At 49.2% G+C, this 70,446-nt stretch overlaps 2 protein-coding genes across 8 annotated transcripts in view; one reads left to right on the top strand and one right to left on the bottom strand.

The window, feature by feature from the left end:
- ncapg (non-SMC condensin I complex, subunit G) overlaps positions 1-7,026 on the top strand; it is a 77,812-nt gene extending 70,786 nt beyond the window's left edge. For all 7 annotated transcript variants that reach the window (XM_071408469.1, XM_071408468.1, XM_071408473.1 and 4 more), the window contains 3 exons: positions 5,502-5,549; positions 5,660-5,729; positions 6,719-7,026. In XM_071408469.1, coding sequence (XP_071264570.1) covers positions 5,502-5,549; positions 5,660-5,729; positions 6,719-6,845 — 245 coding nt within the window. In that variant the 3' untranslated portion in view covers positions 6,846-7,026. The remainder of the gene's footprint in view (positions 1-5,501; positions 5,550-5,659; positions 5,730-6,718) is intronic.
- Positions 7,027-17,256: 10,230 nt separating this feature from the next.
- lcorl (ligand dependent nuclear receptor corepressor-like) lies at positions 17,257-55,877 on the bottom strand. The gene is made up of 8 exons (XM_071408465.1): positions 55,711-55,877; positions 39,637-39,702; positions 39,381-39,451; positions 37,961-38,087; positions 37,607-37,804; positions 35,486-35,564; positions 18,928-24,305; positions 17,257-18,772 (listed from the first exon to the last, which is right to left on the bottom strand). Exons 1-8 carry the CDS (start codon positions 55,805-55,807, stop codon positions 18,765-18,767), a joined length of 6,024 nt encoding a protein of 2,007 aa, XP_071264566.1. The 5' UTR covers positions 55,808-55,877; the 3' UTR covers positions 17,257-18,764.
- Between the last annotated feature and the right edge of the window lie 14,569 nt (positions 55,878-70,446).

The raw sequence follows: 70,446 nt of genomic DNA, 5'->3' as shown, positions 1-70,446 counted from the left end.
GAGAGAGGAGACTACTACTGAGGGTAGAGAGAGAGAGAGAGGAGACTACTACTGAGGGTAGAGAGAGAGGAGACTACTACTGAGGGTAGAGAGAGAGAGGAGACTACTACTGAGGGTAGAGAGAGAGAGGAGACTACTACTGAGGGTAGAGAGAGAGAGGAGACTACTACTGAGGGTAGAGAGAGAGAGGAGACTACTACTGAGGGTAGAGAGAGAGAGGAGACTACTACTGAGGGTAGAGAGAGAGAGGAGACTACTACTGAGGGTAAAGAGAGAGAGAGGAGACTACTACTGAGGGTAAAGAGAGAGAGGAGACTACTACTGAGGGTAAAGAGAGAGAGGAGACTACTACTGAGGGTAACGAGAGAGAGGAGACTACTACTGAGGGTAGAGAGAGAGAGGAGGCTACTACTGAGGGTAGAGAGAGAGGAGACTACTACTGAGGGTAGAGAGAGAGAGGAGACTACTACTGAGGGTAGAGAGAGAGAGGAGACTACTACTGAGGGTAGAGAGAGAGAGAGGAGACTACTACTGAGGGTAGAGAGAGAGAGAGAGAGGAGACTACTACTGAGGGTAGAGAGAGAGAGGAGACTACTACTGAGGGTAGAGAGAGAGAGGAGACTACTACTGAGGGTAGAGAGAGAGAGAGAGGAGACTACTACTGAGGGTAGAGAGAGAGAGAGAGGAGACTACTACTGAGGGTAGAGAGAGAGAGAGAGGAGACTACTACTGAGGGTAGAGAGAGAGAGAGAGGAGACTACTACTGAGGGTAGAGAGAGAGAGGAGACTACTACTGAGGGTAGAGAGAGAGAGGAGACTACTACTGAGGGTAGAGAGAGAGAGGAGACTACTACTGAGGGTAGAGAGAGAGAGGAGACTACTACTGAGGGTAGAGAGAGAGAGAGGAGACTACTACTGAGGGTAGAGAGAGAGAGGAGACTACTACTGAGGGTAGAGAGAGAGAGAGGAGACTACTACTGAGGGTAGAGAGAGAGAGGAGACTACTACTGAGGGTAGAGAGAGAGAGGAGACTACTACTGAGGGTAGAGAGAGAGGAGACTACTACTGAGGGTAGAGAGAGAGAGGAGACTACTACTGAGGGTAGAGAGAGAGAGGAGACTACTACTGAGGGTAGAGAGAGAGAGGAGACTACTACTGAGGGTAGAGAGAGAGAGGAGACTACTACTGAGGGTAGAGAGAGAGAGAGGAGACTACTACTGAGGGTAGAGAGAGAGAGAGAGGAGACTACTACTGAGGGTAGAGAGAGAGAGGAGACTACTACTGAGGGTAGAGAGAGAGAGGAGACTACTACTGAGGGTAGAGAGAGAGAGGAGACTACTACTGAGGGTAGAGAGAGAGGAGACTACTACTGAGGGTAGAGAGAGAGAGGAGACTACTACTGAGGGTAGAGAGAGAGAGGAGACTACTACTGAGGGTAGAGAGAGAGAGAGAGAGAGAGAGAGGAGACTACTACTGAGGGTAGAGAGAGAGAGGAGACTACTACTGAGGGTAGAGAGAGAGAGGAGACTACTACTGAGGGTAGAGAGAGAGGGGAGACTACTACTGAGGGTAGAGAGAGAGAGAGAGGAGACTACTACTGAGGGTAGAGAGAGAGAGAGGAGACTACTACTGAGGGTAGAGAGAGAGAGAGGAGACTACTACTGAGGGTAGAGAGAGAGAGAGAGAGAGAGGAGACTACTACTGAGGGTAGAGAGAGAGGAGACTACTACTGAGGGTAGAGAGAGAGAGGAGACTACTACTGAGGGTAACGAGAGAGAGGAGACTACTACTGAGGGTAGAGAGAGAGAGGAGACTACTACTGAGGGTAGAGAGAGAAGAGGAGACTACTACTGAGGGTAGAGAGAGAGAGAGAGGAGACTACTACTGAGGGTAGAGAGAGAGAGGAGACTACTACTGAGGGTAGAGAGAGAGAGGAGACTACTACTGAGGGTAGAGAGAGAGAGGAGACTACTACTGAGGGTAGAGAGAGAGAGGAGACTACTACTGAGGGTAGAGAGAGAGAGGAGACTACTACTGAGGGTAGAGAGAGAGAGGAGACTACTACTGAGGGTAGAGAGAGAGAGGAGACTACTACTGAGGGTAGAGAGAGAGAGGAGACTACTACTGAGGGTAGAGAGAGAGAGGAGACTACTACTGAGGGTAGAGAGAGAGAGGAGACTACTACTGAGGGTAGAGAGAGAGAGGAGACTACTACTGAGGGTAGAGAGAGAGAGGAGACTACTACTGAGGGTAGAGAGAGAGAGAGGAGACTACTACTGAGGGTAGAGAGAGAGAGAGAGGAGACTACTACTGAGGGTAGAGAGAGAGAGAGAGAGGAGACTACTACTGAGGGTAGAGAGAGAGAGACTACTACTGAGGGTAGAGAGAGAGAGGAGACTACTACTGAGGGTAGAGAGAGAGAGGAGACTACTACTGAGGGTAGAGAGAGAGAGGAGACTACTACTGAGGGTAGAGAGAGAGAGGAGACTACTACTGAGGGTAGAGAGAGAGAGGAGACTACTACTGAGGGTAGAGAGAGAGGGAGAGAGAGAGAGAGGAGACTACTACTGAGGGTAGAGAGAGAGAGAGAGAGAGAGAGAGAGAGGAGACTACTACTGAGGGTAGAGAGAGAGAGGAGACTACTACTGAGGGTAGAGAGAGAGAGAGAGGAGACTACTACTGAGGGTAGAGAGAGAGAGGAGACTACTACTGAGGGTAGAGAGAGAGAGGAGACTACTACTGAGGGTAGAGAGAGAGAGGAGACTACTACTGAGGGTAGAGAGAGAGAGGAGACTACTACTGAGGGTAGAGAGAGAGAGAGAGGAGACTACTACTGAGGGTAGAGAGAGAGAGAGAGAGAGGAGACTACTACTGAGGGTAGAGAGAGAGAGGAGACTACTACTGAGGGTTGAGAGAGAGAGGAGACTACTACTGAGGGTAGAGAGAGAGAGAGAGGAGACTACTACTGAGGGTAGAGAGAGAGAGGAGACTACTACTGAGGGTAGGGAGAGAGAGAGAGGAGACTACTACTGAGGGTAGAGAGAGAGAGAGAGAGAGAGGAGACTACTACTGAGGGTAGAGAGAGAGAGAGGAGACTACTACTGAGGGTTGAGAGAGAGAGGAGACTACTACTGAGGGTAGAGAGAGAGGAGACTACTACTGAGGGTAGAGAGAGAGAGAGAGGAGACTACTACTGAGGGTAGAGAGAGAGAGGAGACTACTACTGAGGGTAGAGAGAGAGAGGAGACTACTACTGAGGGTAGAGAGAGAGAGGAGACTACTACTGAGGGTAGAGAGAGAGAGGAGACTACTACTGAGGGTAGAGAGAGAGAGGAGACTACTACTGAGGGTAGAGAGAGAGAGAGAGAGAGAGGAGACTACTACTGAGGGTAGAGAGAGAGAGGAGACTACTACTGAGGGTAGAGAGAGAGAGAGAGAGAGAGGAGACTACTACTGAGGGTAGAGAGAGAGGAGACTACTACTGAGGGTAGAGAGAGAGAGGAGACTACTACTGAGGGTAGAGAGAGAGAGGAGACTACTACTGAGGGTAGAGAGAGAGAGGAGACTACTACTGAGGGTAGAGAGAGAGAGAGAGAGAGAGAGGAGACTACTACTGAGGGTAGAGAGAGAGAGGAGACTACTACTGAGGGTAGAGAGAGAGAGGAGACTACTACTGAGGGTAGAGAGAGAGAGAGAGAGGAGACTACTACTGAGGGTAGAGAGAGAGAGGAGACTACTACTGAGGGTTGAGAGAGAGGAGACTACTACTGAGGGTAGAGAGAGAGAGAGAGGAGACTACTACTGAGGGTAGAGAGAGAGAGGAGACTACTAATGAGGGTAGAGAGAGAGAGGAGACTACTACTGAGGGGGGAGAGAGAGGAGACTACTACTGAGGGTAGAGAGAGAGAGGAGACTACTACTGAGGGTAAAGAGAGAGAGGAGACTACTACTGAGGGGGGAGAGAGAGGAGACTACTACTGAGGGTAGAGAGAGAGAGGAGACTACTACTGAGGGTAGAGAGAGAGGAGACTACTACTGAGGGTAGAGAGAGAGAGGAGACTACTACTGAGGGTAAAGAGAGAGAGGAGACTACTACTGAGGGGGGAGAGAGAGGAGACTACTACTGAGGGTAGAGAGAGAGAGGAGACTACTACTGAGGGTAGAGAGAGAGGAGACTACTACTGAGGGTAGAGAGAGAGAGGAGACTACTACTGAGGGTAGAGAGAGAGAGGAGACTACTACTGAGGGTAGAGAGAGAGAGGAGACTACTACTGAGGGTAGAGAGAGAGAGGAGACTACTACTGAGGGTAGAGAGAGAGAGGAGACTACTACTGAGGGTAGAGAGAGAGAGGAGACTACTACTGAGGGTAGAGAGAGAGAGGAGACTACTACTGAGGGTAGAGAGAGAGAGGAGACTACTACTGAGGGTAGAGAGAGAGAGGAGACTACTACTGAGGGTAGAGAGAGAGAGAGAGAGAGAGGAGACTACTACTGAGGGTAGAGAGAGAGAGGAGACTACTACTGAGGGTAGAGAGAGAGAGAGAGAGAGAGGAGACTACTACTGAGGGTAGAGAGAGAGGAGACTACTACTGAGGGTAGAGAGAGAGAGGAGACTACTACTGAGGGTAGAGAGAGAGAGGAGACTACTACTGAGGGTAGAGAGAGAGAGGAGACTACTACTGAGGGTAGAGAGAGAGAGAGAGAGAGAGAGGAGACTACTACTGAGGGTAGAGAGAGAGAGGAGACTACTACTGAGGGTAGAGAGAGAGAGGAGACTACTACTGAGGGTAGAGAGAGAGAGAGAGAGAGGAGACTACTACTGAGGGTAGAGAGAGAGAGAGGAGACTACTACTGAGGGTTGAGAGAGAGAGGAGACTACTACTGAGGGTAGAGAGAGAGAGAGAGGAGACTACTACTGAGGGTAGAGAGAGAGAGAGAGGAGACTACTACTGAGGGTAGAGAGAGAGAGGAGACTACTAATGAGGGTAGAGAGAGAGAGGAGACTACTACTGAGGGGGGAGAGAGAGGAGACTACTACTGAGGGTAGAGAGAGAGAGGAGACTACTACTGAGGGTAGAGAGAGAGAGGAGACTACTACTGAGGGTAGAGAGAGAGAGGAGACTACTACTGAGGGTAGAGAGAGAGAGGAGACTACTACTGAGGGTAAAGAGAGAGAGGAGACTACTACTGAGGGGGGAGAGAGAGGAGACTACTACTGAGGGTAGAGAGAGAGAGGAGACTACTACTGAGGGTAGAGAGAGAGGAGACTACTACTGAGGGTAGAGAGAGAGAGGAGACTACTACTGAGGGTAAAGAGAGAGAGGAGACTACTACTGAGGGGGGAGAGAGAGGAGACTACTACTGAGGGTAGAGAGAGAGAGGAGACTACTACTGAGGGTAGAGAGAGAGAGAGAGGAGACTACTACTGAGGGTAGAGAGAGAGAGGAGACTACTACTGAGGGTAGAGAGAGATGTAACTCCTAATGTCTTCATCTCTACAGAAGCTGCCAACCAGGACCTGGACCAGTCTGCCAAGAGGCCCAAGAGAGGTATTACCCCATCTTACACACCTCCTGCTAACCTCTGACAGGGTTGAGCACCACAAACAGCTGATCGTGTGTGTGTGTGTGTGTGTGTGTGTGTGTGTGTGTGTGTGTAGGTCAGAGGAAACCCTCCACAGCCAAAGGAGCCAAGAAGTCCAGCAGATCGGCAGAGTCCTCCGAGGAGAGGTGAGAGGAGGGGAGGGGAGGGGTGTGTGTGTGTGTGTTGAGGGGGTGTGTGAACATGGTAGTATTGTATTAGTATCTTAATCGTCCCTGAATGTTGAAATGGATCCGTTCTGTACATCACCTTTAACTTCTTCTCTCTCTCCGTCTCCCTCCTCCTCCTCTCCGTCTCCCTCCTCCTCCTCTCCGTCTCCCTCCTCCTCCTCTCCGTCTCCCCCCTCCTCCCCTCCCCCCCCCTCCTCCTCCCCCCCCCCCCTCCTCCTCCTCTCCCCCTCCTCCTCTCCGTCTCCCTCCTCCTCCTCTCCGTCTCCCTCCTCCTCTCCGTCTCCCTCCTCCTCTCCGTCTCCCTCCTCCTCTCCGTCTCCCTCCTCCTCTCCGTCTCCCTCTTCCTCTCCGTCTCCCTCTTCCTCTCCGTCTCCCTCCTCCTCTCCGTCTCCCACCTCCTTTCCGTCTCCCACCTCCTTTCCGTCTCCCACCTCCTCTCCGTCTCCCACCTCCTCTCCGTCTCCCTCCTCCTCTCCGTCTCCCTCCTCCTCCCCGTCTCCCTCCTCCTCTCCCTCCCCCTCCTCCTCTCCCTCCCCCTCCTCCTCTCCGTCTCCCCCCTCCTCTCCATCTCCCCTCTCCGTCTCCTCTCCGTCTCCCACCTCCTCCTCCTCTCCGTCTCCCTCCTCCTTTCCGTCTCCCTCCTCCTCCCCGTCTCCCTCCTCCTCTCCGTCCCCCTCCTCCTCTCCGTCTCCCTCCCCCTCCTCCTCTCCGTCTCCCCCCTCCTCTCCATCTCCCCTCTCCGTCTCCTCTCCGTCTCCCACCTCCTCCTCGTCTCCCTCCTCCTCTCCGTCTCCCACCTCCTCCTCCTCTCCGTCTCCCTCCTCCTTTCCGTCTCCCTCCTCTCCGTCTCCCACCTCCTCCTCCTCTCCGTCTCCCTCCTCCTCTCTGTCTCCCTCCTCCTCCTCCTCTCCCTCCCCCTCCTCCTCTCCGTCTCCCCTCCTCTATAGTGATGGGGAGAATGTTCCAGACTCGGTACCGGTAACCCGTTCATCCCGCCGGGCCAAGACGGCAGCTTTGGACAAAACCAGACTGGACCTCAGTGCCCTCATCAACCAGGAGGCCAACACCTCGTAGAGTCCCAGGTCGGATAGGGTAGAGAGGTCAGAGGTCAGGATGTGTGTAGCTGCCTAGTGGAATCACTAATGTATCAGAGTAGAGGACATGTCTCTAACCCTGTTGATCTACAAAGGAATGTCTATGATCAACCTGAATTAAAAATGTATTTTTATTGGATTAAATAAAACTATTAACCTTCCTCCTGCCTGTTGTGTGTCTCTGCTGTAATTCACCCTTCGTTATTGAACCTGTATTCCTAATTGAGGTCAGGAGGACTCTGTATTCCACCAGGAAGTCCCATTGAGGAAAGGAAAACTCTGTATTCCTCCAGGAAGTCCCATTGAGGTCAGGAGAGCTCTGTATTCCTCCAGGAAGTCCCATTGAGTTCAGGAGAGCTCTGTATTCCTCCAGGAAGTCCCATTGAGTTCAGGAGAGCTCTGTATTCCTCCAGGAAGTCCCATTGAGGTCAGGAGAACTCTGTATTCCTCCAGGAAGTCCCATTGAGGTCAGGAGAACTCTGTATTCCTCCAGGAAGTCCCATTGAGGTCAGGAGAACTCTGTATTCCTCCAGGAAGTCCCATTGAGGTCAGGAGAACTCTGTATTCCTCCAGGAAGTCCCATTGAGGTCAGGAGAACTCTGTATTCCTCCAGGAAGTCCCATTGAGGTCAGGAGAACTCTGTATTCCTCCAGGAAGTCCCATTGAGGTCAGGAGAACTCTGTGTTCCTCCAGGAAGTCCCATTGAGGTCAGCAGAGCTCTGTATTCCTCCAGGAAGTCCCATTGAGGTCAGGAGAACTCTGTATTCCTCCAGGAAGTCCCATTGAGGTCAGGACATCTCTCTATTCCTCCAGGAAGTCCCATTGAGGTCAGGAGAACTCTGTATTCCTCCAGGAAGTCCCATTGAGGTCAGGAGAACTCTGTATTCCTCCAGGATGTCCCATTGAGGTCAGAACTCTAGTCCTCCAGGAAGTCCCATTGAGGTCAGGAGAACTCTGTATTCCTCCAGGAAGTCCCATTGAGGTCAGGAGAACTCTGTATTCCTCCAGGAAGTCCCATTGAGGTCAGGACATCTCTCTATTCCTCCAGGAAGTCCCATTGAGGTCAGGACATCTCTCTATTCCTCCAGGAAGTCCCATTGAGGTCAGGAGAACTCTGTATTCCTCCAGGAAGTCCCATTGAGGTCAGGAGAACTCTGTATTCCACCAGGAAGTCCCATTGAGGTCAGGAGAACTCTGTATTCCTCCAGGAAGTCCCATTGGGGTCAGGAGAACTCTGTATTCCTCCAGGAAGTCCCATTGAGGTCAGGAGAACTCTGTATTCCTCCAGGAAGTCCCATTGAGGTCAGGAGAACTCTGTATTCCTCCAGGAAGTCCCATTGAGGTCAGGAGAACTCTGTATTTCTCCAGGAAGTCCCATTGAGGTCAGGAGAACTCTGTATTCCTCCAGGAAGTCCCATTGAGGTCAGGAGAACTCTGTATTCCTCCAGGAAGTCCCATTGAGTTCAGGAGAGCTCTGTATTCCTCCAGGAAGTCCCATTGAGGACAGGAGAACTCTGTATTCCTCCAGGAAGTCCTATTGAGGTCAGGAGAACTCTGTATTCCTCCAGGAAGTCCTATTGAGGTCAGAACTCTAGTCCTCCAGGAAGTCCCATTGAGGTCAGGAGAACTCTGTATTCCTCCAGGAAGTCCCATTGAGGTCAGCAGAGCTCTGTATTCCTCCAGGAAGTCCCATTGAGGTCAGGAGAACTCTGTATTCCTCCAGGAAGTCCCATTGAGTTCAGGAGAACTCTGTATTCCTCCAGGAAGTCCCATTGAGGTCAGGACATCTCTCTATTCCTCCAGGAAGTCCCATTGAGGTCAGGAGAGCTCTGTATTCCTCCAGGAAGTCCCATTGAGGTCAGGAGAGCTCTGTATTCCTCCAGGAAGTCCCATTGAGTTCAGGAGAGCTCTGTATTCCTCCAGGAAGTCCCATTGAGGTCAGCAGAGCTCTGTATTCCTCCAGGAAGTCCCATTGAGGTCAGGAGAGCTCTGTATTCCTCCAGGAAGTCCCATTGAGTTCAGGAGAGCTCTGTATTCCTCCAGGAAGTCCCATTGAGTTCAGGAGAGCTCTGTATTCCTCCAGGAAGTCCCATTGAGGTCAGGAGAACTCTGTATTCCTCCAGGAAGTCCCATTGAGGTCAGGAGAACTCTGTATTCCTCCAGGAAGTCCCATTGAGGTCAGGAGAACTCTGTATTCCTCCAGGAAGTCCCATTGAGGTCAGGAGAACTCTGTATTCCTCCAGGAAGTCCCATTGAGGTCAGGAGAACTCTGTATTCCTCCAGGAAGTCCCATTGAGGTCAGGAGAACTCTGTATTCCTCCAGGAAGTCCCATTGAGGTCAGGAGAACTCTGTGTTCCTCCAGGAAGTCCCATTGAGGTCAGCAGAGCTCTGTATTCCTCCAGGAAGTCCCATTGAGGTCAGGAGAACTCTGTATTCCTCCAGGAAGTCCCATTGAGGTCAGGAGAACTCTGTATTCCTCCAGGAAGTCCCATTGAGGTCAGGAGAACTCTGTATTCCTCCAGGAAGTCCCATTGAGGTCAGGAGAACTCTGTATTCCTCCAGGATGTCCCATTGAGGTCAGAACTCTAGTCCTCCAGGAAGTCCCATTGAGGTCAGGAGAACTCTGTATTCCTCCAGGAAGTCCCATTGAGGTCAGGAGAACTCTGTATTCCTCCAGGAAGTCCCATTGGGGTCAGGAGAACTCTGTATTCCTCCAGGAAGTCCCATTGAGGTCAGGAGAACTCTGTATTCCTCCAGGAAGTCCCATTGAGGTCAGGAGAACTCTGTATTCCTCCAGGAAGTCCCATTGAGGTCAGGAGAACTCTGTATTCCTCCAGGAAGTCCCATTGAGGTCAGGAGAACTCTGTATTCCTCCAGGAAGTCCCATTGAGGTCAGGAGAACTCTGTATTCCTCCAGGAAGTCCCATTGAGTTCAGGAGAGCTCTGTATTCCTCCAGGAAGTCCCATTGAGGTCAGGAGAACTCTGTATTCCTCCAGGAAGTCCCATTGAGGTCAGGAGAACTCTGTATTCCACCAGGAAGTCCCATTGAGATCAGGAGAACTCTGTATTCCTCCAGGAAGTCCTATTGAGGTCAGGAGAACTCTGTATTCCTCCAGGAAGTCCTATTGAGGTCAGAACTCTAGTCCTCCAGGAAGTCCCATTGAGGTCAGGAGAACTCTGTATTCCTCCAGGAAGTCCCATTGAGGTCAGCAGAGCTCTGTATTCCTCCAGGAAGTCCCATTGAGGTCAGGAGAACTCTGTATTCCTCCAGGAAGTCCCATTGAGTTCAGGAGAACTCTGTATTCCTCCAGGAAGTCCCATTGAGGTCAGGACATCTCTCTATTCCTCCAGGAAGTCCCATTGAGGTCAGGAGAACTCTGTATTCCTCCAGGAAGTCCCATTGAGGTCAGGAGAGCTCTGTATTCCTCCAGGAAGTCCCATTGAGGTCAGGAGAGCTCTGTATTCCTCCAGGAAGTCCCATTGAGGTCAGGAGAACTCTGTATTCCTCCAGGAAGTCCCATTGAGTTCAGGAGAACTCTGTATTCCTCCAGGAAGTCCCATTGAGGTCAGGACATCTCTCTATTACTCCAGGAAGTCCCATTGAGGTCAGGTGAACTCTGTATTCCTCCAGGAAGTCCCATTGAGGTCAGGAGAACTCTGTATTCCTCCAGGAAGTCCCATTGAGGTCAGGAGAACTCTGTATTCCTCCAGGAAGTCCCATTGAGGTCAGGAGAGCTCTGTATTCCTCCAGGAAGTCCCATTGAGGTCAGGAGAACTCTGTATTCCTCCAGGAAGTCCTATTGAGGTCAGAACTCTAGTCCTCCAGGAAGTCCCATTGAGGTCAGGAGAACTCTGTATTCCTCCAGGAAGTCCCATTGAGGTCAGGAGAGCTCTGTATTCCTCCAGGAAGTCCCATTGAGGTCAGGAGAGCTCTGTATTCCTCCAGGAAATCCCATTGAGGTCAGGAGAACTCTGTATTCCTCCAGGAAGTCCCATTGAGTTCAGGAGAACTCTGTATTCCTCCAGGAAGTCCCATTGAGGTCAGGACATCTCTTTATTACTCCAGGAAGTCCCATTGAGGTCAGGTGAACTCTGTATTCCTCCAGGAAGTCCCATTGAGGTCAGGAGAACTCTGTATTCCTCCAGGAAGTCCCATTGAGGTCAGGAGAACTCTGTATTCCTCCAGGAAGTCCCATTGAGGTCAGGAGAGCTCTGTATTCCTCCAGGAAGTCCCATTGAGGTCAGGAGAACTCTGTATTCCTCCAGGAAGTCCTATTGAGGTCAGAACTCTAGTCCTCCAGGAAGTCCCATTGAGGTCAGCAGAGCTCTGTATTCCTCCAGGAAGTCCCATTGAGGTCAGGAGAACTCTGTATTCCTCCAGGAAGTCCCATTGAGTTCAGGAGAACTCTGTATTCCTCCAGGAAGTCCCATTGAGGTCAGGACATCTCTCTATTCCTCCAGGAAGTCCCATTGAGGTCAGGAGAGCTCTGTATTCCTCCAGGAAGTCCCATTGAGGTCAGGAGAGCTCTGTATTCCTCCAGGAAGTCCCATTGAGTTCAGGAGAGCTCTGTATTCCTCCAGGAAGTCCCATTGAGGTCAGCAGAGCTCTGTATTCCTCCAGGAAGTCCCATTGAGGTCAGGAGAGCTCTGTATTCCTCCAGGAAGTCCCATTGAGTTCAGGAGAGCTCTGTATTCCTCCAGGAAGTCCCATTGAGTTCAGGAGAGCTCTGTATTCCTCCAGGAAGTCCCATTGAGGTCAGGAGAACTCTGTATTCCTCCAGGAAGTCCCATTGAGGTCAGGAGAACTCTGTATTCCTCCAGGAAGTCCCATTGAGGTCAGGAGAACTCTGTATTCCTCCAGGAAGTCCCATTGAGGTCAGGAGAACTCTGTATTCCTCCAGGAAGTCCCATTGAGGTCAGGAGAACTCTGTATTCCTCCAGGAAGTCCCATTGAGGTCAGGAGAACTCTGTATTCCTCCAGGAAGTCCCATTGAGGTCAGGAGAACTCTGTGTTCCTCCAGGAAGTCCCATTGAGGTCAGCAGAGCTCTGTATTCCTCCAGGAAGTCCCATTGAGGTCAGGAGAACTCTGTATTCCTCCAGGAAGTCCCATTGAGGTCAGGAGAACTCTGTATTCCTCCAGGAAGTCCCATTGAGGTCAGGAGAACTCTGTATTCCTCCAGGAAGTCCCATTGAGGTCAGGAGAACTCTGTATTCCTCCAGGATGTCCCATTGAGGTCAGAACTCTAGTCCTCCAGGAAGTCCCATTGAGGTCAGGAGAACTCTGTATTCCTCCAGGAAGTCCCATTGAGGTCAGGAGAACTCTGTATTCCTCCAGGAAGTCCCATTGGGGTCAGGAGAACTCTGTATTCCTCCAGGAAGTCCCATTGAGGTCAGGAGAACTCTGTATTCCTCCAGGAAGTCCCATTGAGGTCAGGAGAACTCTGTATTCCTCCAGGAAGTCCCATTGAGGTCAGGAGAACTCTGTATTTCTCCAGGAAGTCCCATTGAGGTCAGGAGAACTCTGTATTCCTCCAGGAAGTCCCATTGAGGTCAGGAGAACTCTGTATTCCTCCAGGAAGTCCCATTGAGTTCAGGAGAGCTCTGTATTCCTCCAGGAAGTCCCATTGAGTCAGGAGAACTCTGTATTCCTCCAGGAAGTCCCATTGAGGTCAGGAGAACTCTGTATTCCACCAGGAAGTCCCATTGAGATCAGGAGAACTCTGTATTCCTCCAGGAAGTCCTATTGAGGTCAGGAGAACTCTGTATTCCTCCAGGAAGTCCTATTGAGGTCAGAACTCTAGTCCTCCAGGAAGTCCCATTGAGGTCAGGAGAACTCTGTATTCCTCCAGGAAGTCCCATTGAGGTCAGCAGAGCTCTGTATTCCTCCAGGAAGTCCCATTGAGGTCAGGAGAACTCTGTATTCCTCCAGGAAGTCCCATTGAGTTCAGGAGAACTCTGTATTCCTCCAGGAAGTCCCATTGAGGTCAGGACATCTCTCTATTCCTCCAGGAAGTCCCATTGAGGTCAGGAGAACTCTGTATTCCTCCAGGAAGTCCCATTGAGGTCAGGAGAACTCTGTATTCCTCCAGGAAGTCCCATTGAGGTCAGGAGAGCTCTGTATTCCTCCAGGAAATCCCATTGAGGTCAGGAGAACTCTGTATTCCTCCAGGAAGTCCCATTGAGTTCAGGAGAACTCTGTATTCCTCCAGGAAGTCCCATTGAGGTCAGGACATCTCTCTATTACTCCAGGAAGTCCCATTGAGGTCAGGTGAACTCTGTATTCCTCCAGGAAGTCCCATTGAGGTCAGGAGAACTCTGTATTCCTCCAGGAAGTCCCATTGAGGTCAGGAGAACTCTGTATTCCTCCAGGAAGTCCCATTGAGGTCAGGAGAGCTCTGTATTCCTCCAGGAAGTCCCATTGAGGTCAGGAGAACTCTGTATTCCTCCAGGAAGTCCTATTGAGGTCAGAACTCTAGTCCTCCAGGAAGTCCCATTGAGGTCAGGAGAACTCTGTATTCCTCCAGGAAGTCCCATTGAGGTCAGGAGAGCTCTGTATTCCTCCAGGAAGTCCCACAGGTCAGGAGAACTCTGTCTGGTGAGTATGCAGGTCATGGAACTACTGGGGCATTTTCAGCATCCAGGAATTGTGTACAGATCCTTGCGACATGGGGCCGTGTATTATCATGCTGAAACATGAGGTGATGGCAGCGGATGAATGGCACGACAATGGGCCTCAGGATCTCGTCACGGTATCTCTGGCATCATTAAAGTGAAGACTGTTATTTTATCAAATCAATTCTCTGTAATCATGATTACGTGATTAACTAGGAACTAGGAAGTCGGGCACCAAGGAAAATCTTCAGATTACAAAGTTATAATTTTCCTAATATAACTTTTAGATATTTTAATATCTGATCAATTAGTCTTCTAATTAATGAATTATTCTTTACCTCACGTTAGTCTCATTCCAAACGTCGTAAATTGTTGGTTATCTGCACGAACCCAGTCTTCACTATGAGTCATCCATACATCAATTGTCTTAATCATTCATTTACTAACTAAATAATCACAGAAATGCATAAACAAACAAACAAAGTAGATCTGGTAACAAGGAAAGTATAGGGGATGTGCCCTAGTGGGCTAAACCGGTATGGCGGCTTGGTGGACAAAGGAACTGAGAAGGGCGCGAAAGACAATACAAAGTTGATAATTATAACCATTGAAATGCTAATCCTTTGCACATGAACGCTCACTCATTTGGGAATAATTGCAATCAATATATATATTTACGCTCAGTGTGTCGTCGTGAGCTCTGTTGGAAATTCATCTGCCCGTCTTTCGTGGTTAGAATGGATACTTCAGAGTCCCATTCAGAAATGTTCTTATAGAATAGATGTTTCGGCGGTTGGCGGTCTTCGCATCCAATGGTACAGAATTCCTAGCTGCAGACTAGTAATTAGTATCGAAGAGTTGCTCTTATTTTGTCAGAATCGATAGTCTCAGAGTCACAACAACCATTACAACCTTATAGTCAGGTTTCATGGTCTCTACTCAAACCTTCGCTCGCTCGAGGTATGCGTGGTCTGCCGGGAAATTCCCCAGCTGGGGGTTATATCCAGAACAGTAGGAAAGAGCTGTCCCATGACGCCAGATCAATGTCTGTGCTCATTGGGCGGGCCTATGACTTAGTTAAACTCCAAAGGGAATTGGACTCTCCTTCATTAAACAGTTTAAAATCACATTACATCATTTCACAAATAGTTTCATCTTTACTCATTCATTTTATACAACAATTAGATGCAAGCCTCACAACTGGAGGCTCTTGTATAAACAGAGTTATGGTAATGTGGCTGTATTGTCTCTCATGAGTTTCACAAACAATAAACGAAATGGACCGGTCGTAGCTGGATTCTCCACCGACCATGTACACATTCTCCAAAACATGGACATTGTTCAGTTCTCAAGTTCTGTGATTTATACGAAGTTCCTTTGTTCTACTGTGAAACCTTCTCTCTCTCTCTATACTGCCTGGCCATGAGGAGAGAGACTCCTCTAGGAATTTACGACCTGCGATAACAGAGCCTGGGTGTAGGGCGAAGAGAGAGGTGGTGAGAGAGAGGGGGGGATGGTGCTCGCTATACCCAAAGAGGGCCACGTCATGACACTGTGCATTCATCGGACCTAGTTAAATAAAGGCTACATAAATAAAATTTACATCAATAAAATATAATTGTGTTTGTTGTCCGTAGCTTATGCCTGCCCCATACCATAACCCCTCCTCCACCATGGGGCACTCTGTTCATAACGTTGACATCAGCAAACTGCTCACCCACACGCCGCCATACATGTGGTCTGCCATCTACCCTGTACAGTTGAAATCGGGATTCATCCGTGAAGAGCACACTTCTCCAGCGTGTCAGTGGTCATCGAAGGTGAGCATTTACCCACTGAAGTCTGGTACAACACCGAACTGTAGTCCGGTCAAGACCCTGGTGAGGACGACGAGCACGCAGATGAGCTTCCCTGAGACATTTTCCGACAGAAATTCTTTGGTTGTCCAAACCCACAGTTTCATCAGCTGTCTGGGTGGCTGGTCTCAAGACGATTGGAGGTCCTGGGTTGGCGTGGTTACACGTAGTCTGCAGTTGTGAGGCCGATTTCTCTAAAACGGAAGCGACTAAATGGTAGAGCAATTAACATGAAATTATCTAGCAACAGTTCTGGTGAACATTCCTGCCGTCAGCATGCCAATTGCTCCCTCAAAACTTGAGATATCTGTGGCATTGTGCTGCGAGACAAAACTACATTTTAGAGTGGCCCAGCACAAGGTGCACCTGTGTAAGGATCCTGCTGTTTAATCGGCTTCTTGATATGCCACACCTGTCAGGCGGATGATGGATGATCAAAGGAGAAATGCTCACAAACAGGGATGTAAACACATTTTTGCACAAAATTTGAGAGAAATAAGTTTTATCTGCGTACAGAAAATGTATGTAAATAAGGGATCTGTTTGAGTTTTTATATACAATTTGAAAACATTTCTAAAAACCTGTTTTCGGCGATGTCATTATGGGGTATTGTGATGTCATTATGGGGTATTGTGATGTCATTATGGGGTATTGTGTGTAGATTGATGAGGCAAAAATCAACAAACTTTCCATTGAGGGATGATAAAGCGAACTACTACGAAACTAGTAGAATTATGTCAAGATGGCGCTGACACAGACATGGGCAGCTCTGCAGTATTTTGTTTTTTTTGTACTTCTCCTGTAGAAAATCCCAAACAGCAGGGATTTCATAATGTTTAATGTTCTAGCGACAGACTCACGTTCCACCAGTATAAAACAGAATGTACAGCTGAACTCAAAACGCTGTTTATAGCACCATGAAGAACAGAAACAGTAGCAGGAGACAGTGGCTTCCCTGGGCTGCTAGGAGACAGTGGCTTCCCTGGGCTGCTAGGAGACAGTGGCTTCCCTGGGCTGCTAGGAGACAGTGGCTTCCCTGGGCTGCTAGGAGACAGTGGCTTCCCTGAGCTGCTAGGAGACACTGGCTTCCCTGGGCTGCTAGGAGACAGTGGCTTCCCTGGGCTGCTAGGAGACAGTGGCTTCCCTGAGCTGCTAGGAGACACTGGCTTCCCTGAGCTGCTAGGAGACTGTGGCTTCCCTGGGCTGCTAGGAGACTGTGGCTTCCCTGAGCTGCTAGGAGACTGTGGCTTCCCTGGGCTGCTAGGAGACTGTGGCTTCCCTGGGCTGCTAGGAGACAGTGGCTTCCCTGGGCTGCTAGGAGACTGTGGCTTCCCTGGGCTGCTAGGAGACTGTGGCTTCCCTGGGCTGCTAGGAGACACTGGCTTCCCTGAGCTGCTAGGAGACAGTGGCTTCCCTGGGCTGCTAGGAGACTGCTAGATGTACAGGGTTAATAACCTCTGGAGGGACTATGGTTGGAGGGTAGTGGGGTGTACAGGGTTAATAACCTCTGGGGGGGGGTGTACAGGGTTAATAAACTCTGGGGGGGGGGGTGTACAGGGTTAATAACCTCTGGGGGGGGGGGGGTGTACAGGGTTAATAACCTCTGGGGGGGGGTGTACAGGGTTAATAACCTCTGGGGGGGGGGGGGGGGGTGTACAGGGTTAATAACCTCTGGGGGGGGGGTGTACAGGGTTAATAACCTCTGGGGGGGGTGTACAGGGTTAATAACCTCTGGGGGGGGGGGGTACAGGGTTAATAACCTCTGGGGGGGGGGGGTGTACAGGGTTAATAACCTCTGGGGGGGGGGGGGTGTACAGGGTTAATAACCTCTGGGGGGGGGGGGGTGTACAGGGTTAATAACCTCTGGCGGGGTCCATAGTGCAACAGGCAGGTCTGATGTTCACACACACAACAGGCAGGTCTGATCTCATTCACGTTTAATTCATTAATGCTCTGGGTGAAAAACTAAGAAACCAAAAAACAGACAGAAAAGCCCAAATAACCCAACAACAACATTGTTTAAAAAGACTAAAGGCAACGTTCACCCGTTAGCAGAGATCAACATTTAGCTTTAAAAAAATGTCAAGCACACTAGAAGGTGGTTCCCGGATGAATCCCGGGTCGTAGTTAAAAAGACGGGTCTCCTCGGCGTCCTCGTCTTCTTCACCCAACGGTCCAAAGTAGTGTACTACGATACGGTGTCCTTAGAGATGAGCCCGTAGCTTCTGGACAGAGTCGATGTGAAGGAGTAGGGTTTAAGTCACAAATAGCACCTTGTGCACTATATAGGACACTACTTTAGACCAAGGCGGCTCTGGTAGTGCACTAAATAGGGCGGGGGGTGGTCAAACTGATTCCATGCAGAGCCCTCGTGTCTGCTGGTTTTCCGCCTTTCAATTAAAAAGACCTAGACAACCAGGTGAGGGGGGAGTTCGTTACTAATTAGTGGCCTTTTAATTAAATCAGGAAGGAAAACCCCGCAGACACTCGACCCCTCTGTGTAATGAGTTTGACACTATAGGGGATATGTTGGGGCCGGTCCAGCTCCAGTCTGCTGGCTGGGCTGTTAGATCACGAGGTATGTTGTTTGTAGGGGGGGGGGGGGTCATGGTGCTGCTTCTATAATGCAGACACACATTAACCTTCATACAAAATGGCTGCCGTGGCAGAGCGTTACTAAAAACCTAATTCAGTTCTGCCACACTGAAGTGTCCCTCGTGGATCTAGCCTGGACTAGCGTTAGTAAGATGGTGGAAACTCCAAGCTGATGGTTAAACCTTTAACGTTTATAAAGTGCACACATCATGGAGGAGAGAATCGGACCCAAATGGAAACCTAGTCCCTATATAGTGCACTACTTTAGACCAGAGCCCTATGGCACCCTATTCCCTATATAGTGCACTACTTTAGACCAGAGCCCTATTCCCTATATAGTGCACTACTTTAGACCAGAGCCCTATGGCACCCTATTCCCTATATATAGTGCACTACTTTTGACCTGAACATTTATATGGCCCTGGTCTAAAATAGTGCCCTATATATAGGGAATAGGGTGCCATTGGAGCCTCAGAGTTGAGTCTGAATGTGTCCTCTGCCAACGGGCCTCCAGGCTCATTACAACAGAACTTTATGGGGGTTGGTAGTTGTATCAGACAAGACAGAAGAAAGGTGTGTCAAAGGTTAAAACATTCTGTACAAACATATCCACAGTTTGGTTTTTTAAAGCAGTGGGGGGGGGGGACTGAATAGTTGAAAAAATAGTGCAATGTCAAGCTTCTTCTGGTTAAACTTTTCCTTCTGCTACATAATGCCGAGGGACAGTCTGAAGGCACCGAGTCGTTTACACGCAGTCACCGTGGAGACGGAGGGAGGAGCGTCCCCGATACAGTTATACAACACAGTCGCCGTGGAGACGGGACGGAGGACAGTCAGGTTCCTGCAGAGATGAAGGGAGAGTAGAATGTTTGTGGTAAATCAAATGATCTATAACTGTACAACATAATGGAGACGGATGAAGGATTAACTTCTCTACTAATCGGCTACTTGACTGTCAGAATGTATACAAAACAACAGGAAGTTATAAGTCGTTACCCAGTATAAAGTCACGCCATCGTGGCCCGGTCAGGCCCCTCCCACGCGATTTCCTCATGACTTTCGCTGGTGGTGGGGTCGGTGATTGGCTCCTGGCTTTTGTTGGCGGCGGGGTCGGTGATTGGCTCGTGGCTTTCGCTGGTGGCGGGGTCGGTGATTGGCTCGTGGCTTTCCCTGAATTTTTCTGTTTGCCTCTCCTGTTCCCGGCTCGGACCCGGTTGTGCTCCTGAACCATCACCTCCTGCGGCGAGCCGCTAGACTCCTTCCAGGGAACTCTCCTCTTCCTTCTCTCACTTTTCACAGCTTTGTCGTACTCTTCCCTCCTCTCCTCCTGTCGGGTCTCGTCGGGGCAGTACGTGTCGTCTAGATTGACGGTGCAGACGTCCCACTCCTTCTCCACGGTGGACTCTGTGTCGGGGGAGTTGATCTTCTTGAGGAACACGCAACACTCCTTCAGTCTCTCTGGACTCCAGGCTTTAGAGCTGAGACGCTGCTGTTTGGTGAGGCCTGTCGGCTGGTCGGGGCCGCAGGGCTGACTGGTCTCTGAGGCGGCAGGTAGACAGTGGTGATGTGGAGAACAGGTGAGCTCCTCCCTGGGCTGAGCAGAAGGCCAGACCTGGTGAGGTGATTTGCCTACCTCCACCGGGCTTCTCCTCCAGATCGCCTGGTTGTACCTCAGCCTGTTGGGTCGCTTGGCTCTGAGGGTCCAGGTGAGGAACTTTTCTCTGACTCTGAGCAGAGTGGTTCTGTACGTCCCGAGGGCCCTGACCTTCCTCCAAGGAGCTCTGAGACGCAGCCCGCCTGACGCCGGCCTCGCAGTGAACAAACACCGCCTGGCATTCAGCTCTTTTCCACGTCGGAGCCGTTCCTGGGCCAGACGGAGCTGGGCGGGGCTCTTCGGCACAGCTTTGGCAAACTTCTTGATGTGTTTGCGTAGTCGCATGGTCTGCGGGCTGGGAAAGACACTCCCCCTGCTGGCGGTCCGGGGGTAGTGCAGGAGCTCGTAGGGGTTTCGAGAGCTGGTCTTCTTCACAATGCCCAGAGACTGAGTCTCAGTGGTCTGCATGAACCAGGAGGCCAGCCTCTCCACGCTGCAGCGCTGGTCAAACAGCAGCCGCACTGCCGACCCAACCTCTGGCTTCCAGGAGGACAAAGAGTCGTCGTCGAGTCTCTGCTTGGCGGACGTGATCGTCCCCGTCCTGGTGGTGTGGGTGGTAGCGGCAGTGACCCAGCTGTGGGATATGAGGCGGATCCTGCGAGCCAGCTCTTGGTTCAGGCTGTCCTGGTCGGAGGAGACGGGCCACCACCTCAACGCCTCGCTGGAGCTGGCCGGGAAAATGGAGTCTACCGAAACCCCCGCCACCTGGCTCAGATCCTCACACAACACCCCTCCTCTTCCCTCGCTCCTCCTCTCCTCCCTCCCAGACAGCAGCTCCTCCTGCCCTGGGGTGTCCTCTCCTCCCTCCTCCTTCCTCCTGCGATGGCTGCCCTTGCTGCTGGCCCTGTTGATCAGTAGCTGTCTGGATCGGCGCAGCAGGGCGGTACTGTGGCTCAGGGACCTAGAGGTGGAGGTGGCTACAGAGTGAAGCAGGTACACTGAAGGCTTCCTCACCCTGACAGAGTGACGCACCGCCAACAGAGGAGGAGTCTGGGTCTGTTGCTCCCTCTCTCCATCCTTGGACTCTGTCGTTCTCTCTATCTGCATCCGAGTGGCGTCCTCGCTAGTCGGCGTGCTGCTGATTGGCTCTTTGGAAGGCTGGGGTTCAGGAAGGAGGGCTTTCCGCCGACAGAGCTTCTCCGGAGATTTCCTGGCTGCGTCCCGGTTCATGTGGATCTTGCGTTTCCCCGGCGACGTGGTGGTGACGGTAACGGAGATTCCGGAGATCTTGACCTTGGCGGGTCTCCCTGGACGACGCATGGCCGCGGTACACTGCAGCTTCTGGCACTTGATAATGTTGCTGCTGTTGCTGGCGTGGGGAGCGAACCTCTTCTCCTTCACCGGTCTGACGAAGTTCAGATCCATCAGCTGCTCTGTAGCCTGGAGACAAGCAGCCTCCTCCGATACTGTCCTCTTGGTCCTGTGGGAGCGTCCGTACACCACGGTGATCTTTAGGTTCCTGTTGGCTGGGTCTCTCTCCTCGTTGCCCTCCTCCCCGGTGCTGCAGCCTAAGGGAACTCCCCCGGATCGGTCCTGACCACCCTGCCTGGAGCCACAGCTCGGCTCTACACCCTTTTGCTTGGGCGGGCGGCCGATCGGCCTCTTGGCCCTCTTCTCCAGCTGGGGACCCAGCTTCTTGGGACGTCCCGGACGTCTCTTCGTGGGGGTGGTTTCACGAAAAGGAGGCGGGCCCTCTCCGTTCTGGGACCCGGGGGAGCGTTTTGGGGGGCTACCTCCCTCTCCTCCTCTCGTCGTTCCACACAGCTTTGGTGATGACGATACGGTGTTCTTGGGTGGACTCCTAGTTTTAAGGGGACTTCTGGTCTGGAGGGGACTCCTGGTCTGGAGGGGACTCCTGGTCTGGAGGGGACTCCTGGTCTTAGGTGGATTGGGAGTCTTCTCTGGGGTCTTCTCTGGACTTCCAGCCCACGATGACTCCTCACAGGGGTCAAAGGTCTCCTGTCCATGCCAGTTGGATCCTGGTGCAGCCGCCTTCAGGGTGTACCTCACCCCCTCCTCACCCACTACTGCAGACACAAACATCAGCTTGATGGGGCTGGTGTACTGAGGCTGCTCTGTGGGGACCTCACCCTCTGGCTTGGAGGCTGTGTGAGGACTCGCTGGTTGGGACTGTTGGGCCGGGGAGGAGCGTAAGCGCCCAAAAGGTTTGGCTGCTCTGAGCCTAACGTCTGCCCTGTTCTGGGAGCGGTGTTTAGGGGGACTCTGCTGCTCAGAGGAAGCTGCAGTGACAGGAATCACCTGACCTCGTCTCTGTGACTCACGGTCTGAACTCTGACCCGTTGCTGTTGATCTACAGCCTCTGCCTCCCCTTCTCTCCGGACTGACAACCTCAGGACTGGATGCCAGCGGTAATTCCTTTTCTCTTGCTTCGCACAACCCCTCAGCCGTGTCTGTGGCCGAGGATGGGGAGTCTGTGTGATTGGGGGCATTTAGTGGTGGCCGATCCTTTGGCGTCCTCTGGGCGGAGAAGATTCTCTCTGAGAAACAGGCAACAGAATACATCATCCTGGGCTCTGTGACGTAGGAGGAGAACCGCTGGGGAGGGACGATGTTCCTCCTGGACCTCCCAGCCTCGCTGCTCCTCCCCAACACCACCTTGCTGCTGCCTGGCTGGGACTTCCTGCCTCTCCTGGTTCTGCAGGGGTGGGACGGGCTAATCTTGGCTGACACTCTGCTACTGTCCTTGCTGCAGCCTGCTGACTCCTCCTCTTCCTCTCTACTCCTCTCAGGGAGGTCACTGCCATGGTAACAGGTGCTGCTGGTACTACCTGGTGACTCCTCCTCTTCCTCACTCCTCCTCTTCTCAGGGAGGTCACTCCTACTGCTGTCCTGACAGGTGATGTTCCAGCACTCTGGTCTGTGTTGGTCCTCCTGCGGGTGACTCTGTTGTGTAGAGGAGAGGACTGGGGGTTTCTCCATCTCCTCCTTCACGCCGACTCTATCCTTCGTAACTCTGACTGGATCTGCCTCCTCTGCTGTCACCTTCTCCGTCTCTCCCTCCTTCACCCTCTCCGTCGCTCCCTCCTTCACCCTCTCCGTCTCTCCCTCCTTCACCCTCTCCGTCTCTCCCTCCTTCACCCTACCGGTCTCTCCCTCCTTCACCCTACCGGTCTCTCCCTCCTTCACCCTACCGGTCTCTCCCTCCTTCACCCTACCGGTCTCTCCCTCCTTCACTCTACCGGTCTCTCCCTCCTTCACTCTACCGGTCTCTCCCTCCTTCACTCTACCGGTCTCTCCCTCCTTCACTCTACCGGTCTCTCGCTCCTTCACTCTACCGGTCTCTCGCTCCTTCACTCTACCGGTCTCTCGCTCCTTCACTCTACCGGTCTCTCCCTCCTTCACTCTACCGGTCTCTCCCTCCTCCTTCACTCTACCGGTCTCTCCCTCCTCCTCTGTGATTCTGTCCATCTCTGCTGTAACAGGGGTTGGTTCAGGTGAGGAGCAGGTAGAAAAGGGCTTGGCACTGCGGCTCTTGTTCTTCCCTAGCGACAGCCTCCTGCCCAGCGATTGGTTCAGCCTGGCCAGCTCCCGTTTGATTAGCACGGTCTGGCGCCGGGTGGACGACTGGTCGGGCAGAGTCGTCATGGCCTCCTGTCGCCGTCGGGAACGCGTCCGAGGCGGCTGGCTCTCGTTGTTGTCATGGTGATGCAACATGTCGTTTAGGCTGTAGTCGCTGCCGCCACCCGTGTTCAGAACGGTGGTGATGATCTCACTCAGGTGGGCGTCGGCCCGGGACTCTGCTATGTGCTGATTGGCCGAGGTCGTCAGGTGGGGATCCTTCTCTAGGTTGTGATTGGCTGAGGCAGAGCTGAGGGGGGGATCCTTCTCCTGGGGTCTGATTGTCTTTAGTTTGTCACTGAATCGCTCCACCAGGTCCTGCTGCTCCCTGTCCTCGCCCACCTCTCCACCACACCCAGCCTCCTCCTCTTTTCCCCCCTCCTGCTGCAGAAGAGAGGGAGGCTTGTCTTCCTCCTTTCCGTCCATGTCTGAGGGGATGGGGGAGAGAGGGGGAGGAGAGGGGGTGCGGGATCTCTCTCTCTTGAGGACGGGGCACTCGCTTCCTCCTCCCGGGGCTGTGTGTCTGACCGGGGCCAGGTAGGAGTGTTCTGAGCAGCAGGAGGCGCAGGGCTGGGGGTTGGAGCAACAGACAGAGGCCACGGGACAGACTGAGGGGTTGGTGCACAGAGCGGAGGATGAAAGAGAGGCGGAGGAGGTGAAAGTGCAGAGAGAAGAGGAGGAGCGAACCCCAGTGGTAATGTGTCCCAGGGACAGGCTCTGGCAGGACAGGCAGTGGAGTCTTTGGAGGCAGAAACAGACAGGAGGCAGCCTGCAGCGCTGCATACAGCAACAGCCTGGACCACCTGGTGTCTTCCAGTCAGTCTGACGTGTGGCTCCACTACGGCTCCAACAGTCAGTAAAGGAAGGAGGAGAGGACGTGTCGTCCTGTTGTTTGGCCACCAGGTGGCAGCAGAGAGGGTCTGTGGGCTGGGCTGGGCGGCGATGGGCGTCCCTGTAGGCCAATGATAGACGGTGCTGCTGGTGGGCGAGCCTCAGGATTCGCTGGAGCAGAGAGCGATGGGCGGGGCATAAAGAGGAGCGGACCGCCTCCAGAGCAGAGCTCCTCCCACTTGGGGCATCGGGCATCCCGGCATCCTCTGCTTCCCTCTGGGGCTCATCCGTAACCGTGGGCAACAGGGAGCTAGAGATAGACAGGGGATAGGAAACATATTTATTTAATTAAAAAGGAAACAACTTCATTAAATTCACAAACTAAACCGTAGGACTCATTCATATGAAGATTCATTACCACCACAGAAACAATGACCACACAACAGAAGTCTGTCTGTTCAACAGAACCGGTTTATTAATGAAGGCTGAGAAGGCTGATACCAGCGCAGAACAGATGGTCAACGACACTAACCCACCGGTCAACGACACTAACCCACCGGGTCAACGACACTAACCCACCGGTCAGCGACACTAACCCACCGGGTCAACGACACTAACCCACCGGGTCAACGACACTAACCCACCGGTCAACGACACTAACCCACCGGGTCAACGACACTAACCCACCGGGTCAACGACACTAACCCACCGGTCAACGACACTAACCCACCGGGTCAACGACACTAACCCACCGGGTCAACGACACTTACCCACCGGTCAACGACACTAACCCACCGGTCACTAACCCACCGGGTCAGCGACACTAACCCACCGGGTCAACGACACTAACCCACCGGGTCAACGCCACTAACCCACCGGGTCAACGCCACTAACCCACCGGGTCAACGCCACTAACCCACCGGGTCAACGCCACTAACCCACCGGGTCAACGCCACTAACCCACCGGGTCAACGCCACTAACCCACCGGGTCAACGACACTAACCCACCGGGTCAACGACACTAACCCACCGGGTCAACGACACTAACCCACCGGGTCAACGACACTAACCCACCGGGTCAACGACACTAACCCACCGGGTCAACGACACTAACCCACCGGGTCAACGACACTAACCCACCGGGTCAACGACACTAACCCCCACCGGGTCAACGACACTAACCCACCGGGTCAACGACACTAACCCACCGGGTCAACGGCACTAACCCACCGGGTCAACGACACTAACCCACCGGGTCAACGACACTAACCCACCGGGTCAACGACACTAACCCACGGGTCAACCACACTAACCCACCGGGTCAACGACACTAACCCACCGGTCAACGACACTAACCCACCGGGTCAACGACACTAACCCACCGGGTCAACGACACTAACCCACCGGTCAACGACACTAACCCACCGGTCAACGACACTAACCCACCGGTCAACGACACTAACCCACCGGGTCAACGACACTAACCCACCGGTCAACGACACTAACCCACCGGGTCAACCACACTAACCCACCGGGTCAACGACACTAACCCACCGGGTCAACGACACTAACCCACCGGGTCAACGACACTAACCCACCGGGTCAACGACACTAACCCACCGGGTCAACGACACTAACCCACCGGGTCAACGACACTAACCCACCGGGTCAACGACACTTACCCACCGGTCAACGACACTAACCCACCGGTCAACGACACTAACCCACCGGGTCAACGACACTAACCCACCGGTCAACGACACTAACCCACCAGTCAACACAAAGCACTGGTGTCTCATACGGTCAAATCAACTTAATTTAGCAATATTTTATATTTGAGATTCTTCAAAGTAGCCACCCTTTGCCTTGATGACAGCTTTGCACACTCTTGGTATTCTCTCAACCAGCTTCATGTGGTAGTCACCTGGAATGCATTTCAATTAACAGGTGTGCTTTAAGTTAATTTGTGGAATGTATTTCCTTAATGCGTTTGAGCCAATCAGTTGTGTTGTGACAAGGTAGGGGTGGTATACAGAAGAGAGCCCTATTTAGTAAAAGACCAAGTCCATATTATGGCAAGAACAGCTCAAATAAGCAAAGATAAACGACAGTCCATCATTACATCATTAGCGTTGGGCCAGTTACCGAAAGGTTGCTAGACTGAATCCCCGAGCTGACAAGGTAATAAAATCTGTCATTCTGCCCCTGAACAAAGCAGTTAGCCCACTGTTCCCCGGTAGGACGTCATTGTAATTAAGAATTTGTTCTTAACTGACTTGTCTAGTTAAAGGTAAAAAAAAAAAGAAAAGTAAATGTCCTTTTAAAAATATAAATAATTTCAAATTCCTTATATTAAGCAAAGCAGACGTCACACTTTTCAATTTTTTTAATTTATTTACAGATGACCACCCCAACACTCTGACATCATTTACAAGCAATGCACTTGTGTTTAGTGAGTCCTCCAGATCAGAGGCAGAGATGAGCACGTATTTTGGATAAGTGTGTGAATTGGACGAGTACTTTTGGGTGTCAGAGAAAATGTATGGAGTAAAAAGTACATGATTTTATTTAGGAACGTAGTGAAGTAGAAGTTGTCCAAAATATAAAATAGTAAAGTACAGATACACCCCCCCCCCCAAAAAAAACACAAGTAAAAATACTTTAAAATACTACTCAAGTACTGCTAGAGTACCAGCTTCTTCCCCGATCCAGTCAACACCACCTCCTAGTGGTCTAAATGGGGCAAGTACTGCTAGAGTACCAGCTTCTTCCCCGATCCAGTCAACACCACCTCCTAGTGGTCTAAATGGGGCAAGTACTGCTAGAGTACCAGCTTCTTCCCCGATCCAGTCAACACCACCTCCTAGTGGTCTAAATGGGGCAAGTACTGCTAGAGTACCAGCTTCTTCCCCGATCCAGTCAACACCACCTCCTAGTGGTCTAAATGGGGCAAGTACTGCTAGAGTACCAGCTTCTTCCCCGATCCAGTCAACACCACCTCCTAGTGGTCTAAATGGGGCAAGTACTGCTAGAGTACCAGCTTCTTCCCCGATCCAGTCAACACCACCTCCTAGTGGTCTAAATGGGGCAAGTACTGCTAGAGTACCAGCTTCTTCCCCGATCCAGTCAACACCACCTCCTAGTGGTCTAAATGGGGCAAGTACTGAAGACAATAAATACAATTATTAATATATATTAATATAACATTTAAAATCACCAACTCATACATTTGGAACAGAACGACACGTTTCACATCAAAGTGTTTCTTTACAGATGTTTATTTATTTTTAAACACAATCAAAAAAATATTTAAAAGAATCACAGACCTGAAGCAAAATGTAGAAATAAAAAGGATTTCCAAGCAGCAACACCAAACGCTTCACTACAATAATTAAACATTTATAATTTATAGTCCAAATCGATGTATGCATAAAATAACCGACTGATTTCTGTTCAAGTATTTTTTTTAAAGATATATAGACAGTTGAAAACAAAAAAATCACCTGAAGATGTATACAAGCAAGGCTGTTACAGGTATTGAGGAGTGTAACCATGGTAATACCGCAGTAGAACCTAGTCTGAGTTTGGGTCGGTCAGTGTAACCATGGTAATACCGCAGTAGAACCTAGTCTGAGTTTGGGTCGGTCAGTGTAACCATGGTAATACTGCAGTAGAACCTAGTCTGAGTTTGTGTCGTCAGTGTAACCATGGTAATACTGCAGTAGAACCTGGTCTGAGTTTGGGTCGGTCAGTGTAACCATGGTAATACCGCAGTATAACCTAGTCTGAGTTTGGGTCGGTCAGTGTAACCATGGTAATACCGCAGTAGAACCTAGTCTGAGTTTGGGTCGGTCAGTGTAACCATGGTAATACCGCAGTAGAACCTAGTCTGAGTTTGGGTCGGTCAGTGTAACCATGGTAATACCGCAGTAGAACCTAGTCTGAGTTTGGGTCGGTCAGTGTAACCATGGTAATACTGCAGTAGAACCTAGTCTGAGTTTGTGTCGGTCAACTACAACAGAACGTTATCTATTCTCTGTTATAGAAATTAAACTGATTTTTGCTCAACCACCTCAACCTAATGCCTCACCCTAACGCCTCACCCTAACGCCTCACCCTAACGCCTCAACCTAACGCCTCAACCTAACGCCTCAACCTAACGCCTCAACCTAATGCCTCAACCTAATGCCTCAACCTAATGCCTCACCCTAACGCCTCACCCTAACGCCTCAACCTAACGCCTCAACCTAATGCCTCAACCTAATGCCTCAACCTAACGCCTCACCCTAACGCCTCACCCTAACGCCTCACCTAACTAAACGCCTCAACCTAACGCCTCAACCTAACGCCTCAACCTAACGCCTCAACCTAACACCTCAACCTGATACCTCAACCTGATACCTCAACCTAATGCCTCACCCTAATACCTCACCCTAATACCTCACCCTAATACCTCAACCTTATACCTCAACCTAATACTAGCTTCACCAAAAAGGCTCTTAAAGATATAACTCCAGTCTGCTCCTGATAAATGCAGCTATGTGAGACTGACCTGAAGGCCGGGTAGAAACAGAGCATCCTGAGTTAGTAAAGAAATACCAAATGTAACAGACTGGATTTGAAATGCACTTCGACTGAGTGTCAGTCATCAGGAGGGGAGTGTCCCCAGAGAGGCTAGACCAGAGCCCTATTCCCTATATAGTGCACTACTTTAGACCAGAGCCCTATTCCCTATATATAGTGCACTACTATAGACCAGAGCCCTATTCTCTATATATAGTGCACTACTTTAGACCAGAGCCCTATTCCCTATATAGTGCACTACTGTAGACCAGAGCCCTATTCCCTAAATAGTACACTACTTTAGACCAGGGCCCTATTCCCTATATAGTGCACTACTATAGACCAGGGCCCTATTCCCTATATAGTGCACTACTTTAGACCAGAGCCCTATTCCCTATATAGTGCACTACTTTAGACCAGGGCCCTATTCCCTATATAGTGCACTACTATAGACCCCTACGGTGGCACCACAACAGGGCTTTCTCCATTTATACTGTTTAAATCAAACTCCAATCTGCCTTTTCATCCATTTCCTGCACTTGTGTTATCATGACATGGGGAAACAAATCCAGGCCTGGTTAACGGAAACTGTTGGAATCATTGAAATATGATTATTCTGGAATATAGTGGGGTAGGCACCTTGAAAACATTGACATGGCAACAAATGAATAAGCCAGTGAGCAAGTATTGACAAGGGAAGGAACCAAAGTGTTTGTTCGTGTTTTCCAGGCGACCCTAATTACAGATGTTACATTACATGTTGTTTTCATACTTCATGTAGCTAGGCAACATATTCATGCTTCATGTAGCTAGGCAACGTATTCATACTTCATGTAGCTAGGCAACGTATTCATACTTCATGTAGCTAGGCAACGTATTCATACTTCATGTAGCTAGGCAACATATTCATACTTCGTCTATTCCTCTCTGATAAGATACCGTTGCACTAACATGCTCATCTAGCCATACAGTAGCACTGGTACCAGGCAGTATTAGCTAACTAGCTACGTTTGCTCCGACTCCCGAGTACATTTAGCAAGCTAGCGATTAGCCGCTCATCTAGCCATACAGTAGCACTGGTACCAGGCAGTATTAGCTAACTAGCTACGTTTGCTCCGACTCCCGAGTACATTTAGCAAGCTAGCGATTAGCCGCTCATCTAGCCATACAGTAGCACTGGTACCAGGCAGTATTAGCTAACTAGCTACGTTTGCTCCGACTCCCGAGTACATTTAGCAAGCTAGCCAACTAGCGAATAACATTAGCGGCTAACAATAATTATTTTTCAGCAACACCTTGCTAAGAAAAGACAAACTAGCAAACAGTAGTTTGCAGACAGTAAGCTATACAAACGAATAGTGAGCAACTGCTCTCTCCTTGAGTAACACTTGAGTAACAGGGCAGGGCTTGGTGTGGTTGGTGGCATGCAGGAGAGGGAGAACGATGACTCAAGAAGCAAAACGAGTTAACTATAAAAACGGACATGATACGCGTCGGAGTTGCGTATTACATTTAACAAACCAAACACTGAAATAACGTTACAGAAGGTAAAGTGAAAACTCAAACATCAATACCGGTATATAGTAAAATACGGTATACCCGCCCAGTCCTAGGCTAGACGGTATTTCAAGGGATACTTCGGGATGTCTACTTCCCCAGAGTCATATGAACGTGTGGATACCGTTTTTATGTCCCTGAGTCCAATATGAAGGAAGTTAGAGGTAGTTTTGTGAGCCAATGCTAACTAGCGTTAGCGCAATGACTGGACATCTATGGGTATCTGCTAGCATTCTAGTAGGTGTAATGACTGGAGGTCTATGGGTATCTGCTAGAATGTGATCAGATAACCATAGACTTCCAGTCATTACGCCTACTAGAATGCTAGCTGTTCCCATAGACTTCCAGTCATTACGCCTACTAGAATGCTAGCTGTTCCCATAGACTTCCAGTCATTACGCCTACTAGAATGCTAGCTGTTCCCATAGACCGCCAGTCATTGCGCTAACGCTAGTTAGCAATTTCCTTCAAACTGCACACAGAGACATAGAAAAATGGTATCCACGAGTTCATCTGACTGCGGAAAATAGATAATATCCCTTTAAAAATTAACCTTATAGGCTTCACAGTGTCTTTTAAAATCTGTAGGTTTAAGAGAAGAGGATTCAGCGAGGGTGACAACACAAAGATGTCTTAGGTCCAGTTTTTTTTTTTTTTAAATCCTTCTGTTCTAAACAGCAGTAAAATGGCTTGTTTCAAGTTTCAACAACAAATGTTATCCTTCACAGGGTGGTCAGTGAGAAGTAGAGGTTCATACAGGAATCTGTCCATGTTCAGATCAGAGACGTTATGAGACCAGAGACGTTATGAGACCAGAGACGTTATGAGACCAGAGACGTTATGAGACCAGAGACGGTATGAGACCAGAGACGGTATGAGACCAGAGACGTTATGAGACCAGAGACGTTATGAGACCAGAGACGTTATGAGACCAGAGATAGACAGACTGAGAGGTTAAGTGAAAGAGCAGCTTATAAAGTGCGAGGATCTACAGAGACCCCCGACACCCTGAAAATTGTGTTTTGGTCCAATAGCTAATACAACGGCTCCTTCTGAGATGCCCAATACCAGAGAAGAAAGAAAACAGAGAGAGAGATGGGAGTTTACATGAGGAACATTTAGAAAACAGAGAGAGAGATGGGAGTTTACATGAGGAACATTTAGAAAACAGAGAGAGAGATGGGAGTTTACATGAGGAACATTTAGAAAACAGAGAGAGAGATGGGAGTTTACGTGAGGAACATTTAGAAAACAGAGAGAGAGATGGGAGTTTACATGAGGAACATTTAGAAAACAGAGAGAGAGATGGGAGTTTACGTGAGGAACATTTAGAAAACAGAGAGAGAGATGGGAGTTTACGTGAGGAACATTTAGAAAACAGAGAGAGAGATGGGAGTTTACGTGAGGAACATTTAGAAAACAGAGAGAGAGATGGGAGTTTACATGAGGAACATTTAGAAAACAGAGAGAGAGATGGGAGTTTACATGAGGAACATTTAGAAAACAGAGAGAGAGATGGGAGTTTACATGAGGAACATTTAGAAAACAGAGAGAGAGATGGGAGTTTACATGAGGAACATTTAGAAAACAGAGAGAGAGATGGGAGTTTAAAGCAGCAGTTACATGAGGAACATTTAGAAAACAGAGAGAAACAACACTGTATATAACATCCATATACAATGTGAATCTTTAACTAGGTCCAGTCCAGTGGACTCTCTGGCCAAATCAGTGACAAATGAACTACCGGGTAGACATGACAACCAGCTGACCTGAAGATTGGATTTAAAATACACCTGACTTAGGGGCCTCCCAGATGACGCAGTGGTATAAGGCCACCAGAGGTTCTGGGTTCGAGCCCAGGCTCTGTCGCAGCCGGCCGCGACCGGGAGTGAAGGAGCCGAATGTCTGTTTTTAAAAAGACCTGGGGGTCAAATACCTGGAGGTGTGCTTGATTTACCTTGATTAGGCAACAGATGGTACCGGAAGTCAGGAAATCTACAAAACTCTGCATGTCAAGCGAAACAAACCAAGCGCACCAAGTATTTATGAAAGCTGTTTTGGACCCAGATCTACAAAATATTCTCCTGTTCTGTAGGAGGTCGAGGTCGAGTGGAGTTCAAGTGTTGTCGGTTCTAGACTCTAATGTTCTGTAGTCTAGAACCTGTTTGTGGCGGCGACAGCGTTAGTCCCTGAGTCGGTGGAACCGGCAGAGTCCAGCGGTTGCCATGTGGTCGTAGTCGTGACGATGACGGGCCTCCTCTTGGGCGGTATCTTTAGGGTTCCGTTGCGCTCTTTGACCTTGTACTCCAGCGTGCTGTGAGGTATCCCATAAACCACCTGGGCCTTAGAAACGCTCATCCTGCCCCCCATCACCATGGCGATAGCCTCCTCTAGCAGGTCGTGGTCGTACTGCCGGTAGCGCCCGCGCTTCTTCCTGGACTGCTTGTTCTCCCCGCTACGCTCCGCCCCTTCCTCAGGATCGTCCAATGAGGAGCAGCGGCGGTGGGCGGGGCAGCGGGGTGAGAGGTCAGGCAGGTCGAGGGAGGGCAGGAGAGCGCGGTGGAGTCTCAGCAGAGAGGAAGAGGTAGCAGCAATATTAGTGGTGGTGGTGCCATGGTGTGGTGGGGGGTGGTAGTGCAGGGCCTCAGCCAGGCTGTAAGGGTCAGGGAGAGCTGGTCTGGAGCGTGATATGACCTGGGGGATACGGAGGGGGGGCTCCTCTCTGAGCTGGGGGGGTAGAGACCGGGACAAAGCCCTCCGCAGGCCACGCTGGCTCAGACAGAACGAAGAGGACGGGAGGAAGAGCGTCTCTCCGTTCTCCTCCCTCGCTCCCAGCTCCGCCCAGGCCGCCACCCTCCGCAACACCAGCCGCGCCTCCTCGCCGTGCGCCGACGACATCACATCCTGCGAGGTCACATCCTCCCCCTCCAGCTGTGAGCGCAGGATTCCAGGGGGGATCCCGTAGAGAAGGACAGCTCTGTTCTCCTGGAGACAGCCAGACCTCACGTCTCTCAGAGCCTTGGACAGCAGCCCCTCGGACAGCTGGCTGGACCTCTGGGCGTGGTGTCCCTCGCTCTGGGACGCCCCGGCTGCTCCCCAACGCTGCTGCTGCCTCCTAGTGGGACGGAGGACCAAACACCATCGTCAGGATCAGGGAGGGGGGGTGAGGGAGGTAAGGGGATGATGGGGGGGGGGGGGGATTCCTTTTTGTCGTGTTGGTGACATAACTTCCAACGGTCCTGTCATGAGCTGACGTGATCTGTGACTTCGTCGTCTGCGAGTGACATCTCTGCGTGTCATATGTCATATGAAGAAAGGGAGTGACATCATCTCTGTGCGTTTGTCACATGAAGAAAGGGCGTGACGTCATCTCTGTGCGTCTGTCACATGAAGAGAGGTTTGCAGTGTAGTTTAATCCACTCCAGTCTGTGACGTTACGCTGTCTCACACCCACTTGTTTCTGTGTGTCAGTCTGAATAGCTGAGGTTACAGACCCCCCCCAGTAACTAGTTCCACTTGTTTCTGTGTGTCAGTCTGAATAGCTGAGGTTACAGACCCCCCCCCCCCAGTAACTAGTTCCACTTGTTTCTGTGTGTCAGTCTGAATAGCTGATGTTACAGACCCCCCCCCCCCCAGTAACTAGTTCCACTTGTTTCTGTGTGTCAGTCTGAATAGCTGAGGTTACCAGACCCCCCCCCCAGTAACTAGTTCCACTTGTTTCTGTGTGTCAGTCTGAATAGCTGAGGTTACAGACCCCCCCCCCCCCAGTAACTAGTTCCACTTGTTACTGTGTGTCAGTCTGAATAGCTGAGGTTACAGACCCCCCCCCCCAGTAACTAGTTCCACTTGTTTTTGTGTGTCAGTCTGAATAGCTGAGGTTACAGACCCCCCCCCCCCCCAGTAACTAGTTCCACTTGTTTCTGTGTGTCAGTCTGAATAGCTGAGGTTACAGACCCCCCCCCCCCCCAGTAACTAGTTCCACTTGTTTCTGTGTGTCAGTCTGAATAGCTGAGGTTACAGACCCCCCCCAGTAACTAGTTCCACTTGTTACTGTGTGTGAGTCTGAATAGCTGAGGTTACAGACCCCCCCCCCCCCCCCCCCAGTAACTAGTTCCACTTGTTTCTGTGTGTCAGTCTGAATAGCTGAGGTTACAGACCCCCCCCCCCCCCCCCAGTAACTAGTTCCACTTGTTTCTGTGTGTCAGTCTGAATAGCTGAGGTTACAGACCCCCCCCCCCCCCCAGTAACTAGTTCCACTTGTTTCTGTGTGTCGAGTCTGAATAGCTGAGGTTACAGACCCCCCCCCCAGTAACTAGTTCCACTTGTTTCTGTGTGTCAGTCTGAATAGCTGAGGTTACAGACCCCCCCCAGTAACTAGTTCCACTTGTTTCTGTGTGTCAGTCTGAATAGCTGATGTTACAACACCCCCCCCCCCAGTAACTAGTTCCACTTGTTTCTGTGTGTCAGTCTGAATAGCTGATGTTACAGACCCCCCCCAGTAACTAGTTCCACTTGTTTCTGTGTGTCAGTCTGAATAGCTGAGGTTACAGACCCCCCCCCCCCCCCCCCAGTAACTAGTTCCACTTGTTTCTGTGTGTCAGTCTGAATAGCTGAGGTTACAGACCCCCCCCCCCCCCCCAGTAACTAGTTCCACTTGTTTCTGTGTGTCAGTCTGTAATAGCTGAGGTTACAGACCCCCCCCCCCCCCCAGTAACTAGTTCCACTTGTTTCTGTGTGTCAGTCTGAATAGCTGAGGTTACAGACCCCCCCCCCCCCCCCAGTAACTAGTTCCACTTGTTTCTGTGTGTCAGTCTGAATAGCTGAGGTTACAGACCCCCCCCCCCCCCCAGTAACTAGTTCCACTTGTTTCTGTGTGTCAGTCTGAATAGCTGAGGTTACAGACCCCCCCCCCCCCCCAGTAACTAGTTCCACTTGTTTCTGTGTGTCAGTCTGAATAGCTGAGGTTACAGACCCCCCCCCCCCCCCAGTAACTAGTTCCACTTGTTTCTGTGTGTCAGTCTGAATAGCTGAGGTTACAGACCCCCCCCCCCCCAGTAACTAGTTCCACTTGTTTCTGTGTGTCAGTCTGAATAGCTGAGGTTACAGACCCCCCCCCCCCCCAGTAACTAGTTCCACTTGTTTCTGTGTGTCAGTCTGAATAGCTGAGGTTACAGACCCCCCCCCCCCAGTAACTAGTTCCACTTGTTTCTGTGTGTCAGTCTGAATAGCTGAGGTTACAGACCCCCCCCCCCCAGTAACTAGTTCCATTGTCAAGGCATGGTAAATAGTAACGACGGCATCTATTGGCTATGCATACTAAGTAGCGTGCCAGTATGGACATTATGGACCAATGAGAGGAGAGACACTCACCCTGAGGCTTTGTGAATGGTGGGTGACGTGGAGGCGGAGCTGGCAGAGTTCCTCTTGGAGAGGTCGAGCACACTGTCCACTACGGGAGGAATCAGACAACTAGTCAGTGGTCAGACAACTAGTTAGAGGTCACGCAACTAGTCAGTGGTCAGACAACTAGTCAGTGGTCAGACAACTAGTTAGAGGTCAGACAACTAGTTAGAGGTCACACAACTAGTTAGAGGTCACACAACTAGTCAGAGGTCAGACAACTAGTCAGAGGTCAGACAACTAGTCAGAGGTCAGACAACTAGTTAGAGGCCAGACAACTAGTCAGAGGTCAGACAACTAGTCAGAGGTCAGACAACTAGTCAGTGGTCAGACAACTAGTCAGAGGCCAGACAACTAGTCAGAGGCCAGACAACTAGTCAGAGGCCAGACAACTAGTCAGAGGCCAGACAACTAGTCAGTGGTCAGACAACTAGTCAGAGGTCAGACAACTAGTTAGAGGTCACGCAACTAGTTAGAGGTCACGCAACTAGTCAGTAGTCAGTCAACTAGTTAGAGGTCATGCAACTAGTCAGTGGTCAGTCAACTAGTCAGAGGTCAGACAACTAGTCAGAGGCCAGACAACTAGTCAGAGGCCAGACAACTAGTTAGAGGTCACGCAACTAGTCAGTAGTCAGTCAACTAGTTAGAGGTCATGCAACTAGTCAGTGGTCAGTCAACTAGTCAGTGGTCAGACAACTAGTCAGTGGTCAGACAACTAGTCAGAGGCCAGACAACTAGTCAGAGGCCAGATAACTAGTTAGAGATGTGTGGCTCTAGGTCCTGTTGGGTTCTCTACCTGGTATTGGTTATAAGTCATGTTGGGTTCTCTACCTGGTATTGGTTCTAAGTCCTGTTGGGTTCTCTACCTGGTATTGGTTATAAGTCCTGTTGGGTTCCCTACCTGGTATTGGTTATAAGTCCTGTTGGGTTCTCTACCTGGTGTGGGTTCTAAGTCCTGTTGGGTTCTCTACCTGGTATTGGTTATAAATCCTGTTGGGTTCTCTATCTGGTATTGGTTCTAAGTCCTGTTGGGTTCTCTACCTGGTATTGGTTATAAATCCTGTTGGGTTCTCTACCTGGTGTGGGTTCTAAGTCCTGTTGGGTTCTCTACCTGGTATTGGTTATAAATCCTGTTGGGTTCTCTATCTGGTATTGGTTCTAAGTCCTGTTGGGTTCTCTACCTGGTATTGGTTATAAGTCCTGTCGGGTTCTCTATCTGGTATTGGCTCTAAGTCCTGTTGGGTTCTCTACCTGGTATTGGTTATAAGTCCTGTCGGGTTCTCTATCTGGTATTGGCTCTAAGTCCTGTTGGGTTCTCTACCTGGTATTGGTTATAAGTCCTGTCGGGTTCTCTATCTGGTATTGGCTCTAAGTCCTGTTGGGTTCTCTATCTGGTATTGGTTATAAGTCCTGTTGGGTTCTCTACCTGGTATTGGTTATAAGTCCTGTTGGGTTCTCTACCTGGTATTGGTTATAAGTAATGTTGGGTTCTCTATCTGGTATTGGCTCTAAGTCCTGTTGGGTTCTCTACCTGGTATTGGTTCTAAGTCCTGTTGGGTTCTCTACCTGGTATTGGTTATAAGTCCTGTTGGGTCCTCTATCTGGTATTGGCTCTAAGTCCTGTTGGGTTCTCTACCTGGTGTGGCGCTATGTCCTGTTGGGTTCTCTACCTGGTGTGGGTTCTAAGTCCTGTTGGGTTCTCTATCTGGTATTGGATTCTAAGTCCTGTTGGGTTCTCTCCCTGGTGTTGGTTCTCTACCTGGTATTGGTTCTAAGTCCTGTTGGGTTCTCTACCTGGTATTGGTTCTAAGTCCTGTTGGGTTCTCTACCTGGTATTGGTTCTAGGTCCTGTTGGGTTCTCTATCTGGTGTGGGTTCTAAGTCCTGTTGGGTTCTCTACCTGGTGTGGGTCTAAGTCCTGTTGGGTTCTCTACCTGGTGTGGGTTCTAAGTCCTGTTGGGTTCTCTATCTAGTATTGGTTCTAAGTCCTGTTGGGTTCTCTACCTGGTATTGGTTCTAGGTCCTGTTGGGTTCTCTCCCTGGTGTTGGTTCTCTACCTGGTGTGGGTTCTAAGTCCTGTCGGGTTCTCTACCTGGTGTGGGTTCCTCCTCCTGGTTCCGTGTCACAGTGAGGTCTAGCGGTGTGTCGAGGTCAGACCGCTGGGAGCCTGTGATGGTAGAGGTGGTAAGGTGTGTCTTGGAGGCGTACTCCATAGCAAACTGCTTGACCATCCTCCTCATCAGTTCCTGGGCCACCAGAGGAACGTTAGGGTCTCCGCTGGACGCCAGCTCTGGCATGGACAGACAATCAATCACAGGTATATACACTGTCTACGTACATTTCTCTAGCGTGTATGAACCAGGTAGCCAACGATGCTACGTAGCGTTGTTAGCATTAGAGTGTAAATGCCAGCCGTCGTCTCTGTTCTGGTTGGACGGGAACTCACCTTTCTTATGGAACACAGCGTGGAGGAACCTGTGAGCGGATAGGCTGCTGTCCGAGAGGGAAGGGGCTTGGGAGGGCGTGTCGTCTGAGGGGGAGGGCAGGGGGGAGGCGGCCACTGGGACATGGTCCTATTAGAAGAGGAAGAGACAATGTCATAACAACACATACAAACCACACCAGACGGCTTGGGCGCCTGCCAGATCTTACAACGTCTGGATCCATATTTTATGCATCAGATTAACCACATCATAAATCCATGATGCGCAGTCAATGACGACGTGGCACGCAACCATTGGTTGATGCACGCAACGTCTGAGAAGCGGACCACAACCAACGTCACCTGGACGACGACAGCTCCAAACATTCAGTGACTGACAGAGAAACCCAGTAAATCTGATATAGTTGAACTAAACTGAAAGCGTTTCCGTGAGAGCTGGAACTAAACTGAAAGCGTTTCCGTGAGAGCTGGAACTAAACTGAAAGCGTTTCCGTGAGAGCTGGAACTAAACTGAAAGCGTTTCCGTGAGAGCTGGAACTAAACTGAAAGCGTTTCCGTGAGAGCTGGAACTAAACTGAAAGCGTTTCCGTGAGAGCTGGAACTAAACTGAAAGCGTTTCCGTGAGAGCTGGAACTGAAGCGTTCCCGTGAGAGCTGGAACTAACTGAAGCGTTCCCGTGAGAGCTGGAACTAACTGAAAGCGTTCCCGTGAGAGCTGGAACTAAACTGAAAGCGTTTCCGTGAGAGCTGGAACTAACTGAAAGCGTTTCCGTGAGAGCTGGAACTAACTGAAAGCGTTTCCGTGAGAGCTGGAACTAACTGAAAGCGTTTCCGTGAGAGCTGGAACTAACTGAAAGCGTTTCCGTGAGAGCTGGAACTAACTGAAAGCGTTTCCGTGAGAGCTGGAACTAACTGAAAGCGTTTCCGTGAGAGCTGGAACTAACTGAAAGCGTTTCCGTGAGAGCTGGAACTAAACTGAAAGCGTTTCCGTGAGAGCTGGAACTAAACTGAAAGCATTTCCGTGAGAGCTGGAACTAAACTGAAAGCGTTTCCGTGAGAGCTGGAACTAACTGAAGCGTTCCCGTGAGAGCTGGAACTAACTGAAAGCGTTCCCGTGAGAGCTGGAACTAACTGAAGCGTTTCCGTGAGAGCTGGAACTAAACTGAAAGCGTTTCCGTGAGAGCTGGAACTAACTGAAAGCGTTTCCGTGAGAGCTGGAACTAACTGAAAGCGTTTCCGTGAGAGCTGGAACTAACTGAAAGCGTTTTCGTGAGAGCTGGAACTAAACTGAAAGCGTTTCCGTGAGAGCTGGAACTAACTGAAAGCGTTTCCGTGAGAGCTGGAACTAACTGAAAGCGTTTCCGTGAGAGCTGGAAGTAAATCAAGACAGAAAATAGCAGTCTGTATCATGAAGCTGAACTTACATTGATCAGCAGGCTGCAGAAGGAACAACTGGCCTTCACTGCCCAGTCCTCTAGCTCCTCTGGTTCACAGTCTGGGGAAACACACACACACACACACACACACACACACACACACGCACACACAATAAAGTCTCAGTCGCACCAACTGGGGGCAAACACACACACGATCACGTCAAAGACAAGACTCATGTATAACACAAAATACTTGTACGCAAACACACACCACACACACACACACACACACACAGACACTCACCATCAAAAATATTGAGGTCTCTGAGCAGAAACGGGCCATAGATTCCCTCCAGAATGCTCTCGAACCCTGCACAACACAAAGGAATATACTATCAACGACAGGTAGCCTCGTGGTTAGAGGAGGCAGGTAGCCTAGTGGTTAGAGGACGCAGGTAGCCTAGTGGTTAGAGGAGACAGGTAGCCTAGTGGTTAGAGGAGGCAGGTAGCCTAGTGGACGGGACTAGTAACCTAGTGGTTAGAGGAGGCAGGTAGCCTAGTGGTTAGAGGAGGCAGGTAGCCTAGTGGTTAGAGGAGGCAGGTAGCCTAGTGGTTAGAGGACGCAGGTAGCCTAGTGGTTAGAGGAGACAGGTAGCCTAGTGGTTAGAGGAGGCAGGTAGCCTAGTGGACGGGACTAGTAACCTAGTGGTTAGAGGAGGAAGGTAGCCTAGTGGTTAGAGGAGGCAGGTAGCCTAGTGGTTAGAGGAGACAGGTAGCCTAGCGGTTAGAGGAGACAGGTAGCCTAGTGGTTAGAGGAGACAGGTAGCCTAGTGGTTAGAGGAGGCAGGTAGCCTAGTGGACGGGACTAGTAACCTAGTGGTTAGAGGAGACAGGTAGCCTAGTGGTTAGAGGAGGCAGGTAGCCTAGTGGTTAGAGGAGACAGGTAGCCTAGCGGTTAGAGGAGACAGGTAGCCTAGTGGTTAGAGGAGGCAGGTAGCCTAGTGGTTAGAGGAGGCAGGTAGCCTAGTGGTTAGAGGAGGCAGGTAGCCTAGTGGTTAGAGGAGGCAGGTAGCCTAGTGGTTAGAGGAGGCAGGTAGCCTAGTGGTTAGAGGAGGCAGGTAGCCTAGTGGTTAGAGGAGACAGGTAGCCTAGTGGTTAGAGGACGCAGGTAGCCTAGTGGTTAGAGGAGGCAGGTAGCCTAGTGGTTAGAGGAGGCAGGTAGCCTAGTGGTTAGAGGAGGCAGGTAGCCTAGTGGACGGGACTAGTAACCTAGTGGTTAGAGGAGGCAGGTAGCCTCGTGGTTAGAGGAGGCAAGTAGCCTAGTGGTTAGAGGAGGCAGGTAGCCTAGTGGTTAGAGGAGGCAGGTATCCTAGTGGTTAGAGGAGGCAGGTAGCCTCGTGGTTAGAGGAGGCAGGTAGCCTCGTGGTTAGAGGAGGCAGGTAGCCTAGTGGTTAGAGGAGGCAGGTAGCCTCGTGGTTAGAGGAGGCAGGTAGCCTAGTGGTTAGAGGAGGCAGGTAGCCTAGTGGTTAGAGGAGGCAGGTAGCCTAGTGGTTAGAGGAGGCAGGTAGCCTAGTGGTTAGAGGAGGCAGGTAGCCTAGTGGTTAGAGGAGGCAGGTAGCCTCGTGGTTCGAGGAGGCAGGTAGCCTAGTGGTTAGAGGAGGCAGGTAGCCTAGTGGTTAGAGGAGGCAGGTAGCCTAGTGGTTAGAGGAGGCAGGTAGCCTAGTGGTTAGAGGAGGCAGGTAGCCTAGTGGTTAGAGGAGGCAGGTAGCCTAGTGGTTAGAGGAGGCAGGTAGCCTAGTGGTTAGAGGAGGCAGGTAGCCTAGTGGTTAGAGGAGGCAGGTAGCCTAGTGGTTAGAGGAGACAGGTAGCCTAGTGGTTAGAGGACGCAGGTAGCCTAGTGGTTAGAGGAGGCAGGTAGCCTAGTGGTTAGAGGAGGCAGGTAGCCTAGTGGACGGGACTAGTAACCTAGTGGTTAGAGGAGGCAGGTAGCCTCGTGGTTAGAGGAGGCAAGTAGCCTCGTGGTTAGAGGAGGCAGGTAGCCTAGTGGTTAGAGGAGGCAGGTATCCTAGTGGTTAGAGGAGGCAGGTAGCCTCGTGGTTAGAGGAGGCAGGTAGCCTAGTGGTTAGAGGAGGCAGGTAGCCTCGTGGTTAGAGGAGGCAGGTAGCCTCGTGGTTAGAGGAGGCAGGTAGCCTAGTGGTTAGAGGAGGCAGGTAGCCTAGTGGTTAGAGGAGGCAGGTAGCCTCGTGGTTAGAGGAGGCAGGTAGCCTCGTGGTTAGAGGAGGCAGGTAGCCTCGTGGTTCGAGGAGGCAGGTAGCCTCGTGGTTCGAGGAGGCAGGTAGCCTCGTGGTTAGAGGAGGCAGGTAGCCTAGTGGTTAGAGGAGGCAGGTAGCCTAGTGGTTAGAGGAGGCAGGTAGCCTAGTGGTTAGAGGAGGCAGGTAGCCTAGTGGTTAGAGGAGGCAGGTAGCCTAGTGGTTAGAGGAGGCAGGTAGCCTAGTGGTTAGAGGAGGCAGGTAGCCTAGTGGTTAGAGTAGGCAGGTAGCCTAGTGGTTAGAGTAGGCAGGTAGCCTAGTGGTTAGGAGAGGCAGGTAGCCTAGTGGTTAGAGGAGAGGCAGGTAGCCTAGTGGTTAGAGGAGGCAGGTAGCCTCGTGGTTAGAGGAGAGGCAGGTAGCCTAGTGGTTAGAGGAGGCAGGTAGCCTCGTGGTTAGAGGAGAGACAGGTAGCCTCGTGGTTAGAGGAGACAGGTAGCCTCGTGGTTAGAGGAGAGACAGGTAGCCTCGTGGTTAGAGGAGACAGGTAGCCTCGTGGTTAGAGGAGAGGCAGGTAGCCTAGCGGTTAGAGGAGGGCGGCAGGTAGCCTAGCGGTTAGAGGAGAGGCAGGTAGCCTAGCGGTTAGAGGAGAGGCAGGTAGCCTAGCGGTTAGAGGAGGCAGGTAGCCTAGCGGTTAGAGGAGGCAGGTAGCCTAGTGGTTAGAGGAGGCAGGTAGCCTAGTGGTTAGAGGAGGCAGGTAGCCTAGTGGTTAGAGGAGGCAGGTAGCCTAGTGGTTAGAGGAGGCAGGTAGCCTAGTGGTTAGAGGAGGCAGGTAGCCTAGTGGTTAGAGGAGGCAGGTAGCCTAGTGGTTAGAGGAGGCAGGTAGCCTAGTGGTTAGAGTATTGGGCCAGTAACCAAAAGGTTTCTAGATCAAATCCCCCCGAGCTGACAAGGTAAAAATCTGTCGTTCCGCCCCTGAACAAGGCAGTTAACCCACTGTTCCCCGGTAGGCCGTCATTGTAAATAAGAATTTGTTCTTAACTGACTTGCCTAGTTAAATAAAGGTAAACACACACACACACACCTTTCTCTGACTGTGCCAGCATTGGGCTCATTGGTTGGCTGCTTAGTGGGAGGACTGGCTCATAAGCAGGAAACCAGTGAGTGTCAGAGGAGGCTGCTGAGGGGAGGACTGGCTCATAAGCAGGAAACCAGTGAGTGTCAGAGGAGGCTGCTGAGGGGAGGACTGGCTCATAAGCAGGAAACCAGTGAGTGTCAGAGGAGGCTGCTGAGGGGAGGACTGGCTCATAAGCAGGGAACCAGTGAGTGTCAGAGGAGGCTGCTGAGGGGAGGACTGGCTCATAAGCAGGGAACCAGTGAGTGTCAGAGGAGGCTGCTGAGGGGAGGACTGGCTCATAAGCAGGGAACCAGTGAGTGTCAGAGGAGGCTGCTGAGGGGAGGACTGGCTCATAAGCAGGGAACCAGTGAGTGTCAGAGGAGGCTGCTGAGTGGGAGGACTGGCTCATAAGCAGGGAACCAGTGAGTGTCAGAGGAGGCTGCTGAGGGGAGGACTGGCTCATAAGCAGGGAACCAGTGAGTGTCAGAGGAGGCTGCTGAGTGGGAGGACTGGCTCATAAGCAGGGAACCAGTGAGTGTCAGAGGAGGCTGCTGAGGGGAGGACTGGCTCATAAGCAGGGAACCAGTGAGTGTCAGAGGAGGCTGCTGAGGGGAGGACTGGCTCATAAGCAGGAAACCAGTGAGTGTCAGAGGAGGCTGCTGAGGGGAGGACTGGCTCATAAGCAGGGAACCAGTGAGTGTCAGAGGAGGCTGCTGAGGGGAGGAATGGCTCATAAGCAGGGAACCAGTGAGTGTCAGAGGAGGCTGCTGAGGGGAGGACTGGCTCATAAGCAGGAAACCAGTGAGTGTCAGAGGAGGCTGCTGAGGGGAGGACTGGCTCATAAGCAGGGAACCAGTGAGTGTCAGAGGAGGCTGCTGAGGGGAGGACTGGCTCATAAGCAGGGAACCAGTGAGTGTCAGAGGAGGCTGCTGAGGGGAGGACTGGCTCATATTTAGATGCACTATTGTAAAGTGGTTGTTCCACTGGATGTCATAAGGTGAATGCACCAGTTTGTAAGTCGCTCTGGATAAGAGCGTCTGCTAAATGACTTAAATGTAAATGTAAATGTATAAGCAGGGAACCAGTGAGTGTCAGAGGAGGCTGCTGAGGGGAGGACTGGCTCATGATAACGGTTGGAGTCAACCCTATGGTTTCCATGTGATTGATTCCATTCCATTGACTCCAGTTCCAGCTGTTATTACGAACCGTTCCTCCCCTGAGCAGCCGCCACTAGTGTGTGTGTGTGTGTGTGTGTGTGTGTGTGTGTGTAATAACACCATGACTGTCTGGCAGCGAAAACGTACCAATGTAATAAGAGAAAAAAAGGACACCAGTTTGAATGAAGAATATTCATTAAGGAGCATCTAAACCAACCGGTTTAAATACGCTGTGTTGTAAACTAGATACCTGGCCTTCTGACTCAGTGTACACTAGCTAGCAAGCTAAGTTATATTATAAGAGACATATAGCTTGTAGTATAATAGCTATGCTATGACAGCGGTCTTCAACTCCAGCCTGGTCTCAGAGCAAAACGTAGTAGAATAGCTTAGCTATGACAGCAGTCTTCAACTCCAGCCTGGCCTCAGAGCAAAACGTAGTAGAATAGCTATGCTATGATAGCAGTCTTCAACTCCAGCCTGGTCTCAGAGCAAAACGTAGTAGAATAGCTATGCTATGACAGCAGTCTTCAACTACAGCCTGGTCTCAGAGCAAAACGTAGTAGAATAGCTATGCTATGACAGCAGTCTTCAACTACAGCCTGGTCTCAGAGCAAAACGTAGTAGAATAGCTATCGACAGCAGTCTTCAACTACAGCCTGGTCTCAGAGCAAAACGTAGTAGAATAGCTACGACAGCAGTTTTCAACTCCAGCCTGGTCTCAGAGCAAAACGTAGTAGAATAGCTATGCTATGACAGCAGTCTTCAACTACAGCCTGGTCTCAGAGCAAAACGTAGTAGAATAGCTATCGACAGCAGTCTTCAACTACAGCCTGGTCTCAGAGCAAAACGTAGTAGAATAGCTACGACAGCAGTTTTCAACTCCAGCCTGGTCTCAGAGCAAAACGTAGTAGAATAGCTTAGCTATGACAGCAGTCTTCAACTCCAGCCTGGCCTCAGAGCAAAACGTAGTAGAATAGCTATGCTATGACAGCAGTCTTCAACTCCAGCCTGGTCTCAGAGCAAAACGTAGTAGAATAGCTATGCTATGACAGCAGTCTTCAACTCCAGCCTGGTCTCAGAGCAAAACGTAGTAGAATAGCTATGCTATGACAGCAGTCTTCAACTACAGCCTGGTCTCAGAGCAAAACGTAGTAGAATAGCTATCGACAGCAGTCTTCAACTACAGCCTGGTCTCAGAGCAAAACGTAGTAGAATAGCTACGACAGCAGTTTTCAACTCCAGCCTGGTCTCAGAGCAAAACGTAGTAGAATAGCTATGCTATGACAGCAGTCTTCAACTCCAGCCTGGTCTCAGAGCAAAACGTAGTAGAATAGCTATGCTATGACAGCAGTCTTCAACTACAGCCTGGTCTCAGAGCAAAACGTAGTAGAATAGCTATCGACAGCAGTCTTCAACTACAGCCTGGTCTCAGAGCAAAACGTAGTAGAATAGCTACGACAGCAGTCTTCAACTCCAGCCTGGTCTCAGAGCAAAACGTGGTAGAATAGCTATCGACAGCAGTCTTCAACTACAGCCTGGTCTCAGAGCAAAACGTGGTAGAATAGCTATCGACAGCAGTCTTCAACTACAGCCTGGTCTCAGAGCAAAACGTAGTAGAATAGCTACGACAGCAGTCTTCAACTGCAGCCTGGTCTCAGAGCAAAACGTAGTAGAATAGCTGACAGCAGTCTTCAACTACAGCCTGGTCTCAGAGCAAAACGTAGTAGAATAGCTGACAGCAGTCTTCAACTGCAGCCTGGTCTCAGAGCAAAACGTTGTAGAATAGCTATGACAACAGTCTTCAACTCCAGCCTCGTCTCAGAGCAAAACGTATAATATTTTTACTAAAAGACATGCCACTCCATTTAGTATACACTGAGTGTATAAAACCCAGACTGACCAGGTAAAAGCTATGATCCCTTATTGATGTTATCTGTTAAATCCACTTCAAAATCAGTGCAGATGAAGGGGAGGAGACGGGTTAAAGGATTTTTAAGCTTTGAGACATGGATTGTGCATGTGTGCCATTCAAAGGGTGAACGGGCAAGACAAAAGATTTAAGTGCCTTTGAACAGGGGTATGGTGGTAGGTGCCAGGCGTACCTGTTTGAGTCAAGAACTGCAACGCTGCTGGGTTTATCCACGCTCAACCGTTTCCCCCGTGTGTATCATGAACGGTCCACCAACCAAAGGACATCCAGCCAACTTGTGGGAAGCATTGGAGTCAACATGGGCCAGCATCCCTGTGGAACGCTTTGACACCTTGTAGAGTCCAAGCCCTGATGAATTTTGAGGGCAAAAAGGGGGCTCAACTCAATATTAGGAAGGTGTTCGGTGTGTTACTTAATGTTAGTTTACTAGACGTAACATAGTAAACGTAAATCCTAGACACTCAAATTAGTATATATATATATATGTTACGTTTGGATGGGTGGGCGTATAACGCAAAACGTCTAACAACCCAAAAAAGTTGCTTGTTCAAATATCATCAGGGACGACTTCAGCAACTACTACTACTTAGCATGTTAGCTAACCCGTTCTCCTAACCCTTTAACTACTTAGTTAGCATGTTAGCTAACCCGTTCTCCTAACCCTTTAACTACTTAGTTAACATGTTAGCTAACCCGTTCTCCTGACCCTTTAACTACTTAGTTAACATGTTAGCTAACCCGTTCTCCTAACCCTTTAACTACTTAGTTAGCATGTTAGCTAACCCGTTCTCCTAACCCTTTAACTACTTAGTTAGCATGTTAGCTAACCCGTTCTCCTATCCCTTTAACTACTTCGTTAGCATGTTAGCTAACCCGTTCTCCTAACCCTTTAACTACTTCGTTAGCATGTTAGCTAACCCGTTCTCCTAACCCTTTAACTACTTCGTTAGCATGTTAGCTAACCCGTTCTCCTAACCCTTTAACTACTTCGTTAGCATGTTAGCTAACCCGTTCTCCTAACCCTTTAACTACTTAGTTAGCATGTTAGCTAACCCGTTCTCCTAACCCTTTAACTACTTAGTTAGCATGTTAGCTAACCCATTCTCCTATCCCTTTAACCCAACCTTAACCCCCTAATGTAGCATATCATACTAAAGCAGTGTAACGTAATATATCATACTAAAACAGGTCAAAGCAAACTGGTGCGATCAGGACGTAGGATTACTATACATCCTACAATTCGTATTATATAGCAGTACCACAGTATGAGTCATAATACCCATAAAACCTTGCAATCGTTTTTCCACCATTTGTTTTGGAGTTTTACGCCAGGCTTACCCTGGCGTGACGTTTTGATAATCGTGTAAATCTCTTTATGACAAAGGTACTTTTATCAATTTTTTTCCTGTATTTAACCCACCCCCAAAATTAAATGCTAATTAGCTCCTAATGTGGCTATCATAAAGAATTACAAATGCCATGATGTTCTGGACTAGACTGCTGAATCGAGGCAAAGGTAAGAATCTCTGGATTAACTAGTGTTACCTAAATTTAGAAACTAATAAATTGGCAACATTTCTTTAAATTGACAATTCTGTGAACTGTCTCGTGCAAGATTTAAATTGACACAATACCTGTTAGTAAAGGTGTCACCTAGAGACCTGCAGGATCAATACCTGTTAGTAAAGGTGTCACCTAGAGACCTGCAGGATCAATACCTGTTAGTAAAGGTATCACCTAGAGACCTGCAGGATCAATACCTGTTAGTAAAGGTATCACCTAGAGACCTGCAGGATCAATACCTGTTAGTAAAGGTGTCACCTAGAGACCTGCAGGATCAATACCTGTTAGTAAAGGTGTCACCTAGAGACCTGCAGGATCAATACCTGTTAGTAAAGGTGTCACCTAGAGACCTGTAGGATCAATACCTGTTAGTAAAGGTGTCACCTAGAGACCTGCAGAATCAATACCTGTTAGTAAAGGTATCACCTAGAGACCTGCAGGATCAATACCTGTTAGTAAAGGTATCACCTAGAGACCTGCAGGATCAATACCTGTTAGTAAAGGTGTCACCTAGAGACCTGCAGGATCAATACCTGTTAGTAAAGGTGTCACCTAGAGACCTGCAGGATCAATACCTGTTAGTAAAGGTATCACCTAGAGACCTGCAGGATCAATACCTGTTAGTAAAGGTGTCACCTAGAGACCTGCAGGATCAATACCTGTTAGTAAAGGTGTCACCTAGAGACCTGCAGAATCAATACCTGTTAGTAAAGGTGTCACCTAGAGACCTGCAGGATCAATACCTGTTAGTAAAGGTGTCACCTAGAAATGACCTGCAGGATCAATACCTGTTAGTAAAGGTATCACCTAGAGACCTGCAGGATCAATACCTGTTAGTAAAGGTATCACCTAGAGACCTGCAGGATCAATACCTGTTAGTAAAGGTGTCACCTAGAGACCTGCAGGATCAATACCTGTTAGTAAAGGTGTCACCTAGAGACCTGCAGGATCAATACCTGTTAGTAAAGGTGTCACCTAGAGACCTGCAGGATCAATACCTGTTAGTAAAGGTGTCACCTAGAAATGACCTGCAGGATCAATACCTGTTAGTAAAGGTATCACCTAGAGACCTGCAGGATCAATACCTGTTAGTAAAGGTATCACCTAGAGACCTGCAGGATCAATACCTGTTAGTAAAGGTATCACCTAGAGACCTGCAGGATCAATACCTGTTAGTAAAGGTGTCACCTAGAGACCTGCAGGATCAATACCTGTTAGTAAAGGTGTCACCTAGAGACCTGCAGGATCAATACCTGTTAGTAAAGGTATCACCTAGAGATCTGCAGAATCAATACCTGTTAGTAAAGGTGTCACCTAGAGACCTGCAGGATCAATACCTGTTAGTAAAGGTGTCACCTAGAGACCTGCAGGATCAATACCTGTTAGTAAAGGTGTCACCTAGAGACCTGCAGGATCAATACCTGTTAGCAAAGGTATCACCTAGAGACCTGCAGGATCAATACCTGTTAGTAAAGGTGTCACCTAGAGACCTACAGGATCAATACCTGTTAGCAAAGGTGTCACCTAGAGACCTGCAGGATCAATACCTGTTAGTAAAGGTGTCACCTAGAGACCTGCAGGATCAATACCTGTTAGTAAAGGTGTCACCTAGAGATGACCTGTTGGAGCTGGCAGGGGTTTGTAGTCTGGCATGATGTCTACGTTGATGCTAATTAACATTTTCAAATCTGAGCGTAAATAGAACCGAATATATTGATAAAAGTCACCTTGTACTAGAGAGATTTACACGGTTATCAAAACGTCACACCTACACGAAACACAGCCCTTATTTTAAGTGTTTCTAAAAATTCCCTATGGGAAAAATGATTGGTGAAAAAAACTATTGGAAACATTTCCCTGTTTGACCACTAGGTTTTATGGGTATTATGACACGTCCACTGTGGGGCTCTATAGTACCAACGTAAAGTAACATATCATACTAAATGGAGTGGCACGGATGTGTATAAAAAATAAATAATAATAATAAAAAAATTGAAAAAAATTACATTGTAAAACGTTTTTTTTCTGAGACCTGGTTACCAATTCTGCTCCTCGAGAGCAACTGGGCCATGTTCAGTACACAAACATTGTGGAACGCTGCAGATAGAAATAGCATGAACAGAGCTGACGTGATTCCTTATTTATGGTCTTATTCTACATGCCAGAGGCCGTGTCTATACTTGACACGAACATGCATCGTCTGCTATCAGAATACAAAAGATTGCATTAAAAAGACAGGTGCATTGTGGTCTGATTGCGTTGAGATCTGCCTGACCATCTCAGGAGGTCAGGGATGTATTGTGTGCGGATTTCTCCTCAGTCTGGACGTAAATCGTGCTCCCGAAAGCGCATACATTGGGCAACGTCATCAGCACTCCTCCCACAAGTCTCCAGAAAACTTGTTAGATAGCTAATATTTAGAAAAACACTTATTGGGCGAGAATTACCAATTTGTAAGTCGCTCTGGATAAGAGCGTCTGCTAAATGACTTAAATGTAAATGTAATTATGCTAACCCTTTTGCAATCCATTCATCTTTTCTTGCTTGCTAGCTTGCCGATTAGCTTCCGAGGTGAGCTGGCTAGTTAGCTACGGTCAGTAGTTATTGGAGACGGAGGCAGCGTTTCTTAGCCAGTCGAAATCATGAATCAGCTGGCATCATTTTTATGGATATATACAAAATAAAATGTCAATTGAGAAAAAAGTTTAAATGAAGTGTAGCTGTTTTGCAGTGTTTCCAGCTTTAGTTTGAAGCGATTGTGTTGTTGTTGTTGGCTGTGTTGTTGTTGTTGGCTGTGTTGTTGTTGTTGGCTGTGTTGTTGTTGTTGGCTGTGTTGTTGTTGTTGGCTGTGTTGTTGTTGTTGGCTGTGTTGTGTTGTTGGCTGTGTTGTGTTGTTGGCTGTGTTGTTGGCTGTGTTGTTGGCTGTGTTGTTGGCTGTGTTGTGTTGTTGGCTGTGTTGTGTTGTTGGCTGTGTTGTGTTGTTGGCTGTGTTGTGTTGTTGGCTGTGTTGTTGGCTGTGTTGTTGGCTGTGTTGTTGGCTGTGTTGTGTTGTTGGCTGTGTTGTGTTGTTGGCTGTGTTGTTGGCTGTGTTGTGTTGTTGGCTGTGTTGTGTTGTTGGCTGTGTTGTGTTGTTGGCTGTGTTGTTGGCTGTGTTGTGTTGTTGGCTGTGTTGTGTTGTTGGCTGTGTTGTGTTGTTGGCTGTGTTGTTGGCTGTGTTGTTGGCTGTGTTGTTGGCTGTGTTGTTGGCTGTGTTGTGTTGTTGGCTGTGTTGTGTTGTTGGCTGTGTTGTTGGCTGTGTTGTGTTGTTGGCTGTGTTGTGTTGTTGGCTGTGTTGTGTTGTTGGCTGTGTTGTGTTGTTGGCTGTGTTGTTGTTGTTGGCTGTGTTGTGTTGTTGGCTGTGTTGTTGGCTGTGTTGTGTTGTTGGCTGTGTTGTGTTGTTGGCTGTGTTGTGTTGTTGGCTGTGTTGTTGGCTGTGTTGTTGGCTGTGTTGTTGGCTGTGTTGTGTTGTTGGCTGTGTTGTGTTGTTGGCTGTGTTGTTGGCTGTGTTGTGTTGTTGGCTGTGTTGTGTTGTTGGCTGTGTTGTGTTGTTGGCTGTGTTGTTGGCTGTGTTGTTGGCTGTGTTGTTGGCTGTGTTGTGTTGTTGGCTGTGTTGTTGGCTGTGTTGTGTTGTTGGCTGTGTTGTTGGCTGTGTTGTTGGCTGTGTTGTGTTGTTGGCTGTGTTGTTGGCTGTGTTGTTGGCTGTGTTGCTGGCTGTGTTGCTGGCTGTGTTGCTGGCTGTGTTGTTGGCTGTGTTGTTGGCTGTGTTGCTGGCTGTGTTGTTGGCTAGCTCCTCTAAACAACAGTGTCCTGACGAGAGAACACATTTTCTATGCCAGGCGAAATCCGGGCCTCGTTACCTAACTGTTACGGATGCATCCAAATAAATGTCACTGGAAAACATCTTAAAACAATTAAAAATTATAGCTAATGTTGTTATTCTGGCTGCCCTGTACGTTAGCCGTAGTCGGTTAGCTAGCAATCAACGGATAAGAACGGAGCATTTAGAGCGAATGACTGGGTCGCGTCCATAGTTACAGAACAAAAAGACTGAACAACTGGGTCGCGTCCATAGTTACAGAACAAAAAGACTGAACGACTGGGTCACGTCCATAGTTACAGAACATAAAGACTGAACGACTGGGTCGCGTCCATAGTTACAGAACAAAAAGACTGAACGACTGGGTCACGTCCATAGTTACAGAACATAAAGACTGAACGACTGGGTCGCGTCCATAGTTACAGAACAAAAAGACTGAACGACTGGGTCGCGTCCATAGTTACAGAACATAAAGACTGAACAACTGGGTCGCGTCCATAGTTACAGAACAAAAAGACTGAACGACTGGGTCACGTCCATAGTTACAGAACATAAAGACTGAACGACTGGGTCGCGTCCATAGTTACAGAACATAAAGACTGAACGACTGGGTCACGTCCATAGATACAGAACAAAAAGACTGAACGACTGGGTCATATCCATAGATACAGAACACAAAGACTGAACAACTGGGTCGCGTCCATAGATACAGAACAACGACTGGGTCGCGTCCATAGATACAGAACAACGACTGGGTCGCGTCCACAGATACAGAACAACGACTGGGTCGCGTCCATAGATACAGAACAACGACTGGGTCGCGTCCATAGATACAGAACAAAAAGACTGAACGACTGGGTCGCATCCATAGTTACAGAACATAAAGACTGAACCACCGGGTCGCGTCCATAGATACAGAACAAAAAGACTGAACGACTGGGTCGCATCCATAGTTACAGAACATAAAGACTGAACCACCGGGTCGCGTCCATAGATACAGAACAAAAAGACTGAACGACTGGGTCGCATCCATAGTTACAGAACATAAAGACTGAACCACCGGGTCGCGTCCATAGATACAGAACAAAAAGACTGAACGACTGGGTCGCATCCATAGTTACAGAACATAAAGACTGAACCACCGGGTCGCGTCCATAGATACAGAACAAAAAGACTGAACGACTGGGTCGCATCCATAGTTACAGAACATAAAGACTGAACCACCGGGTCGCGTCCATAGATACAGAACAAAAAGACTGAACGACTGGGTCGCATCCATAGTTACAGAACATAAAGACTGAACCACCGGGTCGCGTCCATAGATACAGAACAAAAAGACTGAACGACTGGGTCGCATCCATAGTTACAGAACATAAAGACTGAACCACCGGGTCGCGTCCATAGATACAGAACAAAAAGACTGAACGACTGGGTCGCATCCATAGTTACAGAACATAAAGACTGAACCACCGGGTCGCGTCCATAGATACAGAACAAAAAGACTGAACGACTGGGTCGCATCCATAGTTACAGAACATAAAGACTGAACCACCGGGTCGCGTCCATAGATACAGAACAAAAAGACTGAACGACTGGGTCGCATCCATAGTTACAGAACATAAAGACTGAACCACCGGGTCGCGTCCATAGATACAGAACAAAAAGACTGAATGACTGGGTTGCGTCTCTGGCAACCGAACCAATAGAACGAACGACCAGCCGGCTTGGGTAGCAACCCTAGATTTGTGTCGGGACTATGGGTGTGATAGACTACATCCTGTTTGCTGAGTAGAGTGTTGGAGGCTATTTTGGTAAATGACATCGCCGAAGTCAAGGATCGGTAGGATAGTCAGTTTTACGAGGGTATGTTTGGCAGCATGAGTGAAGGAGGCTTTGTTGCAAAATAGGAAGCCGATTCTAGATTTAATTTTGGATTGAAGATGCTTAATGTGAGTCTGGAAGGAGAGTTTACAGTCTAGACGGGCGGGCAGCAATCGGTTGAAGCACTTAGTTTTACTTGCATTTAAGAGCAGTTGGAGGCCCCAGAAGAAGAGTTGTATGGCGTTGAAGCTCGTTTGGAGGGTTGTTAACACAGTGGTCCAACGAAGGGCCAGATGTATACAGAATGGTGTCGTCTGCATAGAGGTGGATCAGAGAATCACCAGCAGCAAGAGCAACATCATTGATAGATACAGAGAAAAGAGTCGGCCCGAGAATTGAACCCTGTGGCACCCCCATAGAGACTACCAGAGGTCCGAACAACAGGCCCTCCGATTTGACACACTGAACTCTGTCTGAGAAGTAGTTGGTGAACCAGGCGAGGCAATCATTTGAGAAACCGAGGCTGTCGAGTCTGCCGATAAGAATACGGTGATTGACAGAGTCGAAAGCCTTGTCAAAAACTGGCTGGTGTTGACAAGCACCCTCAGTTCATATGCATATTATTTCCTATTTAACGAAGTGATTGAAATGACCTTCATCCTCAATAGTCTATTCCAGCGTACTACTACGGGGGGGGGGGGGGGGAGACAAGCTACTCAACAAAAACAAATAATAATCTCCTCGCTATTCATGTTTAATACATTTGTTTATTTGAACTATGGAGGCTGCTACATCATTCAGTTTACATCTTGACTACTGAAGACTATCTGAAACAAGAGGTAGGCCTTGTGTGTGTGTGGGTGTGTGTGTGTGTGTGTGTGAGTATCATGTGTTGTCTATGCCTATTGAAATGACAAGTCGATCTCGCAAATGGGCCATTTATAACCGTTTGTAGTCTTAACATGGTGGTTTGTGGTAGATGGCTCCATATACCACGGCTAACGGCTGTATCCAGACACTTGGTATTGTGGTATTTTATTAGGATCCCCATTAGCTGTTGCAAAAGCAGCAGCTACTCTTCCTGGGGTTCCACACAGAACATTATAACATAATACAGAACATCAATAGACAAGAACAGAACTACATATATTTTTTGAAAAGGCAAGACGTGACTCTCTGTTCTGGGCCAGCTGCACTTGACTTTAAGCATCACGCTTAATGCCAATTTATTCTCGATTCGAAAATGTGGTCGGAGGCGCCATACGGAGGGAGTGAGGCAATTGCGGAGAGGCCAAATTGAGTTCCATACCACATCCCTCCCAAATGTTGTTACAATGCGGAGGGCTCCGTAATAGCTCCACGTTGACGTGACAGGTTGATGGTAGGTGGGGGGCGGGAGTTCCTGTATAAACACAAACTCACTTCCTTCGCAACAGCTCTGCTCGTAAGAAGTATGAATGCCCCTGACTTCTGCTGAGGCCATATCACAGTAAACGCTGTTCGGCCACTGCAGAGCGTTTAAAGAACAACCCTTAACCGTGATATATTGGCCATATACCATACCCCCTCATGCCTTATTTATTAAACCACAGCAGTCAAACAAATTTAATCGACATACATGGATGGATTAAAAAATCTGGTGAGTTTAAATTAAGGGTGAATTATATTTTCTCTTGCGACATAGTCAACATTTGTTTATTAAAGTTGCAATAATTATTTTCGTGAAAAACGAATTTTGCTTCCAACATCATTACAAGTTACGTCGATATTCCTTAATTTTGCGCGATAACATTATGGAAAAAGTGTTTATTGTACAAATGTGGCAACTCCTCTCTTGCATAAAAAAAGGAGGTGGGCTAGTTCAGGCCTTTTGGCTGGTCATTTGGCTAAATATTTGAACTTGACCTGGCAACCCTATTGGTAACATTAGTTAGCTAGCTAACGTTACACTCATAACCCCCTTCCCCAAAATAACCTAAACATTAGCCGGTACAAATCACGGTTGTCAATGTCTAGCTACATATTTAACAGCTGGCTAGCTAACATAACCTACAAAACAACTGTATAGCACGAAACTGTTATTCTAACATGTTTTACTAACAATTAACGTTAGCTGGGATACTTATCGACAAAATATAACGCAATCCTAACTAAACGTTAGCTATACAAATTAGTATGAAAATGTCTATCTATTTTTAAACCTGTTTGAGTGCAATGTTTACTGTTCTTTTCTATGTTTTTTTTGTTAATGTTGTGTTTTCTCACTTGGGTTTGTTAATTTCACTTGTTTCGCCAATGTAAACATGTTTCCTCCGTGACAATAAAGCCCCTCGACTCGAACGGTAGCTAGTAATGGTAACCATAACAAACACGTTAGCTAGCTAACCTAATCCAACTAGCTAGCATGCTAGCTGCTAGAAATCACGGATACGACTTCTGCCGGGGGGGTTACGGGACATACATTGAAACAGCCAAGACAGGACAAAGAAAATGGAGCCAACCGACATGGACATGCTAACGTTAGTTACCTGCAGTTAAGGCAGATTGCAAAGGTATCTAGCATTAGCGGCTAACGTTACAGCTAAACCGGGTTTAACTCTTGTTGCGGATCTTCCCTTTTGTACTTTGGGGATGTAATCGCTTACAAGTCAAAGCCATTAAAAAATATGCCTAGGATCTTCTTACCCACGCAGTTGATCAGTTTGTGCCGCCAGGTATCGAGTTCCCGCCTGAATCCTTTCCTTTCTACGGTGCATTTGGAGCTGCGGCACTGGGCAGCCATTCTGTCTGCCTCCTCCTTTCCCCCTGCTCTCTCCGTCTCTACGTGACGTCACCAGGAGTCAACCTCCGCTCATCCCGACTGACCTCTCTCTCTCTCTGTCTCTCTCTCTATGTCTCTCTCTCTCTCTGTCTCTCTGTGTCTCTCTCTCTTTCTCTCTCTTTCTGTCTCTCTTTCTGTCTCTCTCTCTCTTTCTCTCTCTCTCTCTGTCTCTCTCTCTCTGTCTCTCTGTGTCTCTCTCTGTCTCTGTCTCTCTTTCTGTCTCTCTTTCTGTCTCTCTCTCTCTTTCTGTCTCTCTCTCTCTCTCTCTCTCTCTTTCTGTCTCTCTCTTTCTGTCTCTCTCTCTGTCTCTCTCTTTCTGTCTCTCTCTCTGTCTCTCTCTTTCTGTCTCTCTCTCTCTCTCTCTCTCTATGTGTCTCTCTCTCTCCGGGTCTCTCTCTCTTTCTGTGTCTCTCTCTCTCTCTCTGTGTCTCTCTCTCTGTGTCTCGCTCTCTCTCAATTCAATGGGCTTTATTGACATGGGAAACATATGTTAACATTGCCAAAGCAAGTGAGGTAGATAATATACAAAGTGAAATAAACAATAAAAATTAACAGTAAACATTTAACATACAGAACTTCCAAAAGAATAAAGACATTACAAATGTCATATTATGTCTATATACAGTGTTGTAACGATGTGAAAATAGTTAATGTACAAAAGGGAAAATAAATAGGCATAAATATGGGTTGTATTTACAATGCTGTTTGTTCTTCACTGGTTGCCCTTTTCTTGTGGCAACAGGTCACACATCTTGCTGCTGTGATGGCACACTGTGGTATTTCACCCAGTAGATATGGGACTTTATCAAAATTTGATTTGTTTTCTAATTCTTTGTGGGTCTGTGTAATCTGAGGGAAATATGTCTCTAATATGGTCATACATTTGGCAGGAAGTTAGGAAGTGCAGCTCAGTTTCCACCTCATTTTGTGGGCAGTGTGCACATAGCCTGTCTTCTCTTGAGAGCCAGGTCTGCCTACGGCGGCCTTTCTTAATAGCAAGGCTCACTGAGTCTGTACATAGTCAAAGCTTTCCTTAAGTTTGGGTCAGTCACAGTGGTCAGGTATTCTGCCACTGTGTACTCTCTGTTTAGGGCCAAATAGCATTCTAGTTTGCTCTGTTTTTTTGTTACTTCTTTCCAATGTGTCAAGTAATTATCTTTTCGTTTTCTCATGATTTGTTTGTGTCTAATTGTGTTGCTGTCCTGGGGCTCTGTGGGGTCTGTTTGTGTTTGTGAACAGAGCCCCAGGACCAGCTTGCTTAGGGGACTCTTCTCCAGGTTCATCTCTCTGTAGGTGATGGCTTTGTTATGGAAGGTTTGGGAATCGCTTCCTTTTAGGTGGTTGTAGAATTGAACGTCTCTTTTCTGGATTTTGATAATTAGCGGATATTGGCTCTGCATGCATTATTTGGTGTTTTACGTTGTACACTGAGGATATTGTTGCAGAATTCTGCATGCAGAGTCTCAATTTGGTGTTTGTCCTATTTTGTGAATTCTTGATTGGTGAGTGGACCCCAGACCCCAGACTCACAACCATAAAGGGCAATGGGTTCTAGCAAGGAACCGCCCTTGCTGTCTCTGCCTGGCCGGTTCCCCTCTCTCCACTGGGATTCTCTGCCTCTTACTCTAATACAGGGGCTGAGTCACTGGCTTACTGGTGCTCTTTCATGCCGTCCCTAGGAGGGGTGCGTCACTTGAGTGGGTTGAGTTACTGACGTGATCTTCCTGTCCGGGTTGGAGCCCCCCCTTGGTTTGTGCCTTGGCGGAGATCTTTGTGGGCTATACTCGGCCTTGTCTCAGGATTGTAAGTTGGTGGTTGGAGATATCCCTCTAGTGGTGCGGAGGCTGTGCTTTGGCAAAGTGGGTGGGGTTATATCCTGCCTGTTTGGCCCTGTCCGGGGGTATCGTCGGATGGGGCCACAGTGTCTCCTGACCCCTCCTGTCTCAGCCTCCAGTATTTATGCTTTTATGTATTTATGTATTTCTCCTGTCTTATCTGGTGTCCTTTCTGAATTTAAGTATGCTCTCTCTAATTCTTTCTTTCTCTCTTTGACCTGAGCCCTAGGACCATGCCTCAGGACTACCTGGCCTGATGACTCCTTGCTGTCCCCAGTCCACCTGGACGTGCTGCTGCTCCAGTTTCAACTGTTCTGCCTGCGGCTATGGAACCCTGACCTGTTCACCGGACGTGCTACCTGGTTAAATACATTTATTTAAAAAAATGTAATGTACTGTAAGGGCCCAGAATCTGTGCAGAAGATCTAGGTGCTGCTGTAGGCCCTCCTTGGTTGGGGACAGATCTAGGTGCTGCTGTAGGACCTCCTTGGTTGGGGACAGATCTAGGTGTTGCTGTAGGCCCTCCTTGGTTGGGGACAGATCTAGGTGCTGCTGTAGGCCCTCCTTGGTTGGGGACAGATCTAGGTGCTGCTGTAGGCCCTCCTTGGTTGGGGACAGATCTAGGTGCTGCTGTAGGCCCTCCTTGGTTGGGGACAGATCTAGGTGCTGCTGTAGGCCCTCCTTGGTTGGGGACAGATCTAGGTGCTGCTGTAGGGCCTCCTTGGTTGGGGACAGATCTAGGTGCTGCTGTAGGACCTCCTTGGTTGGGGACAGATCTAGGTGCTGCTGTAGGCCCTCCTTGGTTGGGGACAGAAGCAACAGAACATCAGCAAACAGGAGACATTTGACTTCAGATTCTCTCTCTCTCTCGCTCTCGCTCTCTCTCTCATCTATCTATCTATCTATCTATCTATCTATCTATCTATCTATCTATCTATCTATCTAACTTTATTTGCATTCAAAAACATATGTTTACAAGTGAAATAGATAATAAACAAAAGTAAACAATCGAAGAATGAACAGTAAACATTACACTCACAAAAAGTTTCAAAAGAATAGAGAGAAATGTCCTATTATGTCTCTGTTCAGTGTTATAATGATCTCTCTCTCTCTCTCTCTCCAAGCACACACAATGTGTACATTGTACAGCAAGCATCATCATCCTCTGAATGCAGAGACTAAGTCTCCTATGTTGGGGACAATGACACAGACGGTGTATCTATGGTTCAGACGGGCTGTGTTTACACAGGAGCCTAATTCTGATTATTTATTTATTTCCCCCCCCACTAATTTGTCTTTTTAACCAGTCAGATCTGATCTTTAGCTAAATTGTTCTGCCTGTGTAAACGCTGCCTCGGTTAGCATATCTCTGCATATGTAGATAGTCTATACCATCTATAGTCTATGTAGAGAGTCTATACCATCTATAGTCTATGTAGAGAGTCTATACCATCTATAGTCTATGTAGAGAGTCTATACCATCTACAGTCTATGTAGAGAGTCTATACCATCTATAGTCTATGTAGAGAGTCTATACCATCTATAGTCTATGTAGAGAGTCTATACCATCTATAGTCTATGTAGAGAGTCTCTACCATCTATAGTCTATGTAGAGAGTCTATACCATCTATAGTCTATGTAGAGAGTCTATACCAGCTATAGTCTATGTAGAGAGTCTATACCATCTATAGTCTATGTAGAGAGTCTATATCATCTATAGTCTATGTAGAGAGTCTATACCATCTATAGTCTATGTAGAGAGTCTATACCATCTATAGTCTATGTAGAGAGTCTACACCATCTATAGTCTATGTAGAGAGTCTATACCATCTATAGTCTATGTAGAGAGTCTATACCATCTATAGTCTATGTAGAGAGTCTATACCGTCTATAGTCTATGTAGAGAGTCTATACCATCTATAGTCTATGTAGAGAGTCTATACCATCTATAGTCTATGTAGAGAGTCTATACCATCTATAGTCTATGTAGAGAGTCTATACCATCTATAGTCTATGTAGAGAGTCTATACCATCTATAGTCTATGTAGAGAGTCTATACCATCTATAGTCTATGTAGAGAGTCTATACCAGCTATAGTCTATGTAGAGAGTCTATACCATCTATAGTCTATGTAGAGAGTCTATACCATCTATAGTCTATGTAGAGAGTCTATACCATCTACAGTCTATGTAGATAGTATATATCATCTATAGTCTATGTAGAGAGTCTATACCATCTATAGTCTATGTAGAGAGTCTATACCATCTATAGTCTATGTAGAGAGTCTATACCATCTATAGTCTATGTAGAGAGTCTATACCATCTATAGTCTATGTAGAGAGTCTCTACCATCTATAGTCTATGTAGAGAGTCTATACCATCTATAGTCTATGTAGAGAGTCTATACCATCTATAGTCTATGTAGAGAGTCTATGCCAGCTACTGCATCAGAGGGTAGTGAGGGTCTGCACAACGCATCACCGGGGGCAAACTACCTGCCCTCCAGGACACCTACACCACCCGATGTCACAGGAAGGCCATAAAAGGTCATCAAGGACAACAACCACCCGAGCCACTGCCTGTTCACCCCGCTATCATCCAGAAGGCGAGGTCAGTACAGGTGCATCAAAGCAGGGGACCGAGAAACTGAAAAACAGCTTCTATCTCAAGGCCATCAGACTGTTCAACAGCCACCACTAACATTTAGCGGCCGCTGCCAACACACTGACTCAACTCCAGCCACTTTAATAATGGAAAATTTTTGTAATAAATATATCACTAGCCACTTAATAATTAATAATTGGATGTAATAAATGTACCACTAGCCACTTAATAATGCCACTTAATATAATGTTTACATATCCTACATTACTCATCTCATATGTATATACTGTACTCTATACCATCTACTACATCTTGCCTATGCCGTTCGGCCATCGCTCATCCATATATTTATATGTACATATTCTTATTCATTACATTACACTTGTGTGTATAAGGTAGTTGTTGTTAAATTGTTAGATTACTTGTTGGATATTACTGCACTGTCGGAACTAGAAGCACAAGCATTTCACTACACTCGCATTAACATCTGCTGACCATGTGTATGTGACAAATACAATTTGATTTGATTTGAGGAACGCTCCCTCCAAGCCTCTAGCAACAGACCCTGAGATGGGGTGGCAGGTAGCCTAGTGGTTAGAGGAGGCAGGTAGCCTAGTGGTTAGAGGAGGCAGGTAGCCTAGTGGTTAGAGGAGGCACGTAGCCTAGTGGTTAGAGGAGAGGCAGGTAGCCTAGTGGTTAGAGGAGGGAGGCAGGTAGCCTAGTGGTTAGAGGGGGGCGGCAGGTAGTCTAGTGGTTAGAGGAGGGAGGCAGGTATCCTAGTGGTTAGAGGAGGGAGGCAGGTATCCTAGTGGTTAGAGGAGGCAGGTATCCTAGTGGTTAGAGGAGGCAGGTATCCTAGTGGTTAGAGGAGGCAGGTATCCTAGTGGTTAGAGGATGGAGGCAGGTATCCTAGTGGTTAGAGGAGGGAGGCAGGTATCCTAGTGGTTAGAGGAGGCAGGTATCCTAGTGGTTAGAGGAGGGAGGCAGGTATCCTAGTGGTTAGAGGAGGCAGGTATCCTAGTGGTTAGAGGAGGCAGGTATCCTAGTGGTTAGAGGAGGCAGGTAGCCTAGTGGTTAGAGGAGGGAGGCAGGTAGCCTCGTGGTTAGAGGAGGCAGGTATCCTAGTGGTTAGAGGAGGGAGGCAGGTATCCTAGTGGTTAGGGGAGGCAGGTAGCCTAGTGGTTAGAGGAGGCAGGTAGCCTAGTGGTTAGAGGAGGGAGGCAGGTAGCCTAGTGGTTAGAGGAGGCAGGTATCCTAGTGGTTAGAGGAGGGAGGCAGGTATCCTAGTGGTTAGAGGAGGGAGACAGGTATCCTAGTGGTTAGAGGAGGCAGGTATCCCAGTGGTTAGAGGAGGGAGGCAGGTATCCTAGTGGTTAGAGGAGGCAGGTAGCCTAGTGGTTAGAGGAGGGAGGCAGGTATCCTAGTGGTTAGAGGAGGCAGGTATCCTAGTGGTTAGAGGAGGGAGGCAGGTATCCTAGTGGTTAGAGGAGGGAGGCAGGTATCCTAGTGGTTAGAGGAGGGAGGCAGGTATCCTAGTGGTTAGAGGAGGGAGGCAGGTATCCTAGTGGTTAGAGGAGGGAGGCAGGTATCCTAGTGGTTAGAGGAGGCAGGTAGCCTAGTGGTTAGAGGAGAGGCAGGTAGCCTAGTGATGAGAGGAGAGGCAGGTAGCCTAGTGGTTAGAGGAGAGGCAGGTAGCCTAGTGGTTAGAGGAGAGGCAGGTAGCCTAGTGGTTAGAGGAGGCAGGTAGCCTAGTGGTTAGAGGAGGCAGGTAGCCTAGTGGTTAGAGGAGGCAGGTAGCCTACTGGTTAGAGGAGGCAGGTATCCTAGTGGTTAGAGGAGGGAGGCAGGTATCCTAGTGGTAAGAGGAGGGAGGCAGGTATCCTAGTGGTTAGAGGAGGGAGGTATCCTAGTGGTTAGAGGAGGGAGGCAGGTATCCTAGTGGTTAGAGGAGGGAGGCAGGTATCCTAGTGGTTAGAGGAGGGAGGCAGGTAGCCTAGTGGTTAGAGGAGGGAGGCAGGTAGCCTAGTGGTTAGAGGAGGGAGGCAGGTATCCTAGTGGTTAGAGGAGGGAGGCAGGTAGCCTAGTGGTTAGAGGAGGGAGGCAGGTAGCCTAGTGGTTAGAGGAGGGAGGCAGGTATCCTAGTGGTTAGAGGAGGGAGGCAGGTAGCCTAGTGGTTAGAGGAGGGAGGCAGGTAGCCTAGTGGTTAGAGGAGGCAGGTATCCTAGTGGTTAGAGGAGGGAGGCAGGTATCCTAGTGGTTAGAGGAGGGAGGCAGGTATCCTAGTGGTTAGAGGAGGCAGGTATCCTAGTGGTTAGAGGAGGGAGGCAGGTAGCCTAGTGGTTAGAGGAGGGAGGCAGGTATCCTAGTGGTTAGAGGAGGGAGCCAGGTATCCTAGTGGTTAGAGGAGGGAGGCAGGTATCCTAGTGGTTAGAGGAGGCAGGTATCCTAGTGGTTAGAGGAGGCAGGTATCCTAGTGGTTAGAGGATGGAGGCAGGTATCCTAGTGGTTAGAGGAGGGAGGCAGGTATCCTAGTGGTTAGAGGAGGCAGGTATCCTAGTGGTTAGAGGAGGGAGGCAGGTATGCTAGTGGTTAGAGGAGGCAGGTATCCTAGTGGTTAGAGGAGGCAGGTAGCCTAGTGGTTAGAGGAGGGAGGCAGGTAGCCTAGTGGTTAGAGGAGGCAGGTATCCTAGTGGTTAGAGGAGGGAGGCAGGTATCCTAGTGGTTAGGGGAGGCAGGTAGCCTAGTGGTTAGAGGAGGCAGGTAGCCTAGTGGTTAGAGGAGGGAGGCAGGTAGCCTAGTGGTTAGAGGAGGCAGGTATCCTAGTGGTTAGAGGAGGGAGGCAGGTATCCTAGTGGTTAGAGGAGGGAGGCAGGTATCCTAGTGGTTAGAGGAGGGAGGCAGGTATCCTAGTGGTTAGAGGAGGCAGGTAGCCTAGTGGTTAGAGGAGGGAGGCAGGTATCCTAGTGGTTAGAGGAGGCAGGTATCCTAGTGGTTAGAGGAGGGAGGCAGGTATCCTAGTGGTTAGAGGAGGGAGGCAGGTATCCTAGTGGTTAGAGGAGGGAGGCAGGTAGCCTAGTGGTTAGAGGAGGCAGGTATCCTAGTGGTTAGAGGAGGGAGGCAGGTATCCTAGTGGTTAGAGGAGGCAGGTAGCCTAGTGGTTAGAGGAGGCAGGTAGCCTCGTGGTTAGAGGAGGCAGGTAGCCTAGTGGTTAGAGGAGAGGCAGGTAGCCTAGTGGTTAGAGGAGAGGCAGGTAGCCTAGTGGTTAGAGGAGGCAGGTAGCCTAGTGGTTAGAGGAGGCAGGTAGCCTAGTGGTTAGAGGAGGCAGGTAGCCTACTGGTTAGAGGAGGGAGGCAGGTATCCTACTGGTTAGAGGAGGCAGGTATCCTAGTGGTTAGAGGAGGGAGGCAGGTATCCTAGTGGTTAGAGGAGGGAGGTATCCTAGTGGTTAGAGGAGGGAGGCAGGTATCCTAGTGGTTAGAGGAGGCAGGTATCCTAGTGGTTAGAGGAGGCAGGTAGCCTAGTGGTTAGAGGAGGGAGGCAGGTAGCCTAGTGGTTAGAGGAGGCAGGTATCCTAGTGGTTAGAGGAGGGAGGCAGGTATCCTAGTGGTTAGGGGAGGCAGGTAGCCTAGTGGTTAGAGGAGGCAGGTAGCCTAGTGGTTAGAGGAGGGAGGCAGGTAGCCTAGTGGTTAGAGGAGGCAGGTATCCTAGTGGTTAGAGGAGGGAGGCAGGTATCCTAGTGGTTAGAGGAGGGAGGCAGGTATCCTAGTGGTTAGAGGAGGCAGGTATCCTAGTGGTTAGAGGAGGGAGGCAGGTATCCTAGTGGTTAGAGGAGGCAGGTAGCCTAGTGGTTAGAGGAGGGAGGCAGGTATCCTAGTGGTTAGAGGAGGCAGGTATCCTAGTGGTTAGAGGAGGGAGGCAGGTATCCTAGTGGTTAGAGGAGGGAGGCAGGTATCCTAGTGGTTAGAGGAGGGAGGCAGGTAGCCTAGTGGTTAGAGGAGGCAGGTATCCTAGTGGTTAGAGGAGGGAGGCAGGTATCCTAGTGGTTAGAGGAGGCAGGTAGCCTAGTGGTTAGAGGAGGCAGGTAGCCTCGTGGTTAGAGGAGGCAGGTAGCCTCGTGGTTAGAGGAGGCAGGTAGCCTAGTGGTTAGAGGAGAGGCAGGCAGCCTAGTGGTTAGAGGAGAGGCAGGTAGCCTAGTGGTTAGAGGAGGCAGGTAGCCTAGTGGTTAGAGGAGGCAGGTAGCCTACTGGTTAGAGGAGGGAGGCAGGTATCCTAGTGGTTAGAGGAGGCAGGTATCCTAGTGGTTAGAGGAGGGAGGCAGGTATCCTAGTGGTTAGAGGAGGGAGGCAGGTATCCTAGTGGTTAGAGGAGGGAGGCAGGTATCCTAGTGGTTAGAGGAGGGAGGCAGGTATCCTAGTGGTTAGAGGAGGGAGGCAGGTATCCTAGTGGTTAGAGGAGGGAGGCAGGTATCCTAGTGGTTAGAGGAGGGAGGCAGGTATCCTAGTGGTTAGAGGAGGGAGGCAGGTATCCTAGTGGTTGGAGGAGGGAGGCAGGTAGCCTAGTGGTTAGAGGAGGGAGGCAGGTATCCTAGTGGTTAGATGGGGGAGGCAGGTAGCCTAGTGGTTAGAGGAGGGAGGCAGGTAGCCTAGTGGTTAGAGGAGGGAGGCAGGTATCCTAGTGGTTAGAGGAGGGAGGCAGGTATCCTAGTGGTTAGAGGAGGGAGGCAGGTATCCTAGTGGTTAGAGGAGGGAGGCAGGTATCCTAGTGGTTAGAGGAGGGAGGCAGGTAGCCTAGTGGTTAGAGGAGGGAGGCAGGTAGCCTAGTGGTTAGAGGAGGGAGGCAGGTATCCTAGTGGTTAGAGGAGGGAGGCAGGTAGCCTAGTGGTTAGAGGAGGGAGGCAGGTAGCCTAGTGGTTAGAGGAGGGAGGCAGGTATCCTAGTGGTTAGAGGGGGGAGGCAGGTAGCCTAGTGGTTAGAGGAGGGAGGCAGGTATCCTAGTGGTTAGGGGAGGCAGGTAGCCTAGTGGTTAGAGGAGGCAGGTAGCCTAGTGGTTAGAGGAGGGAGGCAGGTAGCCTAGTGGTTAGAGGAGGCAGGTATCCTAGTGGTTAGAGGAGGGAGGCAGGTATCCTAGTGGTTAGAGGGGGGAGGCAGGTAGCCTAGTGGTTAGAGGAGGCAGGTAGCCTAGTGGTTAGAGGAGGGAGGCAGGTAGCCTAGTGGTTAGAGGAGGCAGGTATCCTAGTGGTTAGAGGAGGGAGGCAGGTAGCCTAGTGGTTAGAGGAGGGAGGCAGGTATCCTAGTGGTTAGAGGAGGGAGGCAGGTAGCCTAGTGGTTAGAGGAGGGAGGCAGGTAGCCTAGTGGTTAGAGGAGGGAGGCAGGTAGCCTAGTGGTTAGAGGAGGGAGGCAGGTATCCTAGTGGTTAGAGGAGGGAGGCAGGTATCCTAGTGGTTAGAGGAGGGAGGCAGGTAGCCTAGTGGTTAGAGGAGGGAGGCAGGTATCCTAGTGGTTAGAGGGGGGAGGCAGGTAGCCTAGTGGTTAGAGGAGGGAGGCAGGTAGCCTAGTGGTTAGAGGAGGGAGGCAGGTATCCTAGTGGTTAGAGGAGGGAGGCAGGTATCCTAGTGGTTAGAGGAGGGAGGCAGGTAGCCTAGTGGTTAGAGGAGGGAGGCAGGTATCCTAGTGGTTAGAGGAGGGAGGCAGGTAGCCTAGTGGTTAGAGGAGGGAGGCAGGTATCCTAGTGGTTAGAGGAGGGAGGCAGGTAGCCTAGTGGTTAGAGGAGGGAGGCAGGTAGCCTAGTGGACGGGACTAGTAACCATAAAGGTTGCTGGATCGAATCCCTGAGCTGACAAGGTATAAATCTGTTGTTCTGCCCCTGAACAAGGCAGTTATCCCACTGTTCCCCGGTAGGCCTTCATTGAAAATAATAATTTGTTCTTAACTGTAAAGTCTAGTTAAAAAAAGGATAAATTAAACACACTGTGATACAATGTCAGTGGTCATATTGGAAGCTCCAATGGGAGTCCAACCTTCTCCCTGGCCTTGTGGGGATGTTACTGAGCCACACAGGACATGTCCTCACGACCATCTGTAAAGTCTTTTCGTGGTACAGACAGACAGACAGCCATTCAGTCAGAACCATCTGTAAAGTCTTTTCGTGGTACAGACAGACAGAGAACCATCTGTACAGTCTTGTAGTAGGACAGACAGACAGTCATTCAGTCAGAACCATCTGTAAAGTCTTGTAGTAGTCATTCATTAGAAGCCTTCTCATCTGGTGCATTAGCAAACTAATCTGTCATCGTAAAATATCACTCAGCACACCCTGCACCAAACCTGACTGCAGTACTTCAGTTTAATGTGTTTCTCTCTCTCTCTCTCTCTCTCTCTCTCTCTCTCTCTCTCTCTCTCTCTCTCTCTCTCTCTCTCTCTCTCTCTCTAACGTTAAGAGCCACCTGTCATCTGTAGTCTTTAATCTGATCTCAAACTACTCAGTGTGTGTGCGTGTAGCTGCAATTCTCAATTGAACCACTAGATGGCAGAAGAGACCTGTGTGTTTTCATAAAGACTTGTGACTGTAAGAGAGCTTGGTATGAGTGGAGTGGGAATAGATATGTACACTGTACTTCCAACAATGTAGGATATCTATGATTTAACATGATATAATTCACAGTTAATGGCTAACATATCAGTCCTTGGGTTGAGGGAGAAGATGGACATTATAGAGATATCCCAGCAAACCAAATGAGTCCTTGTGGACGTTCCCAGAACATTCGTTTGGTCGCGGGCAAATGTTCTCATAAACACAAAAAAACTGTTCAGTCGTTTTGATGATTATAGAATGTTTTTTAAAACATTCGCCTGATGTTACAAGAATGTTACTTAAAACACATTTAATCTGTTATTTAAAGGTTCCCAGAATGTTTTATTAGGTCGTGGGAACAGTCGGGTGGTAACATTGTGGGGACATCACAAAAGATATGTTCCCATAACACACCAACTGTCTGGTTGTGGGGGATATGTTCCCATAAAGATATGTTCCCATAACACACCAACTGTGCGGTTGTGCGGATGATTCTACTTGGTTTATTTTAGGGTACAACAAAACATTCACCTGATGTTTACAAGAACGTTCCTACATCAACATTTTGTCTGTTCTTTTAAAGGTCCCAGAAAGTTTATTTTAAGTTGTGGGAACATTGTACGGGATATGACAAGAAATCGGTTCCGAACACACAAGCATTGTCAACTTGTGCTTACATTCAGAAAATGTTTATATCAGGGTGCACAAAACTTTTCTTTGATTTTGCAAGATTGTTGACAGAACAGCTTTTCTAAGATCTTTACAAGAGATGGGTTCCCAAAACACCACAGAACAGCCTAAGTTCCCCATTAGCCCACACCAATGGAGACAGCTAGTCTTACTGGGGATCCCCATTAGCCCACACCAATGGAGACAGCTAGTCTTACTGGGGATCCCCATTAGCCCACACCAATGGAGACAGCTAGTCTTCCTGGGGATCCCCATTAGCCCACACCAATAGAGACAGCTAGTCTTCCTGGGGATCCCCATTAGCCCACACCAATGGAGACAGCTAGTCTTCCTGGGGATCCCCATTAGCCCACACCAATGGAGACAGCTAGTCTTCCTGGGGATCCCCATTAGCCCACACCAATGGAGACAGCTAGTCTTCCTGGGGATCCCCATTAGCCCACACCAATGGAGACAGCTAGTCTTCCTGGGGATCCCCATTAGCCCACACCGATGGAGACAGCTAGTCTTACTGGGGATCCCCATTAGCCCACACCAATGGAGACAGCTAGTCTTCCTGGGGATCCCCATTAGCCCACACCAATGGAGACAGCTAGTCTTACTGGGGATCCCCATTAGCCCACACCAATGGAGACAGCTAGTCTTCCTGGGGATCCCCATTAGCCCACACCAATGGAGACAGCTAGTCTTCCTGGGGATCCCCATTAGCCCACACCAATGGAGACAGCTAGTCTTACTGGGGATCCCCATTAGCCCACACCAATGGAGACAGCTAGTCTTACTGGGGATCCCCATTAGCCCACACCAATGGTAACAGCTAGTCTTACTGGGGATCCCCATTAGCCCACACCAATGGAGACAGCTAGTCTTACTGGGGATCCCCGTTAGCCAACACCAATGGAGACAGCTAGTCTTACTGGGGATCCCCATTAGCCCACACCAATGGAGACAGCTAGTCTTACTGGGGATCCCCATTAGCCCACACCAATGGAGACAGCTAGTGGTCCTGGGGATCCCCATTAGCCCACACCAATGGAGACAGCTAGTCTTCCTGGGGATCCCCATTAGCCCACACCAATGGAGACAGCTAGTCTTACTGGGGATCCCCATTAGCCCACACCAATGGAGACAGCTAGTCTTACTGGGGATCCCCATTAGCCCACACCGATGGAGACAGCTAGTCTTACTGAGGATCCCCATTAGCCCACACCAATGGAGACAGCTAGCCTTACTGGGGATCCCCATTAGCCCACACCAATAGAGACAGCTAGTCTTACTGGGGATCCCCATTAGCCCACACCAATGGAGACAGCTAGTCTTACTGGGGATCCCCATTAGCCCACACCAATGGAGACAGCTAGTCTTACTGGGGATCCCCATTAGCCCACACCAATGGAGACAGCTAGTCTTACTGGGGATCCCCATTAGCCCACACCAATGGAGACAGCTAGTCTTACTGGGGATCCCCATTAGCCCACACCAATGGAGACAGCTAGTCTTCCTGGGGATCCCCATTAGCCCACACCAATGGAGACAGCTAGTCTTACTGGGGATCCCCATTAGCCCACACCAATGGAGACAGCTAGTCTTCCTGGGGATCCCCATTAGCCCACACCAATGGTAACAGCTAGTCTTCCTGGGGATCCCCATTAGCCCACACCAATGGAGACAGCTAGTCTTCCTGGGGATCCCCTTTAGCCCACGCCAATGGAGACAGCTAGTCTTACTGGGGATCCCCATTAGCCCACACCAATGGAGACAGCTAGTCTTACTGGGGATCCCCATTAGCCCACACCAATGGAGACAGCTAGTCTTACTGGGGATCCCCATTAGCCCACACCAATGGAGACAGCTAGTCTTACTGGGGATCCCCATTAGCCCACACCAATGGAGACAGCTAGCCTTACTGGGGATCCCCATTAGCCCACACCAATGGAGACAGCTAGTCTTACTGGGGATCCCCATTAGCCCACACCAATGGAGACAGCTAGTCTTCCTGGGGATCCCCATTAGCCCACACCAATGGAGACAGCTAGTCTTCCTGGGGATCCCCATTAGCCCACACCAATGGAGACAGCTAGTCTTACTGGAGTCCGACACATAATAAAAAATACATTACAGACAAGACTTTACAATTTACATACATTTAAAAACATTAACATGTGTGTGTGTGTGTGCCTTCGGAAAGTATTCAGACCCCTTGACTTTTTCCTACATTTTGTTACGTTACAGCCTTATTCTAAAATGGATTAAATACTTCCCCCCCCCCCAGCAATCAACACAAAATACCCCATAATGACAAAGCAAAAACAGGTTTCTAGATTGTTTTTGCTAATTTATTAAAAATTTAAATCAGAAATACCTTATTTATGTAACTATTTAGACCCTTTGCTATGATACTCGAAAATTGAGCTCAGGAGCATCCTGTTTCCATTGATCATCCTTGAGATGTTTCTACAACTTTTTACAGTTGATTTAAAACCTGCATATCAGACTGGGCCTTTTTACAGTTGATTTAAAACCTGCATATCAGACTGGGCCTTTTTACAGTTAATATAAAACCTGCATATCTGACTGGGCCTTTTTACAGTTAATATAAAACCTGCATATCAGACTGGGCCTTTTTACAGTTGATTTAAAACCTGCATATCTGACTGGGCCTTTTTACAGTTAATCTAAAACCTGCACCTCAGACTGGGCCTTTTACAGTTAATATAAAACCTGCATATCTGACTGGGCCTTTTACAGTTAATATAAAACCTGCATATCAGACTGGGCCTTTTACAGTTAATATAAAACCTGCATATCAGACTTGGCCTTTTTACAGTTAATATAAAACCTGCATATCTGACTGGGCCTTTTTACAGTTGATATAAAACCTGCATATCAGACTTGGCCTTT

Source organism: Salvelinus alpinus, chromosome 6 (genome assembly GCF_045679555.1).
Source record: "Salvelinus alpinus chromosome 6, SLU_Salpinus.1, whole genome shotgun sequence".
Taxonomy (NCBI): Eukaryota; Metazoa; Chordata; class Actinopteri; order Salmoniformes; family Salmonidae; genus Salvelinus; species Salvelinus alpinus.
Note: the sequence above shows the minus strand (reverse complement) of the source record. Positions and strands in the feature narration are given on the sequence as shown.

Coding starts and splice junctions, on each gene's coding strand:
- lcorl (XM_071408465.1), bottom strand. CDS start 55,807: ATGGCTGCCCAGTGCCGCAGCTCCAAATGCACCGTAGAAAGGAAAGGA. Junction 39,452..39,636: donor AGACCTCAATATTTTTGATG/GTGAGTGTCTGT, acceptor GTGTTTCCCCAG/ACTGTGAACCAGAGGAGCTA. Junction 24,306..35,485: donor ACCATTCACAAAGCCTCAGG/GTGAGTGTCTCT, acceptor GTCTATCTCTAG/CTCCCTGTTGCCCACGGTTA.